The sequence below is a fragment of the Coptis chinensis genome, chromosome 2, assembly GCF_015680905.1.
Source record: "Coptis chinensis isolate HL-2020 chromosome 2, ASM1568090v1, whole genome shotgun sequence".
NCBI classification, from domain to species: Eukaryota; Viridiplantae; Streptophyta; class Magnoliopsida; order Ranunculales; family Ranunculaceae; genus Coptis; species Coptis chinensis.
Window position 1 is genome coordinate 34,697,744 of NC_141457.1, and position 72,089 is coordinate 34,769,832.

The following is a 72,089-nucleotide window of genomic DNA, read 5'->3' on the forward strand; positions in this document are numbered from 1 at the left end:
CAAAAAAATAGGTTTTTCTGTCTTGTTAGTTTTTTAGATCAGTAGAATTCAATTCTTCTATGGATTGAATGCTTTTGGATGGTAGAGAAGGAGCTGCAACATGTATACGAATGGAAATGTCAGACAAACTCATGCGTTGTATACTCTGTAAGGTATTGGCTAGGCAAGCTTGGAGCGTGATATTTATTTGATAAAATGTCAGACAAAGTATAGTTTTTTGTACTCATTTATTTTTCATGCTTATTTGGGTAACTGGAGGTCCAAACAGATATACAGATTGATTACTAGTATGCCTGGTGGTCTATAGTTCCATTCAACATGATCTGTGAAGTGCTCTAGCTAACTTGGTTTGAGAAAAGTGTCCCACCTTTTTATACTTGAAGCTGGTGTCACGCACTCTTGTAACTTGTATATATACTTTATTATTTTCATTACTGTTGTAATTACCTTGTTTTAGATGGAAGTGTGAGGTGTTTATGGTCTGCATCAATTATCATGTGATTTTCATTTGTACTTGTCCAACTTCTCACATAATGAAGAACTAACTAGTTTTGCTTCTTGAACGCACTTAATTAATATATCCTACCATAAACTTCCAATGCACTGAAAACTGCAAACAAACCCCTAGGCCCCCTCTAACCCGACTCCATCTCCCGCATTTCTCAAACCATTTTGTCATTCCAACACACAGCAGAAAACCCTCAGCATGTATTCTTGAAACCATGAACTCTTCCATCGTCAACTCTCAAACCTTATCTGTTAGAGGAGTCCGATTTTTGCTAAGAAGGATTCTGATTTTCGCTCAACGATTTGCGCAAGTAATATTCTTTTCCATATCTCGTTCTTCCCAATCGTGTTTGATGTTTTTAAGAAATAAAAGTTGATAATTCTCCTTTAGCCTTATGTATGATATGGTCATTTTTTTCTAGGGGGTCATACAAACAATATTTGAAAACTTCAGTGGTATAAGTGGAGCTAATTTTCTAATCGGTTTCATTCTGAGGCACTTCTAATTCACATATCAAGTTAAAAATTGAAATTTAGAACTCTGACATCTGTTGTATACGGATTGGATTTCTACATAAGCTTCTATTTTGTGCACAATATGTCTAATAAAATGCTCAGATGGGGTTTTTATAAGCATTCTGTTTCATTCAGTCATAGCTGATCTAGCTAGCTAATTATTCTATAGTCCACACTACTACGAAAGGAAATTGATTATTGATCAGTTCAATCAAATTGATAAAATATTTGTGTATTTACTTCTTTTGGTTCGTATGCACTTTTTACCGAGCAAAAACAAAAAAAAATAAAAAAATAAAAAAATGTATATATATATATATATATATACTTCTACAAATCTTTGCTCAACATGATAACAAGGTATATTCTCAACTCTTGCAGGGATGAAAGAAACGCCAGAATTTGCCGATGTGCTTCTAGGAGCATTGAAAATAAAAAGAGAACAACATTGTGAAATCACAAAAACAGAACTTCACGACTACTGGTGCCGTATCACGGATAACAACTTCCATTCAATAACACAAATATTCTTTGACTTGTAAGTTTGTACCTTTTCACTGTTACAAGAAGTCCTTGTAAGTGCCAACACTTGAATTGGAGGATATTCTTTATCTAGTAAAACTTTTTTCTCCTATAACATAGCCAGTCAAATTAGTGCAGGAAAGATATCACTGAAATAGTTTGGCAGTTTCATTTATGTATTCAACTAATTGTTGTTTTTTATTTCAGGTGTGATAGAAATATGGATGGGAAAATTACTTAGAAGGAAATCAAAGCAGGTTTTTTCTTCTATTTATTTTATTTATTTTGTTTTCTTTTGCTTCTACTGAAGACCTAAAGTTAACGTACGCCAAGTTGGAAAATTAGTTTTGATATATCACCATCACAAGTTGTGGTAATTAGATACTTGTTTCATGCTATATTTTGATTCTTTGCAGGTTATACTATTGACCACATTAATGAATAAGTTGCTCATAACACTGGAGGAAGCACAAGAACATGCAGCCTTAATCATGGAAAAGTTGGACGATGAAAACCGTGGCTATATTGAAGTAATTAATTCAAGGCTCAAAAAGTAACTTGAACAAGTAAATGTGACTTAGTATTTGACCTGCCCATAGTCACACAAACCGTGGTAATGGTATGGAGCTCCCGATCTCAAACCGCGGTTTGGCATTTTTAGAGCAAAACCTTGTTGAAACCGAGCTCTGAATTTTTTGAAACCGCGCTCTCAATTTTCTAAACCGCGCTCTCAATTTTCTAAGCCGCTCTTGACGCTGAGAGATGCAGTTTTATAAGTTTTTGATAATTTATTTGGTGAGTTTATAACTGAATTAAAACCCAATCAATCTTCTTAAAGAAACAATAATTATAAATCTGGAGTATTATTAGATATTCTAAACCCCAAATGAGCAAATTGAAGATCAACAAAATTATGTACGATTTTAGAACCCAATTGAAGAATTGAAGAGATAAATATTTAATTAGCAAGAGTTTTTTCACAAGTTTCCGTGTCATTTTGAAGGAGAATAATGAATCAAATTGTTATTTTGTATGCATTCAGCTGATAGATTCTGTGGGTCTCTCTAAACTAAAATTGCAAAGGTCAGGAGAAAATGACTAAGGCCATTATTCTATACTCCCCATCCCAACATATCCCCACATAGAACTAGTTAGTATTTGTACAACTCTTTTTAGTAGTCTGTAGGACCACTGGTCCCTTATATAGTTATTACTACTTAAGAGTGAAAATGTAGTATACTACACGATTTACTGCATACAGTTTTGTTCTTTTGTTCCTTGATCATTTTTTTTTAGTATGTTTTATTCTTTTATTAATTAAAAAATTATTGGTAATTAATATTCATGATTTAGTAACTCATTAATTAATAAATTATACTAGTGTATATAAGCGCTCTATGGACGCTCTCAAAGTGGGAGCTTCTCAACTTAGGCGCTTTCGTGCTCCCGCTTGACGTTCTGGTGACTAAGGACCTGCCTCTAGACACACTTGCTAGTAGACGTTAATTCTTGGCTGAAACCAAATTTTCAAGGATGACCTGACCCTTCAAAATATAATTGTCCCTGTCTCGGTAGAACCAAATTAGGACATGGATCAAGGGAAGTGAATTAAGTACACCATTGATACCATAGCAAAATGGTATTGCATCAAGTGTTGGACACTTTATATCTATTAAGGGGCAATTAGCCTTTTTCCATTTTTTGTTTTTTTGTTTGTTTTTTTCAAGTAGCCCTTTTTAAGGATCTTGGAATCTGTCCTTTAATATGTTAGTATTCAAAAATATGGCTTAACATCAACTACACTTTTGTCTTATATTTAAGCTATTAATGACTACACTAACGTACTTCTCTCCAACTGGTAAGTGCTCAGAGTGCATTTTAACCCTCGATTATACCTCTTGTTCAGCCATCTTAGTGGACTAATAGTGCTTGTAAGTCATGTTATATGATTCTATAGGTGAAAAAGAGAGTTTTGTAGAATATTAGAGAAAAAGGAGTAAAACGGAGCAATTCGGAGCATTAAGGATCACATGGGAAGCCCGTGGACAATCATGGAGAGGCCAAGGAATTAAAGCTATGAAAGATGTGACTTCGACCTATTTTAAAGCCTATTTGGAAGCCCAAGACAAAAGGATTCGTTGCTTGGACCAAAACCCGCAAAAGAGGAAAGAAGGATGGAGCAAAAGAGGAAAAATAGGCTCCTGCATCTGAGACGCAAGGATCGTGCATCCAGACGCATGAACCGACACTGTAGCCACTTCCTTCACAGCTTTGGAAACGAAGTTAGACTCTAAAATAAGTTGATTTGTATTAGGAAACAAACCACAGTTTGGAATGCTTCTAGAACTCATTGTAACCCCTATAAATAGAGGACTTAAGTGCCTCATGAAACTTGCCAATTCAATTACATTCTTGTCTTCAGAACTTGAGGCAGAGAGAGATTAATAATAAAAGATTCAGTTTTAACTAGTCGAGTCTTGATAAGTAGTCTTTCTAGTCTTATGTTCTTCGATTCTTCTTCTTCTCGTTCTTCGTGTTCTTCCTTCTTTATGGAACGTTAATCTTCTCCTTCAAGGGAGGAGATGAAGCCGGTGCTTAGGGTTTGATTGATTATTCTGGTTCATGGTGTTCTCCAATCAGGTTAGTTCTTTATGTTTTTAGTTATTAGTTTCATTGCCCACATCAGGGGATGGAAGTATAGAATAGGGTTTATATTTTGCAATATTAATATCATGCTAGTGTTATGTACTTTTCTTCTAGTAGTGTAGTTCTTTAGAGTTAGGGAAGTATTCTTTGTGTTGCCCTAGAAGGGGTAGCTCAGGGAGTGGCTGCCTAGGGGAAGTATTCTTTGTATTTTCCTTAAGTGGTGATTCATTAAATGACCGCCTTATTAGGAAGTACTTCTTCATGTTGCTCTCGGTAATACATTGAATGGCTATCTGAGCTTACATAAAAGGAAAGAAGATATTAATAGTATAAACATAGGAACAACTTTAAGTAGAGTTATTCTTCAATGATGTTTCATCCAAGAGAGTATCGGCACTCGCTCGATTGCCTAATTGAAGTCTACTTGTGAGAGCAACCATGAAACAAAAGATCACAGATCAAAGGTAATGGTGGATTCTAATCTCTTGAATTCCCTCTCCTATAAATTCTCAATAGTTTAATTAGTTTAGTTTTGTTTAGCATTAGAATCTAAAATCTCTACAATCATAGTTTTTAATCCCTTAAACCCCTTTTCTAGTCCTGTCATTCACATAACATACAGTTAAAAGTGGAACGATATCCTACACATCCTTTACTTATTGAGGGATAATTAGGTTTTGATACGCTTCTATTTTGTTCAACAATCATCATCTATCTACATCATCCATATACCATCTCATACACACAAAAGGAGCACGTGTCACCAACTTGCAGCTATCTCAACTGGAGACCCTTTTCAAGGAAAGCTCAACAAGCTCTTTTTCAATAGAAAGAATTCCATTAACATCCAAGGAAAACTCAGATGACTCCCTTAGTTGGGAAACAATGCCATTAACAGAGTTCTTATTTCGAACTTGTTGGAGACATGCATGAATAATCATATGTTGGTTATTTGTGTGTTTTTCACTTTTTGCATGGAAATTCACACCGTATCGCAATAGAAAAGCATTTGAGGTCATGGGATACTGCTTGTGTACTGCAAAAGGTGTTGTAGAGACCCTGAAGTTCAACATGGCACTGATTATGCTCCTTGTTTGCCAGAACACTATTACGTGGCTTAGTAAGAACCGTTCATTAAACTCGATCATCCCATTTAACGACAACATCAACTTCCACAAGGTATGTTCAATTGTGTTTCTACTAGACCTGCCATATAATGTAATAGTTCGGTGACTTGTGTGGGTTTTCTAGAATAAATTTGATGTATCTTTCCAAGATTAGAGCCTCGGGGATCATGGAGATGGACAAAACACATTTATTTTGAGTAAATAGAAAAAGAGAAAATCATGTTGCCAATTACAATATGTCCTAGATCAATGACTATGTTCTGAATATTTTGAAATTTGTTCTAACTTCTGAGAGTGCTTCACATTATTTTTAGTATAGTTGATTGTAGCGTGCATAGTGATTGGTGTAATTCTCCATGGTGGCACGCATCTTGCCTGTGATTTTCCAAGAATTGCTGGTTGTAGTCATTCAATCTTTCGCACTACAACAGGTGCTGGGGAGTACACCATTCCTGTAGTTGAGATCCAAGCTTTGACCGAGCGTAGTAAGAAACCTACTATGTCTTATTTTTCCTCATCTAAGCCTCATAAAAGACATCAGGATCCATACTTCATTCCTTTCTCACCTAAAATATCACTAATTCATCCTTTGGGTCATTCTAACTCTTTAAAACAGCTACAACATGATGGTTTGCATATGTTCTTTAATGGGTTGCATAAGTTATCATTCATTTTTCTTCATGATTGCTTCCAATTATACAACTTCATTCTGTTTGGGGGTGCATTTAGTATCATGTTTTTATGGCTAGACCCCCAAGTCTTTCGACTATTAGCTTATAGTTGACCATGCATCATCTATTTTGTGCCACCCAAGTTTCTTGCTTGTTTGGGGGTGTGCACAGTCTAGGGGAATCTAACTTAAAATGACCCCACATTAAGTCTAGGGGAATCTAACTTTAAAAGACCTATATAATTTTTTTGTAAAATACCACCTTAATGGAGTATAGGCCACAAAAATTTTGAAACTTATAAAGAATTTTCAAATTTTGTTTGGGGGTGGCGTATTTTGGTATTTTATTTCAATTTTTTTGCCACCCTTTGTCTGTCATGTTTACTCCAGTAAAATTTGTGTTAGTTAGTTTGTAACAGTTTAATTGTGCTTCATGTTATCATATTACCATTATAATATTTCTGTTACAGGTACTACCAATGTTTACCATGTTTCTATGGTAAATTCTTTCCTTATCTCTTTACACTTTGAGGACAAAGTGTTTGATTGTTTGGGGGTGGGATACAAACACTTGCAAAAATTAGGCTCCGAGTAGAATATATATGTATAATATGCACTTTACTTTTTAGTTAAAAAAATCTAAATAAAAAGTATTAATATTTTGCACTTAGGAATATTGGTATTGTTTCTTTTTTTGTGATGATAGTAGTCTAGAAGTTTCACTTTAGCTCTTAAATTAGAATAGTTTTTAGAAACTAGGTTAATATGTAGGTAATAATCATTGCATCATTCTATAAATATATTGCATGAGCATATATGTTTGTATTGGCAGTAAGTTTCTGATATCTACGCTAGAGTACATATTCTATAAAACCTGTGAGAATATAGTCTAAAAGCCTTATGAGTGAAATATCTGAGTAATGACACAAGGGAGAAATAAATTCCGAATAGAGAAATCACACGTCCACTTGCTTTATCACTACACAATATACCAAACGAGAATTTAAGCCCTTTTTGGATCGATATAGCCAGAAATTCAAACCTATATGAAATTATTTTTCGCTAGTTGTCCCTCTGAGCCTTTCTTTAGCCTTTTCATAAATCACAAACCCTTTACCCTTTTATAAAATAAAAATAAAAATAAAATCAGCCTACCCATTTTTGAATGAGTCTGAGAATAAAGATGAAATGAAAAAACGAAAAGAAAAATACTAGTGGAAAACCAAGAATTTGTTAGTTGCTTCAAATAAGAAAAGAAATAAAAGTTTCCATCCAAAGAAAAAAAAATAAAAAGTTAGAACTCCAAAAACAGAATCAAATGAGTCAAAAGCCAAAAGAAAAAAATGGCGAAGGATGGAAAAAAAGTGTAAACGCAAAGTAAAACAAGGTTTTTTCTATTTACATATTTTAAGGACTCTATTATCTCAGACTTGTCCATTTGAATATCCATTTCTTTCTTTCTTAAACCATCACCTAATTCCCGCAACACCTAATAAAGACATCTAACTCAATTAGGAATAGGTTAGTGTGATAGTAAGTGGCAGATGTGTTTGATCGACTTTGGCTTCCTTGTACATCATTGAAATTGTAAGGTAAAGTGTGCCCATTGCACACTGGAGTGAGCAAAATTTGAGTGGAAAAATCAGAGTGTTTTTGTCTTAACATATATGTGAGGACCTACTTAAGGACGTTATTCCAAAGTTTCAGAAACAGGCATGTTATTGCATTTCATAGCATAGTTCATTATATATATGTTTATCCGTAGATGATTGATTATTATGCACGTATTAGCTTAGGTTTCCAATTAATTATTTTGTATTCATTGCTAGTGAGATGTATAGGTATCTGAGAATAAATAAGGAAACAATAATTTTTATTTCTTAGTCGTTGTAGTATAGATGAAGTTTGTGAGTACCTTCTCTGGAAAAATCTCATGAGGCTATAACTCGTCCATTAGGGAATTCCTAGTGGTTTAAGGCCTTATTGCATATGGTCAATGCAATCGCACTCAGTGAAACGAGATTAGTTAAACTCCATTTTTGGTCACTTATTTTAATTTTTCATATTTGCTTGAGGACAAGCAAAATGCTGTTTGGGGGTGGTTTGATAAGAGCCCAAAAATGTAGTTTTAACCCCTTAATAATATTACATTTAAACCAATTATGTGTATAATAAATAAGAGTTAGTATTGTTTACATACTTTTGTGTATTTCAGGTATTGGAGTCAAATATGTGAATAAATATGTCACTTTTGCAAGAGAAATGAGCAAAGGTTGGTTGCTAAGACGTTCTATGTTTAAAGCCCAAGTTTTAAAGAGAAAAGAGCCTTTTTAAAGCCCAGTCAAAGCTGAAAAGTCAAAGTCAACACGGGCAGAAATAGAGCATAAAAGTCAAGAGAACTTCCGCAAGCCGTATCTTTGGACTCATACCTCAGAATTGGGCCTACTTTATGTCAAAATGACCGGCTCGAAAAGAGATTTCTAATGGTCTAGACCTTGATCCAATCAGAGGAGTAAAAATAGACAAAAAGGCTTTTAGAGTAATTTCCAAAAGAGAAACCCTTTTTGGACTTAAGTAATTAGGTTTTGGGCTTGATTTAATGGCCCAAAACATAGCTCCAAAGCCCATGCACGAAATTGTAAATCTAACCCTCTCCTATATAAAGAGGGTTAAGGCTAAACAAAACTTGGCTACTCCTCTATTTAGTTTAGTGGTAAATTAGGGTTCTCTCTCTCTCTCTCGCCCCCATTTGATAATAATTTAGTTTCCTACTTTAGTTTTAAACCCTAGTTATTGTCAATTAGCCTAGACACCATTAATTCAATTCAAGTTATTCTTAATAAAGTAGTTCTTCATTATGTCTTATTCTTATTCCTTTAATTATGATAGTCTAATGAATGTTAGCTAATCCTCCATTAGAGGGGTTTGATTAAAGTTTTGATGAAGACTTGATGTGTTAGTATAGAATAGTTGTAGTAATCTATTCCACCCTAGAAGGTAGTTAATTCACCATGAGAATGGGTTTCAATTGTATTACATATTAATTATTAGTTGGTAGAGATTGCCATGAATAATTAGAGATTAAAAAGACCTAACCTTTATCTTAAAACATAAAGATTAGAATTACAACAAATCTATACTAGCATATTAAGAATCAATCAAGGTGGATTTCAAATCTCCCTAATTCCTTCTCTATTCTTCTCCATATTTATTCAAGTCTTATTCAATTGCTTTAATTAAATTAGTATAAGTTAAATTTATATATTTAGTTTCATAGTATAAATTTTCATCTATAAATATTGCTCTCACCATTGTTTCCTTGTGTTTGATTAGTTGAATTCGTTTAAGTCTAGAGAGTTAAGACTGGAACGATTACGTACTCTATACATTGCTTTAATATACATGTGAGAGTAGAAAATAAATAATTGATACCGTAAGATCAAGTTGGAGAAATCTAGTAGAGTTTTTACGGGTTATCAGAAGTATCTTCAAAAGATTAAAAGTGATGTTCACCATAGATTGTTTGGAGTTGAATGATTGGGAGTTTTAATAGAAGGAAGGTACTTTCTCTTTAGGATTTGTTTAGTTTCTAGTTGAATGAAGAACATGAAGAACATAAAAAAACTTGTTGAATGGAAGATGTAAACACAAACATGGAAGTAATGGAATGATTGATTGAAAGAAATAACACAAAAAGGAAGATTGGTTGATTGATTAAGAAAGCAAATAACAAGATTGAAATGAAATGAAGAACAATAAAGTAAAAGGACTTGAAAAATAAAAGACAATAAATTAAATCCTACATGACACTAGATTAACTCTAGGTGCATTACTTCTCTAAGTTATGTAAGTCTCATGAGGATTTTGTTTTCTATTTTCTTCCTCCGTCAGACTGTGCTCTAACTAATATTGTAATGGAGGATGCGAAAGGAAAAGTGTACTTAAGATCTTGATTAATACAGGTTGGGGTTTGCCTAACCCCTAGCTTCTTAAAAAATAAATAAATATAAGTGCATTCTCTCATCCTAACTTTTAGTTTATATCTACTTTATGTCTTTTACTGATTTGCCCATCTCTATTACATTTGAGACACCTCACACTTTACTTTATGCTTTTGCTTTTCCTTTTGCTTTTTGATTTCTTCTTGATCAAGATAGGTTTTGGAGAATGCCATATTTGGTGATAAGGACCTCCATCTCTAGTCTTCAGAGTTGAAGGTTTTGACCTTTGACTTTGACTTTTTTAGCACTTTTTCATAGCAGCTTATGGTCTTCATAGTAAGCGTGATTAAGACTCCTTTTATTGCTAAGACGCAGTTTTCATGATAAGTGGTCTGAAAATCTCTATATCCTGAAAAAGGCAAAAAAAGCTATGAGTCTTTTTTTTTTTTAAATGACTAGGGGTTTTGGGGACCCCAACCTTTCTTAATGGCAACTTCTCAAGTACATCTTTCCTTCTTTATCCCCTTTGATCAGTTCACTTAATTTTTTATCCATGAGGGAGATAAAGAACATACATTTGTTACAAGTCTGGGTTCTATGAGTAATACAATTACTACTCATTTTAGATAAGTAATCTACTACTTGATTTCTTTCCTTGAACACATTGAGAAATTGGACTTCTACAAATTTTCCTAGTTCAACCCCGATATGAGCCACTAAGTTCCTGTAGTGCCATGGTGCTTCTTCCTTCTTGCTCATAATCTGGATCACTCTCAGCGAATCCGACTGCACTTGCACTCTTCCTATATGCATAGCTGCCACACCTTCCAACCCTTTCAGCTACCGAGCAACTCTTGCTGAAGCACTGAACATTTCGTAGAATTTCCACAAAACGCCAGCATGACATCTCCATTTCGATCCCTTAGAGCACCCCCATACCCTGCTATCCCATTCTGAACTGACCGATCGGTATTTAGAGTGGGAATATCGTTGACAGGCTTCCTCCATTTAATCCATTGGTCCGTACTTTGCTTCAAATTCATCCCGATCCCCAGCTTTGATAGGACAGTGCGAATAGCTTCACCCTCCCTGACAGATTTCAATGATTTCCCTAGGTAGACTTTCATATTGTTCAGCGCCTTCATGTTGACCACATCTGTAGATAGGATTCTCTTTCGCTTCACTCGCCAGTTTCTTTCATTCCATATTGCTTGAATAGTAGCACACGTTAAAGCCTTTATCACTTCTGACGCCATAGAGTTTGGTCGACAGATGCGCATCATATAATACCATTCCTCATGCGAGTTTCTAACCCTTCTTGGTAACCCCATCGCCTCTTTGAAGCTTTTCCAGACAAGTTTAGAGTATGAACAGTCGAAGAATAGGTGGGCTGAACTTTTATCATGCATATCGCACAGAGAGCACCTAGATTGCCCAATCACTTTCTTTGCCATTAACCGATTTTGGGTCGGAAGAGATCCTGAGAATAATTGCCACACGGTGGAGGAGTGTTTAGGCACCGATAGCTTCCCCCACAAAATCTTGTACCATTTTACCTTGCTTCTCACATTCTTGAGGGCTGTATACGCTGAGGATGCAGTAAAAACCCTTGAGCTAGTTGGGGTCCAAATAACCTGGTCTTCAGAGATGTAAGAGTTTATCTCTGTATTCATGATCCACTCCCTCACTTCACATTTTGGTAGATCAAGGATACTTCGTGCCCAAGACCCATTTTCAACCACTGAGCTAACTAATGCATCAACTGGCACTACATCCGCAACGAGAGACTTTGCAATCGGATTCAAGAGCAGGGGGCATGAGCACTATGGGTCATGCCAAAATCTAGTACCATTACCATTAGTTATAATGTGTCTCACATAGTTCAATGCAGTTGCCCTATTCTTAAGGATACCTCTCCACACCCATGAGCAGTCTTTCGGTGCTTTCATTGTCCAAAACTACTTCTTCCTGATGTGATTTTCCCATGCCCACTTAACCCATAAGCCTTCAGCTTTTTGAGCCAATTTCACCACTAATCTACAATATGCAGCACAATTCCACACTCTTGTATCAATCAAACCCAACCCTCCATATTCTTTACCAAGTCTGAGCTTAAAATGACTTGCATGGTGCATTTTCTTCTCCATACTTGGCCCTGCCCATATGAATCTATTGCATAGCTTTGCTACCTTATCAAGTATTGTCTTCGGGAGCACAAAGGTTATTGCCTAATAAGTTTGAAAAGATGACAGCACTGAATTCACTAGTTGCACTCTTCCTGCTCTATTCAGATCCTTATTTTTCGAGTTGGAAATCCTTCCTGTGATCTTCTCAATAAGTGGGAGACACTCTCGTATGCCTAGCCTTGTTACAGTCAGTGGCAGTCCCAAGTAAGTGACCGGTGGAGTAACAAGAGAGATATTCATAGCCACTGCAAGTTCTAGCCCTTCCTCTTTGGGCATACTTCCAGTTAGGAGTGTTGTCTTGGCATTGTTGAGTTGAAGTCCTAGAGCCTTAGAGAAAGAGTGCAATATGTCCTTTATAGCCATCATGGATTCCATGTTACCTTTACAAAGCATAGATGTGATATGACCATCTTTCTACACTTTGAGTGGGCTGAAATCCTTTTCGATTGTAGTCCTTGAAGAAGAAGTGCACTCAGGATTCCCATAACAAGCACAAACAGATAAGGGGACACTGGGTCACCCTGTCTCATCCCTCTCTTCCCTTGAAAGTAGCCTTCCGGTGAACCATTTATCAGCAGAGAGAAAAACGGAGAAGCATAACACATCTGAAGCCATTCAATAAAAAAAGTTGGGAACTTAAACTTCTGGAGAATAGCTTCAAGTGCTTGCCAGGAAACAGAATCATAGGCTTTCTGGATGTCGAGCTTTATCACACATCTTTTCTGCCCATACTTTTTCGAGTAGCCTCAAAGAAGTTCATGCGCCATCAGAAGGTTATCCTGGATTGATCTTCCCGGCACAAATGCATATTAGGAGCAAGATACCAAGGAGGAAATACAACTCTTCATCCTGTTTGTTAGTACTTTGGAGATGCATTTATAAACAATATTACAACATGCTATAGGTCGGAAAGAACTCACATGGGAGGCATTTTTCATCTTTGGAATTAGACACAGAAAAGTTGCATTTATACCATCTGTTAGCTGCTTGTGGCTAAAAATATACTTGATGGCTTTAGTGAAGTCTTCTCCAATAATGTCCCAGCTATTCTTGAAAAAGCATGCATTAAAGCCATCAGGTCCTAGAGCCTTATTATCCTCCATATCAAACAGAGCCTCTTTTATCTCCGTGTCACAAATAGGGGTGACTAGCTGCTGGCTAATATCAGGATCTACCTTTATAGTAGAAATGCTACTAAGGAATTTAACATCACATTCAGGATCCAACGGCACTCCTAGGAACTCTTTGTAATATACCAGGAAGGCTTCAGCTACCTGTTCTCTGCCTTCCCTTCTGGTTCCATGCACATCAATTATACTCTATACAAGAAAGCAATGAGTTGTCTTTTCATTAACCGTAAGAAGGGATGTAATGCAGTAATATTAAGGTAATAAAACGCACATTTAGGAGCTGATCACCACCCCCAAATAACATCTTGCTTGTCCTGAAGCAAAGATGAGAGATAAAAACTAAGATCACAAATGAGTGATTTATTATAAGTTATACTAATCTCATTTCACAAAGTGTGATTACATTGACCATATGCAACAAGGCCTTCAACCACTAGAAATTCCCTAGTGGATGATGTTTAAGCCTCGTGAGAGTTTTCCAGTGAAGGTACTCACAAACTTCTTCTTTTTAGTACAAAAGGTCTTGTTTCCTTATTTATTCTCAGAAGTTCATACATCTCATTAGCGGAGAATACGGACAAGCTCCTTTGAACTTAGAATAACATATGTATAGTAATTTAATCATCTAAAGATAAATATGCAAAACATGAGTAATGAAATGCAAACGTAAAGTTGTTTCCAAGACTTTTGGAGAGTGTCCTTAAGGTGGATTCTTACAAGGGTGTGTTGCAATCACAACTCTCTGATAGATTCACTCAAGGTTCATTCTCTCAAGTGTAGCCGGCACTTATATTCCTCGAATACTCAAATGACGTCCAAATAAATCGAGGTCGATTGATCACGCTTGCCACTTACTATCACACTATCTTATTCCTAATCGAGCTAGAGGTCTTTTATTAGGAGTAATGAGGCTAGGGTGATGGTTTAGAAAGAAAAAGGAAGGGAAAAACAAAATTTGATAAGTTGAGAAACTGGGTCTTCAAGATATGTGTAACTAGAGAAGAACCTCGTTTTGTTCTTTTGCTTCTAAATTGTGATACATTCTTTAGCCCTTTGGCTTTGTGACTCCATATGATTTTGAAACTTTTCTTTTGTTTCTTTTTGTTTATGATATTGTCTCCCTTTGATTTTGAACTTTTTGGACATTCGATTTTTGACTTTTTTTTATTTATTTTTTGAGTTTTGGTTTTCGATGGGTTTTTCTTTTCTTCTCTTTCTTTTCTTTTCTTTTTGAAACAACTAACTTCTCTATTTTTGTACAAGGTCTTCTCTTCTCTTTTTTTTTAATATCCATCCAATTCTCAACTCATCAGCTGGGTAAGCTTCTTATTGTGTGTTGTAACGGGTTAGAAATTCTTGGTGAAAAATAAAAAGGCTTTTTGAAAAGGGTGAAGGCTTAAGAGGGGTAACTAGAGGAAAAACTATTTTTTTGGGTTTTTAACGTTTATTTGGCTATATCAATCCAAAAATGGCCTAAATTCTCTCTTAGGATATGACATGGTGATCAAGCAAGTGGACGTGTAGTCTTTCTATCCGGAAATCCTTTGTGTCATCACTCAATAATCATTCATATGAGGCTTTTGGCTAGATTCTCATAGGATATGGAACTTAATTGTTCTAGCCTTGGCTTCGGAAACTCACTGTTATATACAAACAAATGCTGATGCATGCCATTCATGAAAAGATGTAGAAACTATTGTATGTATATTAGTTTAAGTATGAAGAACGAATCTTTACTCTATTGCTATAATGAGACTTCTAAACTTTTTATTCATCATAGAAAAAGGAAACAAGACTTTATAATACTAAACAAAAAAATATTTTTGGTCTTTTTCGATTTTTTTTTTTTTTTTAGAAAGGAAGAAATATACTATTATATCTACTGTATATAAAATGTCTAGTTTTTGTAAAATGTTACTATACCACCTCCAAATAGAACTATGCTTTGTCCTCAAAGTATGAAGAGATAAGGAAAGAGATTACCATAGAAACATGAGCAAAAATGGTGATACACCTGTACTCTGTTCTTCATGATGAAAATACACCACCGCCAAATAAGTTTGGGGCTTGGATTATTTGATATAGAACGAGAAATACATGGTTTATTATACTAGGGATAATTATTCTACTATGAAATCTTTTTGGGTTTTTGTATTTTTGAAAACATATATGAAATGCATGAAAAAAATGGAAAATTTTGGCATGATGTATCTGGTTTACCTTCTACTAATATACCAAATTCCACAAGAAAACAAAAAAAAATAGCATATAATATTAATCATATAATTAAACTTACACTATATATATCCAAGTATACGGACACTAGGGAAATGCCTAGTCAGAATCTGTGGGTGACTCGTCTCGACGTCGAGAAGATCTTTCTCCTTGATGATGACGGGTCCTAGCATGTCTATCATTACGCGGGAGCGTGTCTATGATGCTCTGCAGTGTTCTAGTGACACTGTGCTGAAAACGTAATTGCTCCTGTTAGAAAGACCGCTGCTCCTCTCTGATGGTCCGTTGTTCTACTATAATGTTCTCCTGAGTTTCCCTGAGTTGGTGGAGATACATATGCAGAATCCTCTGGCCGCCATGGAGGAAGTGAATTATATCCATTGGCTGAGTGAACTGTCGAGTGGCATATTCAGTGAAGTAATCCACTTTCTCAGTCAGGCGTGCTTGCTCAACGGCTCTGTGATAGGTGAAAGCCATAACTTCTGGACGCAATGGGCATAGATAAGACCTGTGGTAGCGTCCTTGACCTCCACTAAGGCGTTTGTGGCCTCAAACCCCCAGTGCTACATGATCCAGATGACCAGCACTGGTAAAGGAGCGGTGGACTTCTTCAGTTTATAGAGTTGCTCCCAAACAAAGGTGACGATGCTGAAGGTGTTCTTCTGCTCTTGAAGAATCAATAGAACAGAGCATCGCCTTACCAATATCAGAAGGCTTGGCTGAGCCTAGCAGGTTGTAGGCTATCCACTGAGATACTACCAACTGATTCCTTCGCAGCGAACTCTGAAAAGCGCAGTGAGACTTGGGGTTTTTCACCCCTTCGAGAAGTGTCTCTACCATCATCACATCGATAGTCTTGTTGTCTGGAGACTATTCCGTCTGAACATAAGCCTTCAGAGGAATCCTCAGAACTCCACTCATCACCTCCTTAGTGAGCTCCAGCTCGCGACCATCCTTGACAACCGTGATGCGGTCATCCTCCCCTCTAAGCATACAGTTGTAAAATGAAAGAGTAAGAGAGGGAGAATAAGCCACACCTTCCAACAAAACCAAGGGTTCCCATCCTCTTCTTTCTGATCTTAGCTTTGAAGTGCAGTTCAAATAGATCATAAGTGAAGAGGTTTTTAAAAAATTTCTCTGGCACGATTTTAAGAACTCAAGCCATTTAGAGTAGGGATTGATAAAATTGGGGTTTTGAGTTGGAATAAGGTTTGAAAATGGAGCAGGCTGTGAAAAAATTGCGTGGTGGTGTGTATGGGCGGTCGCGAGCTAAGAAGGCGGCTAGGGTTGGAGATTTTGTGAGGAAGAAGATGGAAAGTTGGGTAGTCAAGTAAGCTAAGTAGTTTGATGGCACGTGCTTCTCACGTGTCTTTTTAATGAAATTGAAATTTTTGCCCAAGCCCAAATGAAATCAGGAAATTTTGATCTTGTCCTCAGTGCCTTGCAAACTTCAAGAGCAAATCTGCACTTTGTTACTTGTCTGATCTTGACCCGTGAGGTACCAAAATGATCAGCATCGAAAATGCAACATAATGGTATATAATACACTTACATCCAATGGTGGATGAAAAGCAGATGATAGAAAAAACCAAAAAGGAAATGTGGGAAATATGTACAGTTAACAGAAGGAAAATTTAATTAATTTTTTTGGTTTTGAATAAGTTTGACTTGAAATTTTAAAAAGGTGGATCGTTTTAAGTCAGATCCCCAAGACTTGGAAGTTTTTGAAAACTTGAGTCAATCCCAACCAGATGGTTATATTACTCTATTTAGCTCTGCTCGATGATTAGGTGGCTGGCACATGAAAGCTTTAAAAACTGAATTATCACTATGAGGTTGAAGAACGGGGCAAGTTGATATTTGACAATTCGAGCACCAGCCTTCTCTCATAGCTCGTCTCTTACGTGCGTATAAACTCTTACCTAAACCAAGAATGATTTTTAGTATATGTTTTCATATCTTAAGCTGCAGTTCTCTAGGAAGTGCTTGCACACGATCATTAAAACTGATCCATCTAGTCTTACTGGTTTTTGTTTGCTACAGAAGACATTTTTGAAAAGTTTTTCAGAAAAGAGAGATTAAGAAGGGCAAAAAAATTTGAAGAATGGAAAATTTTAAAAATTTGTACAAGTTTGAGTTTTTTAACATCAGATTCTCACAACAAAATAGAGAGATAGATGCAAAAGATAGAATTAAACAAAGAATAGTATCACTTTGGGTTACTTTATTTGTTTAATTCTCGTTTGGAAATGCCTCGTCTTTTTTTTTTAGTTGGTTTTCTGAATCAAAATATATCTCTAGCTATATAAAGGCTTTGATAAGAAGATAAAATTATATGTGAATCCGGTATCATTTTGGTTACTTTTGGGCGTATAATTTTCATTTTTATATCATCTAGTTTTGAAAACTATGGAGAGATGTTTAAAGAAACTCATACTTAAAAGCTGTGATTCTAGATGCTATTACTTGAAAACAAACCATAACAGATAATCTTAGGCAACTTTCATGTCGGTTCTATGGTGAACCCAATCTAGACAGACAGAGCTTCAGCTATGCGAGTTGGGGGATTTATTGCATAAGACATGGAATGTCTAGACTTGAGCGAATATCTCGGTAATATAGGTGACCAAGCAAAGCTGATCTCAAACCGCCCCTAGATTGCGTTGTTCTAGGGGTTAGTCTGTGTAAAATCCATTGCTCATTTTGTTTTTTGAAAAAAATCACTTAACTATTGATGTATCGAGAATCTATCATTAACAAAACAAAGAAAACAAACATTTTTGAAAAAGAAATGTAAAATAAAGAAAAGAAAAATGGTATACTCGCTCCACAGGTTCACACTTACTCCAACAACGAGTAAAAAGTGTTCTGCAAAGAATATGCGAGATAAACTGTGCACTAAGGCTCCAGCACTTACAAGCACACCCTCCAAGTAGAGAGGTCCGGTTACCTTTAGGATGCACTCCCATGGAAAGCATCGAGAAAACATAACATGAATCTTTTATAGTTAGATATTCAAGACTATATGTGAGGTCGTTTTAAGTCATATTCCCCAAGACTATGCATAAGATGGGTGATATGCTGTTAACTATATACTAATAGCCTAAATAGTTAAGGATCTTTGTAGAAAAACATATGAAAGCATACACCCCCAAACAGAATGAAATGATGTATTTGGAGTGTAAGATGTAGAATGATAAGAGAATGTTTGTGTAACCCATCTTGGAATTTATGCAATAACCCGCCATGTTTGAATTGTCCAAAAGAGTGAGAGGTTGGTAGTAGATGTCCTTCATAAGGCTCAAATTATGGGAAATAGGACATACCAGGTTTCTCAAATACAGAAATGATGGACTCTTGTGTTTGTATATTAGGCAAAGTCTCTTTACTGGGAAGGTTTAGAAAATTATGAATGATCTCGAAGGCAATTGGCTTAAGTGCGAATTTCTGGTTTCGTGGTTCAGTGCTCAGAAATTGGTGAATGGAGGTTGGATTTCAAGAGGTGTTAAATTGAGATGGTGATGGTTGGGTGGTGGTTCTTCACATGATCTTGAGGACTCAGAGAATTCTTCATCTAGTTTTGGCATTTCCACAAGATTGTGGTTCATATCTGAAATAGTAAGGATGTCACAAATTTGTTCTATCGATAAGTTTTTAATGGCCAAACTAAATTGAAATCCACTTCTGCCATAGATTTTATTCCCTCTTCTCCAAGCACTCCATTTTCTTTATCCTCTCTGCCTAGATCTTCATAAAATTTGTCAATGCCATTTTCCAAATGTGTCGAATCTAATACATGCTCTTGAGTTTCTTCAATCTGTCGGAGTTTTCCCATTTATGGGTAATGATGTATTAAGGCATGTGAGAGAAATTGTGACTTCAGACATATAGTTATCATCATAAGATTTGGAAATCACACGATAGTCAGGTGGATGGTGATGGGTATTTAACTGGTTATTAATATCAGGATGGGCTTTAGCAATGGGCTTTGTTATAGCAACACCTTGTTCCTCTTTTCGGCTGGGTTATAGATTGGTGGAAAGAATATTTGTCTCAGGTGTGGCATTATTTGAATCAGATTGGAGAAAAACATAAGGTAGTTGCTATTTTCTGAGTTAGTATTGTTTCCTTAGCCATTTCCTGGTAGAGTTGGTCTGTGATAGATGGTGTAGTGGAATATGAATTTGATATGGATGGTGATGTGAATGGTAATGGGTTTTGGGTGAAACCGCACTCTGACTGACCATATGAATACATGAAAGGTGGTTGACTATTTGTGATGGAACTCCACGAATTGTCGACATGATTAGAAAACTCTTGAGTGTATTGGGTACTAGGGAAGTTTGAAATTTGAGGTTCATAATAATAAGGATTTCCCGTAGTAGACTCGAATTCAGTATATGATAGACAATGGGATAACCAGTGATAAGGACTACCGCAAAAAGAACAAGGTTCTGGGTTTGCATTGTAATTCCATGACGGTTGTGATGCATATTGATAAGACATGAATGCTCAATCAATGATACTGCACAAACAGTAGAAATTCATTTTTTTTTGGATTTTTGAAAATATTTGCTTGGTCTATAGATTACTATGCCCTGTTCAAATGAACAATTAGGCATGAGACTAGGATAACTCTACTACATGTCTCAGAAGAGTAGGCAGTCACTTCACCAAGTGGTGTGCTACCAAGAATCTCACTCAAGATGAATATGGTGGAGGGGAGTGAGGAAGGTAGTTGGTCCACCGAAGTCTGGTAACTGATTATTATTCTAAATCCTTGTGGCTATATTTTTGTCCTTTTCTGGAGGAGCGTGACTACTTTGCGTTCTAGTTTATTAATTTTAATTCATTTTTTTTGGTCTAGGGCTTTAGGAATCAAACAACGTCCAATTTACCTACATTAAGGAATGACTTCCCAATGGTTGTTATGTGCCTCAAGTTCAACCTTATGCGTGAATGTAAATTGCAGTGCGGAAATTAAATTTCAAACAATCATGTAAGCATGCCTGAACACACAAGGTATCCACTTACATGGGCTTTGAGGAGGTTTAGAAGTTACCTCTTAAGCCATGCTTACACGCTTCTTGAGGAGAAGGCGACGTTGGTTGGCGCGTGATCTGAGAATTAGGCCCAATCTTTCGAGCTTTACCCTATTAAGTTGCAGTAAATGTCCACTTAAAAAGCCCACAAGTCGGGTTTTTGATAATTAAACAACTTTGGCTTCAAGGGCCCAAAACTTAAAACTAAACTAATATTATACTAATCTAATAGATTAACTAGTTTAGATTGATTATCTAGATTAACTAGAGTTAAATGGACTTAGAGTGTTGATTACCAAGTTGATTAAAATTGTGCGAGCGATGATTCACGACTTGTCTCGCACACTTGAACTTCCCAAGGCAATGAAAACTCTAATCTCTTGGTAAGTTTAAATTTTCAACCAACTTTCAACTCATGTTCATCCACAAAAATCAATCAAAAACCATTTTTCCTATTTTTGTTTTTGTATTTTTTTTAATCTCTAACTATTACAAACAAGTTCCACTTATATATCCTACTTTATTACAAAATCCGGGTCTGGAGCTCAACTAAACATCTCAAAACAACTGGAACTGGAAAAAATTGGACGCTGGTGTGCTGACGTGGCCTCGCGGTCGCCCGTCCTATTTTGGTGAACTTCCGTCGATTTTCGGCTACAGCTTCAGCTCTTCTCAAGCATGTTGATCCCGTACCCTGGTTTGCAAAAAAGTAAGTCAGTAATGAAAAAAAACGAAATAAAACAACGAAAATTTTATAAAAAAAAACAAAAAATGGAAATGTGAAAATGGTGCTTCCTCCTTAGATGCTCAACGAAGCACTCTTGCTCCTTCAATCCATCACGGCGACGCTATTTGAAGTAGTGGTATTGGGAAGTATCTTCAAAAGATTAGAAGTGAGGTTCACCATAGATTGTTTGGACTTGAATGATTGGGAGTTTTAGAAGAAGGAAAGTAGTTTCTCTTTAGGATTTGTTTAGTTTCTAGTTGAATGAAGAACATGAAGAACATAAAAACTCTTGTTGAATGGAAAATGTAAACACAAACATTGAAGTAATGGAAAGATTGATTGAAAGAAATAACACAGAAAGGAAGATTGGTTAATTTATTAACAAAGCAAATAACAAGATTGAAATGAAATGAAGAACAATAAAGTAGGACTTGAAAAATAAAAGACTAGAAATAAAATCCTACATGACACTAGATTAAGTCTAGGTGCATTCTCTCTCCCTAACTTTTAGTTTATATACCCCTACTTTATGGTTTTTACTGATTTGCCCTTCTCCATTACATTTGAGACACCTCACACTTTACTTTATGCTTTTCCTTTTTCTTTTCCTTTCTGATTTCTTCTTGATCAAGATAGGTTTTGCAGAATGCCATATTTGGTGATAAGGACCTCCATCTCTGTTCTTCTGAGTTGAGGGCTTTGACCTTTGACTTTGACCCTTGACTTTGACCTTAGACTAACTTTTTCAACACTTTTTCATAGCAGCTTCTGGTCTTCATAATAAGCGTGATTAAGGCTCCTTTTGGTGCTAAGACACAGTTTTCATGATAAGTGATTTGAAATTCTTTGTAACCTGAAAAGGACAATAAAAGCTATGAGTTGTCTTTTCATTAAATGTAAGAAGTGTTGTAATACAGTAATATAAGAGTAATTAAATGCACATTTGGGAGCTGATTAGGTTGTTTGATGCAGAACGAGAAATACATAGTTTGTTGTACTAGGGATAATTATTTTATTATAACCTTTTTCGGTTTTTGTGATTTTGAAAACATATGTAATGCAGAAAGGAAAATGGAAAATTTGGCATGATGTATTTGTATTACCTTCTACTCATATACCAAATTCCATATAAGAAACAAATAAAACAAGCAGATAAAATTAAAATTACACTACTAGTTATAATTGTACATACGAGCGAAAATAAACAAACTGAAAATAAAATCTAACTATCTATACGGACACTAGGGACCTGCCTAGTCAGAATCAGTTCGTGACTCGTCACGACGTCAAGAAGATCCTTCTCCTTGCTGACGTCGGGTCCTAGGGTGTCTATTGTTACGTGGGAGTTGATAAAGGTAAAATGAATAGTTTTACCTACAAATAAACGAATAAACTTAAACGCAAGTAAAACTAAAACTATTTTCGTGTCTACTTATCAAAGTTTTTCTACTCTCGATTCTATCAAAATAGAGTTGGAGTAAAATATTCGTTCCACTCCTAGTTCTTTAGAATTAGTGTTTCCTAAGATTATCAATCTATCCAAAGTTAATGAGAGTAATGATGGAATTATACTACGATGCAAATTAAACTAACAAGATACGATAATGCAACTACGGAATGCTAAATTGAATCTATGATAAGGAATTAGGGGGGATTGATTCCACCTTAACTCAACTTAATCAACTAACAAAGAAATGTCGCAATCCAAATCGAAATGTTTTCGCATAACAAATTGGTAATTCTAATCCCTAATTATTCATGGCAATCTCTACCAAATAATAACTAGCATGTGAAGAAATCAAACCCATTCTCATGGTGAACTAATTACTCTCTATAATTGAATAGATTATCACAATGATTTCTAAGTTAACAAAGATCAAGCTTCATCAAGGCTTCTTCAACCCCCTCTAATGGAGGTTTAGCCTACAATCATTATATTATCATTTCTAATTGAATTTAAACAAGACATGATATCAAGATTATAACTTTACTATATTGATTTAATCAAGAATTCAAATCTAAATTAACAACTAAGAAATGATTAACAACTAAAACTGAATTTAGATCTAAGTAATTTAATAAACCAAAACTGAAATCATGAATAACTAACTACTTTTATTAATCTAATAAAGGAATAACAATGATTCAATAATCTAAATTAAAACAAGATAATAGAAAACTAATTAATTGAATGTAAAAACTAGATCTAGAATTATTCTCTAATGGTTACTTGCTACCTAAAACTAAAGATTGCTTAAGAGTTAAGTCTTGTGTGTTGAAATGGAGGAGACCAAATCCACATTTTCGTGCATGGGCTGAGGAGCCATGTTTAGGGCAAAAAAATCGAGCCCAAAACCCAATCTCTTCAGTCCACAGAGCCCTTTTCGTCCACTTTTGCTCCTCTGATTGGGTCAAGGATACGGTCTGAGCCCAAAGATACGGTCTTCGTAAGTTCTGCTAACTTTTGTGTGTTGTTTCTGTCCGCATTGACTTTGACTTTTTAGCTTTGACCGGGCTTTATAAAGGCTTTTTTCTCTTTGAATCTTGGCCTTTTATCACAGAACTTCTTAGCAACCAACCCTTGCTCCTTTATCTCGCCAAAGTGACACATTTCTGCACAAAATTGACTTCAATACCTGAAATACATAAAAGCACGTAATCAACATTAACTCTTATTTATTACTCGCATAATTGGTCTAAAAGTATTATGGTTAAGGGGTAAAAACTATAGTTTTGGGCTCTTATTAAACCACCCCCAAACAGTATTTTGCTTGTACTCAATCAAATATGAGAAATTATAATAAGTGACCAAAAATGGAGTTCTAACTACTCTTGTTTCGCCGAGTCCGATTGCATTGACCATATGTAACAAGGCCTTAAACCACTAGGAATTCCCTAGTGGACGAGTTATAGCATCGTGAGAGTTTTCCAGTGAAGGTACTCACAAACTTCATCTATACTACAACGACTAAGAAATAAAACTATTATTTCCTTATTTATGCTCCCAATTGTCTATATATCTCACTAGCAATGAATAAAGAATAATCAAGTCGAAACCTAAGCTAATATATGCATAATAATCAATCATCTACGAATAAACATATATACAATGAGTAATACTTTGAAATGCACTAGCAGGTCCGTTTATGAAAACTCGCAATAGTGTCCTTAAATTGGTCCTCACATAAATGTCAAGACAAAAACCACTCTGATTTTTCCGCTCAAGTTTCGCTACTCCAGTGTGCAGTGGGTACACTTTAACTTACAATCTCAATGACACACAAGGAAGCCAGAGTCGATCAAACACATCTGCCACTTATTATCACACTAACCTATTCCTAATTAAGCTAGATGTCTTTATTAGGTGTTGCGGGGTTTAGGAGATGGTTTAAGAAAGAAGGAAATGGATATTTAAAAAGGACAAGTCTGAGATAATTGAGTCTTCATATTATGTAACTAGAGAAAACCTTGTTCTTTACTTTTGCTTCTACATTTTGTTTCCATCATTAGCCATATTTTTCTTTTTCTTTGGCTTTTGACTCCTTGAATTCTATTTTTTGAGTTCTAACTCTTTTTTTTTCTATTATTTGTTTTTTTTTTATTTATTTGGATGGAAACTTTCTTTTCTTATTTGAAGCGACTAACAATTTCTTGATTTCAAAGGTCTTTCTCTTTCCTATTTTTCATCTCTATTCTCATACTCATTCAAAGAATGGGTAGGCTGATTTTTTTTTTATTTTGTTTTGTAAATGGTTAAAAGATTTGCGGTTTATGAAAGGCTAAAGAAAGGCTCAGAGGGGCGACTAGCAGAAAATAATTTTATAAGGGTTGAATTTCTGGTTATATCGATACAAAGAGGGCCTAAATTCTCGCTTAGGATATGGTATAGTGATCAAACAAGTGGACGTGTGATTTCTCTATCCGGATTTTACTTCTCCCTTGTGTCATTTCTCAAATGTTTTACTCATATAAGGCTTTAGGCTATATTCTCACAGGATTTGTAAAATAAGTACTCTAGCCTAGATTTCAGAAACTTACTGCCAAACAATCATAGATACTCATGTAATATATTTATGGATAGATACAAGGATTATTACCTACATATTAACCTAAGTTTCTAAAAACAATTATAATGCAAAAGCTACGTGAGATTTCTAGATTATCAAGGACTTAGAGAAGGAAAACAATACCAATATTCCTAAGTGTATAGTATAACTTTTTATTTATATTTTTAAAAAATTTGAATTTTTAACTAGAAAATAAAAGCATATTATACATATCTATATCCTAACAGATGCCTTAATTACACGTGTTTCTATGCCCCCCCCCCCCCCCAAACAAGAAGCATGTTTTGTCCTCAAAGTATTTAAATAAAAATGGTAGAGAAATACCATGGAGATGCGTAAAATTCTGGAACATCTGCAAAACAAGGTTAAAACATACTAATATAGAAAAAGAAAAACAGACACAACTATATATGAGTTCCACCCGTTATGGGGTTAACTAGAATTAAATTGGTTGGGACATAAGCAGACACTAACTGAAACTAAAACTTACCTCCTCTCCCACATTTACTCGTTATCCTCCTCATCTTCCTCTTTAAAGAGATGAGGTTCCTTCGCGTCCTGCCATGCCATGATAACTTGCCAAGCCCGTCGTCGTGTGTCATCAACACGTGCTAACATGTCAAGTGTTACTATGTCTGATGGTGTAAGGAGCAACCAAATGAGGTTGCACCTGCCATCCCGGCCAAGTCATTACTCGAAATGAGCGAACCACCCAATTGGTGGGTCTCATGACTTCAACCTTTTTCCAATCCGTGAACTGGGTACAGAATTCAGGTAGACAACTGCGCATGATGTGGCAAACTAAAACAGACATAAGAAGATACTTATGCCTCATGCTTTGGGCTCTATTAAGACTAGCCACTAATACTCGGGGAATGTCATATCGGTGACGTCCTTCAGCTAAAGCAAGGAAAACGTCACCTTCTGTACTATTTGCTGAAGTAAACTGCCACTCCCCTAAAATATTCATCAGGATGAATAATATGGTGGTGCCTACATTGAGGGACAGGCTACCAAGGGCCATGTTATAATGCCCTTGGTCCATTATACGGAACACCCCTCCCTCATAATACTCATGGAAATATGTATAGTCATAGAGGTATGCATTATCGGTCATATATCCCCACGTGTGAATAAGATTAAGTACTGGTATTCCCGAAACTAACGCTACCAAATACTTATTGAATTCTAGTAGCATGTCATCAACCACGACAGAGAATTGTTGTTCTCCGTGCTAGTTACAATAGAAACTAACATTATTGTAAAAATATTCAGTAAGCTGAGGTGAATACGAGTCGTCTTCACTTACCAGTAGATGCCTCCATCCTAACTGCAAGATCCTGTCGTGAAACCAATGTCCATAAGTCTCGCTTCCCAACAAGTCTTCAAAAGACTGCTCCGGTATGACTATAGGTGATGTCATCACAAAATTACTCTCTAGAACAGCTGGAGCGATCCTGGAACAACCTACAAAAAATAGGAATTTTTCCTGCCTAAGGAGGTCAAGGCGCGGGGTGCGCTCTGACTAAGCCTTGTATGGGTGCTGGTCGTGCTCCGGAGAATTTGGACTCATGTGTTTTGAAGCGAATGGTATTTCAGTTTGGTCTTGGGAGGGCGCGGTCGTGCTCAAGTGAAAACTGGACTTACAGTGTTTTGGGCGTGGGTCACGCTCAGAATTGGTCCAGGTAGGGCGGTCGCTTCGAGGAGCAAATGGATCGTGTTTTGTTTTGGGCTGGTGGCATCGAATCGAGGCGCAGGCGCTCGAAATCGAGTGCTAAAGTGAAGCAGAAAAAGAAAGAAAACTTGGGAGTGAAAGGTGAGAGATGAAAGTGAGAGATGTGAGTTTTGTGTGGCAAATGAATGAAGTTTATATAGGTTTTGAGTTTCCAAAACGAATCGGGAAGTTGCCAAAAAGTTTTAAGGCAATTGCCAAAAACTAAAAAAATTCCAAAACCGAAAACGGAAACAACCCGTATTCTTGATTCTAAAACAAACCTAATATCTTTTAGATTGAATTTAGAATATTAACTTCTAAACTCTTTTAGATTTCATCCTACTACAACATCTAATCATAGGCATGCCAATATCGGCAATATTCTCAACAATCACTCCAAAACAACTTCTAAAATTGAGGTACATATAAAAATTATGCCAGAATAAATAATATCACCCCCCAAATAATTCAGGAAGGTGGGATTAACAATAAAAACAATGCACATTTTGAAAAGAACCACATTATATTAAAATTGAAATTCAAACAACATTTAACTACTCAATTCAAATTTAACTACGGAATTCAAAAATTAACATCCGACTAAATAAAAACAAATACAAAACAACATCAACTCATAATATCCATAAATAACGCGCAGCTAGTAGTCGATGGCACATGAGAAGGAGATGACTCTTGAGCTCCCAATGGGCCAGAGCCATCCGTCCTGTGGCGACGACGCTCGTGCCTTACAGACGCCTCTTCAGAAGAAGAACCCCCCTGGGATGGGAAGCGTTCATGTATATATTCACGGAACTTTCGCTGAGCTTCCATCTCGGCCTTCATCTCCTCCCAATGCTCATCATCGCGTTGGGCGCGAGTCTCAAAGTTACGATGGATAGCAGCTTGCCGAGTCCGAAGGTCTTCACAAATTATATTAAGAGAACGCATGCTACGATGAAGCACCGACATGCATTCTGCATCAGATGTACACCTCTCCAAGGCATCGGCATCAAAACATGTCGTGTCATCCTCGTCCTCCTCCTCATCCTCTTTAACTACCCTCTCTTCAGGCAGCCTCCACGTCTTTTGGATATACTCTGTATAAATAGTAGGATTTTGGTGCCTTTTCAGGTAAATCCAATCAGACTTCGGAGTCGCTCTCAAGGTCATCATGATCTTCGTTATCAAAACAGAGAGAGGTGCAATACTCTTCCCGACTCCTCTAATCATAGTAATCAAAAACTCGAGGATACAGAAATCATACTCTCTCGTCTGGAATATCCAAAGCACGTGGAGACAATTCAGGCTGATGTCACTGACTTTCTCCTTTCCAATGACATACCTCCCAATCCACTGAGCGGCAGCCAGCTGGTTGGTTCGCAGAGACAACTGGTGAACACAATGTGAGCTCGCATTGTAGTTACCCTCCAAAACCATCTCGTTCATTAATGGCTCGATCCCAGTAAATTGGGATTCCTGATCACTGTGGCTACTAGAGTGCGTCTTTCCTCCATGCCGAAGATACGAGCCAACAAATTTCTATCCACTTCTCTCCTTACTTTATTCACCTTCACAAAAATTTTATTCCCAACCAACTCCCTCGTCCTATAAAATTGTTGGACCAAATCTTCGTGATAAAAATCGTTCGTCGTATACCACAAATGGTTCCAATCCCTACGAATCATCTCGTCACTGTAAAACGGCCCAAAGTTGAAGGGCGTAAATGTTTGTTTCGGTAAAATTCGTCGTTTTAGAGCCATTTGATGTTTGAATGGATTTGTGGGTTTGAATAAGGTAGGGAAAGAGTTTGCAACAACCTCACTAAAAAAATCAATGGTGGTGGCGTGGTGGGGGCGGTGGTAGTTCGAATTCTTGGATTTTTGGATGTTTTCGGTGGTTGAAATTGTTGGGGATGGTGGTGGCAGAGGTTTGGAGAAGATTTGAATTTGTTTTAAACTGTTGGCGTGGGTGTAGTTAGGTTTTCTTATTATTTTTTTTATTTTTGGTTTCTAGGGTTTGGAAGCTTTGTTAATGGCGGAATGAAAGAAATCGCGATTCTATTTTTTTGATTTGGAGGAAGGGGCGCGCGTGTCGCGCATGTGTGTGCGAGCTTAGGCCTAAGCCCAATTCGATTTTTGAAATCCGTCGATTTTTCGCGCAACTTCAAACTAAATTTGGCACTTCGTTACCGGTCTGATTTATGCGAATGAGATATAGAAGCGATCAGGAGAGAATTTCCAATCCAATGATCCATAAAACACTCTATTCCAACTGTGGGTGACATATAAGAAGATGGAAAATGCCTCAAAGTGCGTGTGTGACACAAGTTATGCCAAGGAATGAAATCTAATTTCATAGATAATGTCCACCCGAATCAAAAATATAATTAAACGGCCTAAGCAATACAAATGGAAGGTTTAACAATCAAGGATGGAAAAACAAACACCCCACCCCCAAACAAATTTTTGACAACAAAGTTTAGAAAATTTGTTTGAAACGTGGGTCTTTTAGAGTCATATTCCCAAGACTTCCTTAATTACTATTTTTATGATTTAGAATTTTTTTTTTAATTTTTATTTTTTTTATGAAAAAGATATAATAGAGAAAAACAATAAAGCAATAAATGCATAATTCACACCATAGACGAACATGACTAAAAAACCGAGAAAACATGCAAGAGTGGAATACGTGAATTATGTTAACCGTAGACTTAGAATCCGGTACTTACAGCCACACACTCCCTAGGGAGGGCCCAGTTCCCTGAATGGTGCACTTACCAATATATGGAAATGAAAAGAAGTACACCAACCAACAAAATGAGCCGTTTATAGTCAAATATTCTAGACTTTAACAAATAACTGGATATATATATATATACCCTGCAATTTTCAATAAATCAACAACCTAAAGAGTTGTGGGTCTTTCCATAAATAAATAACATGGAATGCACCCCCAAACAAAATCAAACTCCAAGATTTCCTACGACGTAACTTAGTGAAATGGAAGCAAAGTCTGATAGATCTAGAACGTAACCGCACATGCACCTTCTTTTTCATCTTTGAACGAGAGGGTGTCCAAGTGAATGATTGTGAGAAAATGGATGTTTGTGGAAGATATGGTGGATATGGATGAATTTTAGACGTAAGGAATGGAAGAATTGAGAATGTGGGTTTAACACAAAACTCATTCATGGTGTAGGTGGGTACTGTCTCAATTCTGAGAATGAAGGTGTCGAGTGCTTTTCCCTTAGGAATTATTTCCGTATTAGGAGGATTTAGAAGATCATTAAGCACAGAAGAAGCAAGAGGGTCAAGCGCAAACTCCATGTTCCGTTGAAAAGGTGGAGGGTGGGGAACATTGATGGAAGGTGAATGAGTGACTGGATGATATGAAGTATGGCGCTAACCTAATGCTCTCAATTCTAGATCATCAGAATCTTTAAGATATATGAGACATTCCTCAATAGGTGGGCTAGAAGAATCACTGGGATAGAGGGTGAAAAATTCTTTTTCTGTCATGGTGTTAAGGGATGAATGGATGTTGATAAGTGGGTACTCACAAGGTGGCAAAGAAGAGTTGCACAAGAGCTGAAGGAAATCTTCCTCAATTTCATCTACGTCCAGGGAGTCCTTGTCGAAATTAGAACTTCCGAAGGAAATGAATTGGTGCATATGATTATGAGGAAACGTGTTGTTAAAATACTCTTGAGCTAAGCTCTTTATCATGCTAACTTGTCCATCGATATTCATATCAGGAAAATGTTTCCTCGTTTTAAAAACATTGACCTCAACAGAAAGATGGCCAAAGGACAAGGACATCAAACCATCGCAGCAGTTTATAAGCGCATTGGCAATTGCCAAGAAAGGGCGCCCTAAAATTATCTGAACAGAGTCGTTAGCGACTTCTGTATCGAGGATAACAAAATCCGTAGGATAGTAGAAATCTTGAACCTTAACCAGCACATTTTCCACTACACCCTTAGGATACTTGATAGACCTATCAGCTAATTGCAACGTTATTGTTGTAGGTTGCATCTCCTGTAGACCTATTTGTTTATATAAATAATAAGGGAGTAAGTTAGCACTCGCCCCCAGGTCTAATAAAGCAGTGGTCGTGTGAGTATCCCCTAAAGTGCATTGTACAGTAGGACGACCAGGGTCCTTGTACTTAACGATTCTATTGTATTCCATTAAGGTTGAAAATTGTTCAATTAAAAATGCGTCTTTAGGAATCTTTGTCTTACGCCTAGTAGTGCACAACTCTTTGAGAAACTTAGCATGGTGAGGTAACTTTTTAATTGCTTCAAGAAAAGGTAAGTTTATCGTTAGATTTTTAAAAACTTCCCTAATCTCGTCAAAATTTGTATCCTTGTTTAGCATAGCTAATCTCTGAGGAAACGGTGGTTTCTCTCTATATTTAGCATATAGATCAACAGAATGTTTAACCTTGGCGTTATGTTTCTTAGGTTGTAGTTTAACTGGTACCTATACAGGGGTAGGATCTTCAGTTTCTATTTCGGTATCTAGTTCAATATCTGGTATAGGGACTACTGGTGGGGTAACTATACGCATAGTTACTTTGTTATCAACCACTCTGCCTGAACGGAGAGTGGTGATGGAATTTAGCTCACCTACATTTTCATTGTTCTTACTAGTACTACCGTTGACCTCAAAGGCTGTGTTTGTTGTTTTAGGATTAGATATCGCTTGTCCTGGAAACACACCTTTTGTTTGTACCTTCTCTTGTGCTATCTGCTGTAAGGAAAGTTGGATAGCTTGTAAAATTGGTTGTTGGGTTTGTATAAAGGCATCAAAACGATCCGGTTGTGGAGGAGTGTTAGATATAGGTTATGTGACAGGAATCATGTCACATTGATTATTAATGGGTGGATTTTGATAGTTATTATTTACCGGAACGATACCTCTATTAGCATTATAATTATTATTGTTATAATTATTATAATTACCCCGACCTTGTGTTTGACTTTGTCCTTGCCTCAGTGGAGCTTGGTTGTAATTGTTTGTTGGCCTAACATTTGGGTTAAACAACCTTGGAGGTTTTTGATTATTTTGCCAACCGAAGTTGGGGTTTTGTCGCCAAGCTGTGGTAGATTCGCTATTAATTGAGCAAACATTATCTTGTTGTAATTGTTGTTGTTCATAGGCGAGAGAACAATAGGAGTCGGGATGCTCAGGACTCAAACATAAATTACATGGATTGGAGTTGACATTCATGACGAGGATAGGCTTTTGTTGAACAGAAATAGCCTCTACCTTTTTAGTGAGAGATTCAATTAAAGTTTTTAGCTCAGGATCGGGTTTCATCTCAAACATACCGGCGACCTTAACTGTTGTAGAAGAACTAGCAGAACGGGAGATATCGTCACTACCCCCAGTTATTATTACGCTTAGTTTGATCTTCTAAAAATTTATAAGCCTCTGAGGCTCCTTTCACTACACCATAACAGGCAATTAGTAACGTCAAAAAAGCGTTGCTATTATTTTTCGCAACGCTTAAAATGCGTTGCAAATTTGGGGTGGATAAAGTGTTGCAAATATTTGTAACAGTCCATAACCGTTACAGTGTCTACATTACCAACGATTATTAAGCATTGCTTAGTTAAATTTGTAACACTTTACCAAAGCTGTTTTAATACGTTTCTTTAATTTTTTGCAACGATTTCCTTGTTTCCTAATGTCTTTAAACCGTTACAAATTTGGTGATATTGTAAAAGAATTATTTTTCTTCTTTCCCGCGCCATTTTTTGGGGGCTACCTGAATTTGCAAAAGATATCATTCCTGGTTATATATGCAAGCAAATATCAAAGTTAGACTTTAGCTACTGATCCATGAAAACACACATTTTACAACTAAATGATAGTATAGACAAACAAAATGCTGAAAAAGTATGATACTCCTCATTGAACCATATAACTTAACAACTTAAAAAGATTTTCTAATGGAAAATCAATATTCTTTTTTTTGTACAGTGGTCTTAAACAAGAGAAAATCACTCGTAGACTTGCAGGTACAAAAATCCACCCACTGTTATCATTTCAAAGTACCTTCGAAGTGCAACACCAAGTGCAAATATTTCTTTTAATTTCCAGCTGCCAGGCATTGGTCACGGCTTCACTCCGCACAAACGACAAAAAACAGGTTGACCATACAGTCCTTAGTGCAACTCCATAATTCCATTTATTTCCTGAAAATTTAACGTCAAAATACTTGTTATCAACATGTGCAAGCATAGAATAAACACTGGCTACCTTATAGTTACACCACTATCTTTATTTGATTGTCTGTGTGCAGGAGTGTGTGTATGATACGTGTGAGACAAAAGTTCTTCAAATTTTCAAAATGCCTCAATACCATATACTTGTAACTAACAGAAAAACAAAAAAATCTGAAAACAATGAAAGAGGGAATTAAACACACCTATTAAGTCACAGTTGTGATATTGCAGCCATCGCGTTTGACCTTAATTGTTTCTTCAATATAGCCATTACTTTTGAGAATTTCCTCACATCCACTCTAAACCCTACTTAGCAATTAAATTCATCAGCAAAGTGCTCAACCAATCCCATTTCTATATCTTGACCCTCGTGCTTCAGGTTCCATCTAGCATCTTTCACCTACAACAAATTCTAGAATAAGCAATAGGAACAAACTTCTAACCAAAATTTTAACAGCAAGAGGGAGACATAATACATCATATATGTACAAATATACCAATTCCTTTTAACCATCAATATGCAATAGAATAAGAATCAGATTGGCAAAACATGAATAATTAAATGGGGAGTACAATGCAAACCAACTCCACCCATTCCAAAATAAATCCATACACTCTGTATCCAAGTCAAATTTTTACACGTAAATTGATATCACACAAATAAAAGGCTGAAAAAGTAAGATACTAACTACTGTCCGAGTGCATCAGTTTGTGTGTGATGTGTGACAACAGAGTACTAAATACTTCACTAATACCATATACTAGTAACTGGGTAATTAAAGTAGTCTCCACAAGTAACTATCTTATTCCCTTGCAAGGAAGAACTGATGATTATCTAATATAAGAATTTTTTAGACTAAGCAACTACCTTTACATGGGTCGTCCTTGGAATGGCAGACATACGATGCTCCTGTTTCATCCATTTATTTACATTTTAGCACACTCAATATGAATGCAACCTCATCAGGTGTAGTAGTTGTAGCCGTTACCTATTATTAACCTATTCTATCTCCTATTGCTGGTGTACGCCTTCAACTGGATGTACATACAATGAATCTCCACAACCCAGCTAGTACTGAGAGCCCAAGCCAAAGAGATAATTATTAGCAAATGTAGAAAAGTTGTCACAATCTTAACTTCGCACATACTAGACTGCTCTGCGCAGCTACTCATACCTGATGATAAGAATAACCAGAGATCCTTAAGATTACCACCTTCAGCGACTGCCAATTAGCAACCTTCAACCTCCAATTCAGTCCTTATGTAACACGCAACCTTCTTCATACTCTTACTAGTCCATTTTGGAAATCCCTTTAAGACCCTCTATCAATTGAGCCTTTATGTTCATATTCTTTAACCTGCAACAATTAGCAACAACTCAACACATTGAAAGCTCATAGAAGTTAGTTCACACTTCATAGCTAACTGCTAACCATGAGTTCCAAAATGCAATCTAAAAGTCCTTTTGAGTCCCAACCAGTTCTATACAATATTGTGGAAGCAATTAATTCTTTCAATGAAGTTAGAAAATTCGTCAATGTTAACAAAACTAAAAACCAGTGTTTAGTTATAAACAAACTATTATTGTCCAATTCAGTTTCATTGTCCAGGTGCAGGCAAACTTCAATCCGGAAAACAAGAGCACAAAATATTTAAGCAAACAGAAGCTTTAGACACTAGAATAAAACAAGATGTTTGTTCTTAAATAAATTGCAACAGATTCAAACTATCTAACACAACACACAACAGTTCATGATATACTCGTATGATCTAACATGATATACCAAGACAAAAATCCCTATTTAGATTGGTACAATGGCTGCCTCAAGTGTAATAATTTATGTAGCATACTGCTCAAATCAATCCACTCACAGGCCATGCTAGAAGGAAAGTATTAGAGGGGGGGAATGGAAATTCATATTTGTAATGGAACAAAGCATGTAAGCCTTACAAGTAAGGTATCTCGTTGTAGATAGGTTACAGAAGAAGACTTACTTGTTCAGTACCAAGGGCCCTCACAAATGACACCTAAACGCAAAGACCACAAAACTCCATGTCGTCGATCCTTTAACCATCTAGACGTAACTTAACAAGATGAATAAAAACCCAATCAACTTTGTTTTTATCAGTGAAATAACATGCCTATGATTGAACAAAATATGGCGAAATGATTAAGGCTAAGCATCCAAAATTCAGGTTAATGTTAAGCCATAACCTGTGCCAGATACAAAGGGCATACAACACCCAACCATATACAAGAGTACTTTGGAGTTGATTCCCTAAAAGATACTTTGTGTTGAGTCGACCCAGCTAGAGAGACATGGTCTGCTTTGAGCTTGTGGCCACCATATGGCTTAAGCCACACAGGATTTAGCCTCTACTTCTTCTGTTTTGAAATGAAGCAATACCAAGTAAATTGAAGCACGTAATCAAATAAAAATTGTACCTTTGAACCAAACAAGATCGAATTGGTATAAACCCTAGTTTAACAATGGACTCCCTACAAACGATTCAATGGTGAGAAATGAGTGATAGTTGAAGAACAAAAACCCTAGAAAAGGAAGAGAAGATTGAACAGCCGCAGACGAGATGGTGAATGGATACTTACTAAATCAGCAGTGAGAGAGAAAATTCAACAGCGGTAGCAAGACAGAAGATTGAGCAACGGCAGCCGAGAAGTGCTTTCCGGTTTGAAATGATTGAGCAGGCGGCAAAAGAGAAGGAGACCCTAGTTTCGTTTAATAACGAGAGAGAGGGCTGTGTTTTCTGGTTTGAGACTTTGAGCAAATAATAGACGACTGCGATTTTTTGTTGGTTTCCCTCTCCCGAAATTTCGAAGTTGTTTTAGTTTTTTATATTTGTAACCCTTTTCACACGGTGTGGTACAATTAAAAAGTGTTACAAATTAATTTTAGAAATCCATCCGAGTTAAAGGAACACTATACAACATTCCCAACGTTAATAAAGCAAGAAATGGGCCTCAGCCCCCTCATTTTGGTTCAGTTATATGTAAACTCCCTACTTACGGACATACTCATAAAACCTCCCTATTATTCAAATCCAACCAATTAACCTCCCTGCTTTCTATAATGGACGCAAATCTCGGTCTAATTTTTATCTCCACATTTATCTGTTTCCTTTTTTGCCCTTCTTAATAAATAACCACCGTATGTTCTTTTTTTGTTGAGTTCGCTCTAACGAAGAAGCCAATGAAAACACTGATTTTAACTTCGTTTCTTTTGTCATTGAAGAGAGTCATTGGTATTTGATTCTTATGTGAAAATACTTTTTACCACATACATGTTCATAATGATATTTATAAGCCAATGAGACATTTTAGGGAGTTTGAACCAGGGCGTTATTAGTACTCGATGATTGATGAGAGATCAGTAGATTGAGTGGAATTTGTTTGATGAAATGTTTGTAGGAAATAAGTTAGTGTTTATTTGATCTGAAAAGGTTAGTGAAATAGGAGATCTTGCATGGGAGAGAACGATTGTTTTAATCTACTCAAAAGTGATGGGTAAGGAGAAACCAAAGCAAATGCAGAGACAAAATTGGAGAGTTGAAATTGTCTGATGTCTTGACAAAATATATGTAAATATATATTTACATAGGAGGGTGGATGCTATTAAAACAGCTTTGATAGACATGTATAGTAAATGTAGGAGGGTGGATGCTACGAGAAGAGTTTTCGACAGTATGTTGGTGAGAAATATTATTTCTTAGAATGCAATGATATTGGGGTATTACATTCATGGCTGTCCAGACGATGGCATAAGTCTGTTTCATGAAATGACTAGAATAATGCATTGCGATGATGATTATGGTGGTGGTAGGAAGGAAAGGAAAAGATCGAAGGCAGCAGAGCAACTTGTTATCCCAGATGAGATTACTTTCATCTGTGTTTTATGTGCTTGTGCTCGTGGAGGATTGTTGTCGGATGGAAGAAGTTACTTCAACCAAATGTCATCTGTGTATAATTTGAAGCCCAAGTTTGCCCACTATTGGTGCATGGCAAATCTCTATTTTGGTGCTGGGCTTGTTCAAGAAGCAATGCATAGTATATTTGATTGCTCATTTTGATGTTATATAGACACATTTTATAAAACTATATTTACAGTGACTGAATTTTTATAGACGTTTTTTTGACATTTGAGTTCTAACCAGGTGACGCGGGTTATGGAAATATGAAGTTACATATGTGCATACAAATTTACATATGCAAATATGAAATTTCATAGACATTTTTTCTGACATCTGACAGGTGACACAGGTTATGTAAATATGAAGTTTCATATGTAAATATAAATTTACATATGATGCCGTCATATGTAAATTTTATATTGTCATATGTAAATACAAATTTACATAGGATGACGTCATCCCGGTTTGTCCTTAAGTCGAAATTATAAGTAAAGATTGATGACGTCAGCCCGGTTTTTACAGGGGTATTTTGGTCTGTTTTGGCTTTAATGTTATGTTTTAAATAATAGGGAGGTTTTATGCATGTGTTCGGTTAGAGGGGGTTTTTATGCTAGTTATGTATCAACCAGGGAGATTAAACCCAAAATCTGGTTAATAAAGTGTAGGTAACTTACCAATGCCAAAAAAATATTATAAAGCTAAAAAGGTGTGTGTTATAAATATCCTGTTATGGTGTAGTGTTTACTGAGAAAACTACCCCCATTCATTATATCAAGCACCTCTTTGTGGTGGTGTAACAGTCCCTCGAAAAAGGCACGAACTAGCATGTCTTTCGCAATGTTATGGTGTGGACACTCTATAAAAAGATCGGTGAAACGATTTCAAGCCTCTGAAAATGATTCATAAGGGTTCTGTCGAAAGAAATGAATCTTGGAAAGCATTTCATCGATCTTCAGTAGTGGGTAAAAATGTTTCATTAATAGTTGAACAAGTTTGGCCCACAAGTCCACATAATTAGGCGCTTGGGCAGTTAACCAAGATGCCGCCTTATCGGTTAGGGTGAAAGGAAACACCCTTAGTTTAATTTGTTCAGCACCAATCGTAGGATGGTAGAATGTAGTAAGGACTTGGTCAATCCTACGCATGTGCTGATAAGGTTTTTCATGGTCTAACCCATCCCATGAAAAACGGGTAACAAATTAAATATATTTGGGGGGATTCGAAAATTCCACATTAGGTCTGATAGAACGATGCAAGATTTTTGGCTATCGTTCAAAGCTTTGTAAAAGTCAGAGAGAGAAGATTCTCTTTCTTAAGCCATTATTTCAGGTGTGGTGTGTGGAATACTAGTTAGAGGTGTAGTGATTGGTAGACTAGATAGGCGTGTGTGTTGACGTTGCCAGTTGATTACGTTAGGCGTTTTTCTTCTGCCTGACCTTAATCTCATGCAAGGCTAAGACCAATATTAACTAAACACGACAACACTCAAAACAATCATGATTTGCTAGTATGAACCTCTAACAGGAGATGCGAGGTGTGAAAGAAAGAAGTACCTGAAAGCCTCCTTGTTTCGCTTATGAATAGCGTATTATTTACGCGAGCTCAGTGTATATAATAAGTTAGAAACACTGAATAACTTGAAGAAATGGAAGTTTTAACTAACCTGCGGAAATCGGGCGGTTCAGAGTAGGGCGCGGGTCGCTCTCGGCCCGGATCGAAGTCCGATTGATTTGGCTGGTCGCTCCAAGTTTGCCTACTGAAGGAGCGATCGACTCCTTACTTCACTGATGTCCAGTGATTTGGGTGCAGGTCGCACTCCAAGTTTAGCCTACCAAGGGCGCGGTCATGCTCCGTGTAATCCTGCGAGGAAAATTTCAGTTCTGAAACGGACAATCACAGTTAGAATCAAACAAGGGTGGGTAGGTTCAATGGGACTTTGGAAAAACTAATTATACTAACGAAAACAATTCTAAAGGGAACTAAGACGGCAGCGGCACCATTTGATAAAGGTAAAATGAATAGTTTTACTTACGAATAAACGATTAAACTTAAACGCAAATACAACTAAAACTATTTTCATGTCTACTTATCAAAGTTTTTCTACTCTCGATTCTATCAAAATAGAGTTAGAGTAAAAGATTTGTTTCACTCCTAGTTATTTAGAATTAGTGTTTCCTACGATTATCAATCTATCCAAAGTTAATGAGAGTAATGATAGAATTATACTACGATGCAAATTAAACTAACAAGATACGATAATGCAACTACGGAATGCTAAATTGAATCTATGATAAGGAGTTAGGGGGGATTGATTCCACCATAACTCAACTTAATCAACTAACAAAGAAATGTCGCAATCCAAATCGAAATGCTTTCGCATAATGATAAAGATAAAATTGAATTGTTTACCTACGAAATGAACAATGAACTCAAAACGTAAGTAAACTAAAACTAATCTTATGATGCTTTATACTTATCAAAGATTTCTCTACTCTCAATCCCTTGAGATATAGTGGAGTAAGAGGTTCGTTCCACTCCTAGTGCTCTAGCATAGAATGTTTTCTAGTCTAATTGATCAATCTTAAAGTCAATGAGAGCTTTACGAAGGTGTTAAACTACGATGCAATGTGAAAAACAATATGTTGAATTTAACTACGAATGCTATGACAATATGATTGTTTTGAATCTAGATAAAAGATTAGAGGGGAATTGAATCCACCTCGAATCCAACTTAATAGCCTAGCATAGATTCTTGTATCTCGATTCTTACGTTCTTACGGCAAGAAATTCGAGTTCTAATCCCTATTGTTCATGGCATTTCTACCGAAAGTACTAACTAGCATATGAGGTCGCCCACCCATTCTCATGGCTTAATCACGACCTTCTAGATTGGAATAGACTCTACAATGCTTCTACACTATACCACTAAGTTTTCATCAAGCCTTCATCAACCCCTCTAATGGAGGTTTTAGCCTTGAATCATTCAATCATCATTCCCATATGAATCTAAACTAAACATATTATCAAGATTTGAAATTTACTAATCTAATTAAACAATGATTAAATTCTAATTAACAACTAATAAATGGTAACCAACAATAATTAAAACTAGATCTAATAGATTGAAATAACACAATTCAAATTGATAAAATAACTATTTTATTTATCTAATCAATCAAGAACAATGATTCAAAGACTTAATCTAAAACAAGAATTGAAAATGGAACTAAACTTAATTTTATTAATTAAACTAGATCTAGAATTATCTATATTGTTTTAGGTCTAACTAGCTACCATTAACAAAGAGCTAAGCTTTGGTTTTTATATGTCCAGATCCAAAAATCGTGCATGGGCTTGGAGCCATGTTTTGGGCCAGAGAATCAGGCCCAAAACCCAATATTTTCAGTCCAAAAACGCCCCTTCAGCTGCAGTTGGCTTCAACAGACTTTTCGTCCACTTTTGCTCCTCTGATTGGGTCAAGGCTTAGACCATTGGAAAGCTCTTTCCGAGTCGGTCGTTTTGACATAAGGTAGGCCCAATTCCGAGGTCTGAGTCCAAAGATACGGCTTTTGGAAGTTCTGCTGACTTATGTATTGTTTCAGCCTGCGTCGACTTTTCAGCTTTTGACCGGGCTTTAGAAAGGCTTTGTCTTCTTGAATCTTGGCCTTAAATCGCGGAACTCCTTAGTAACCGACCTTAGCTCCTTTATATCGCTAAAGTGGCACATTTCTGCACATAATGGACTTTGAAACCTGAAATGCATAAAAACACGTAATCAGTGTTAACTCTTAATTATTACTCACATAATTGGTCTAGAGGTATGACCGTTATAGGGTTAAAACTACAGTTTTAGGCCCTTATCAAACCACCCCCAAACAGCATTTTGCTTGTCCTCAAGCAAAGATGAGAAATTAGAATAAGTGACCAAAAATGGAGTTCTATCTACTCTCGTTTCGCTGAGTGTGATTGCATTGACCATATACAACAAGGCCTTAAACCACTAGGAATTCCCTAGTGGACGAGTTATAGCCTCGTGAGAGTTTTCCAGTGAAGGTACTCACAAACTTCAACTATACTCCAACGACTAAGAAATAAAACTATTGTTTCCTCATTCATGTCTCAATTATCTATACATCTCACTAGCAATGAATACAGAATAATCATGTCGAAACCTAAGCTAATATATGCATAATAATCAATCATCTACGAATAAATATATATACAATGAGTAATACTTTGAAATGTCTAGTAGGTGCGTTTCTGAAACTCGGAATAGCGTCCTTAAGTAGGTCCTCACATAAATGTCAAGACAAAAACCACTCTGATTTTTCCGCTCAAGTTTTGCTACTCCAGTGTGCAGTGGGCACACTTTATCTTACAATCTCAATGACAACAAGGAAGCCGGAGTCGATCAAACATATCTGCCACTTACTATCACACTAACCTATTCCTAATTAAGCTAGAGGTCTTTATTAGGTGTTGCGGGGATTAGGAGATGGTTTAAGAAGGAAGGAAATGGATATTCAAAAGGACAAATCTGAGATAGTAGAGTCTTCATATTATGTAACTTAAAGAAAACCTTATTATTTACTTTTGCTTCTATACTTTGTTTCCATTCTTAGCCATATTTTTTTTTCTTTTTCTTTGGCTTTTGACTCATTTTATTCTATTTTTTTGGAGTTGTTATTTTATTTCTATTTTTATTTTTTTTTCTTTGGATGGGAACTTCTTTTCTTTATTTTCTGAAGCAATTAACTAACTTTTGTTTATACCGGTTTTTCTCTTCTTCTTTCTTCCTCATTCTATTCTCAGACTTATTCTAGATTGGGTAGGTTGATTTTTTTATTTTGTTTTGTTTTTGTAACAGGGTAAAGAATTTGTGGTTTATGAAAGGCTAAAGAAAGGCTCAGAGGGGCGACTAGCGGAAAGTAATTCATAGGTTTGAATTTCTGACTATATCGATCCAAAGAGGGCCTAAATTCTCGCTTAGGATATGGTTTAGTGATCAAGCAAGTGGACGTGTGATTTCTCTATCTAGATTTTACTTCTCCCTTGTGTCATTTCTCAAATGTTTCGCTCATATAAGGCTTTAGGCTATATTCTCACAGGATTTGTAGAATAAGTACTCTAGCCTAGATTTCATAAACTTACTGCTAACAATCATAGATACTCATGTAATATATTTATAGATAGATGCAAAGATTATTACCTACATATTAACCTAAGTTTCTAACAATTATTCTGATGCAAAAACTACGTGAGACTTCTAGATTGTTAAGAGCATAGAGAAAGAAAACAATACCAATATTCCTAAGTGTATAACATAACTTATTTATTTATATTTTTGAAAATTTTTGAAATTTTTTGAAACTTTAACTAGAAAACAAATGCATATTATACATATCTATATCCTAACAGATGCCTTAATTAGATGTGTTTCTATGCACCCCCCCCCCCCCCACAAGAATCATGCTTTGTCCTCAAAGTATTGTAAATAAAGAGGGTAGGAAAAATACCATTGAAACGTATGAAATTCAGGAACATCTACAAAACAAAGTTATAACGTACTAATATAGGAAATAAAAACTGACGCAACTCTATAAGAGTTCCACCCATTATGGGGTTAACCGAATTAAATTGCTTGGGACATAAGCAGACATTAACAAATTAAACTAAAAACTTACCTTATCTCCAGCTTAAACATCCTCTTCCTCGTCAGTGAGACGAGGTTCCTTCGCATCCTGCCACTCCATTGTAATTTGCCAAGCTTGCCGCCAGTTATCATCTACTAATGCTAACCTGTTAAGTGTTATCATGTCTGATGGGATGTACGGGGCAACCAAATGAGGCTGCACCTGCCATCCCGGCCAAGTCATTATTCGTAACGAGCGAATCACCCGATTGGTGGGTCTCATGACTTCAACCCTTTTCCAATCTGTGAATTGTGCACAGAATACGGGTAAACAACTACGCATGATGCGGCTTACTAAAACAGGCATAAGAAGATACTTACGCCTCATGGTTTGGGCTCTCTTAAGACTAGCGACTAATTTCGGGGAATGTCATATCTGCGGCCCGTCCCCGGCTAGAAGCGATGAAAATGTCACCAAGATGCGGTTTGCGAAATGAATTGCCATTCCCCAAAATATTCATCGGGATGAATAACATGGTGGTGCCTACGTTTAGGGAAAGGCTACCAAGGGCAATGCTATATAAGCCCGGTCCATTACTCGAAATACCCTCCCCATAATACTCATGGAAATATGTATAATCATAAAGATATACATTATCGGTCATATGCCCATGTGAACAGGATCAGGTATTGGTAATCCACGAAACTAGAGAGCGACCACATTTTTATCGAATTGATGTGTCGTGTCTTTGACTACGACAGAGAACTCTTGTTCTCCATCCTGATTACTATAGAATTTAACATGGTCGTAGAAATAAGCAGTAAGCTGTGGTGAATATGAATCGTCATCACTTACCAGTAGATGACGCCATCCTAACTGCAGGATTCTTTGTCGGAACCAATGTCCATAGGTCTCGGTGCCCAACACATCTTTGAAAGACTGTTCAGGTATGACTATAGGAGATGTCATCACAATAACTCTTTGAATAGCTCCACAAAAATCCTAGAATGACCGTCTGAAAATTGGAATTTTCCGCGTTATCGAAGGCGGTGGATTAATTAATCATACATAGAAGCTGGTGATTTGCTCGTGTGTTAATGCTTTTACAGTGTTTTGGGCGCGGGTCGCGCTCAAGGAGGGCGCAGCGCGCTCTGACAAAAATTTTCAAAATGTAAAGGGCGCAGGCGCGCTCTGACGAGGCGCAGGCGCACTCGTAAGTGCTGAACCCGGAGTTTAGAGCAAAAAGAATGAAAAACTTGGAGTGGAAGGTCCGGGATGATGGTGGGGTGTAGTGTGGTTTGTTAGTGTAGAAAGAAAGGAGTTTAAATAGTTTCTGAGCTTTCAAAACGAATCGGCAAGTTACCAATTTGTTTGAAGGCAATTTCCGGAAATAGGAAAATTCCAAAACCGAAAACGGAAACAAACCATTTCCATGATTTCTAAAAATCCCGTATCTTTCACACTTGATTTAGAATAGTAACTTCTAAACTCTTCTAGATTTCATGCTAGCACCAAACAAATCATAGATATGCCGATATCGGCCAAATTATCAAACTTTCCTCCAAGACAACTTAACAATACAGATGATCATATAGCGACTTATGCTCGGTATAAATATTACCACCCCAAACAAATTCGGGAAGGTGGGATTAATGATAAAACAAGCAAGATACTAGAAAATAACCGGTTATATTAAAAAAAAATAAATTTTAAATGCAAACAACGTAAAATAAACACATTACTATTTAAATTTAACTACTTGAATTAAAATCCAACTAATAAAATGAAATTAGGAAATAACAAATAACTCCAAGTAGGGGGTGAACACCTAGTTTTGTGATGATGATGGGCCCAGGATGGAGATTGGCTTGAACCATTCTGTTTTGGCGACGACGCCATCATGCCTGTCGGACTCGGCTGAAACAGAGTCCTCCATGGGTGGCATGCGTCAGAGCATCTCTATTCGAACAAGCTACTGGGCTTCCATCTCAAGCATCGAAAGTAATCGTGATAACCGGGTTTGTTGATTCTGGTGGATAGTCTCCATGTTAGACAAGATATCGTCTAGAACCCCTTCGAGCATTTCAAATCTCCTCTGAAGGTTCCCTTGCTTCTTTTGAACTACACTCTGTCTATCTCGGATATTTTCACAAATACCATAAACGCACCGCAAGGCAGTTTGCAACACTTGCATGCGTTCTAAATTATAATTACAATTATCTAGAGCATCTTCATCCAGACATGTCATATCCTCCCTTTCATCCTCCGACTCAACCATTTTTTCTTCAGACAATGGCCAAGTCTCTTGGATGCAATCCGTATAGATACTTGCATTAGAATGCAATTTGATCTTAATAGGAGTAAATCTTGCGACAGCTCTAAAGGAGAGCATGATCTTAGTGATCAATACGGGAAGAGGCGCCAAGCTCTTCCCCACTCCTCGAATCAGATTAAACATTAAATCAATGATGCAGAAATTATACTTCTTTGTTTGCAAAATCCAGAGTCGCGCAGACATTGCAGGCCGATATCACGACTTTGTCTTTCCCGGGGCGTTCCTACCAATCCACCGAGCTTCTGACCCGTTGATTGGTTCTCAGGGTGTTTGGCGGACGCAATGGGATGTCGGATTGTATTCACCCTCCACGACAGTATCCTTCATCAAAGCAGGAACTCCAGTATACTGGGATTCCTGAATTGTCATTACTAGGTTGCTTTCAAGTGTAATTCCCTAGAGTTCGACTAACAACCGCCTCACCGTTACTTCTCTCCTCGTTCCTCCTAACTTTATGAAAATCCTATCCCCTTCCAATTCTCGCTTCTTATAAAATTGTTCTACCAAATCATGGTGATAGAACTCCTCAATTGAGTACCACAGTCCGTTCCAATGCCTCTTTATCATCTCCGCGTCGTAAAATGGTGCGAAACTGTCGTAAACAAACGCGTGTTCCGGCAAAATTCTACGTCGTAGCGCCATTGAAATTTTGTTAGACAACTAATGGTTTTGTAGACTGTGGGGGATCGGCGAGTTTGAAGAAAACAACTAAAAACAACGTAGGTGGCGGTGGTGGCGATGGTGGAGACTTTAATTGGTGGCTGTTTTTCGGAGTTGGGTTGGTTGTGGTGATGTTTTAGAGAAGATTTTAGGTGGATTTGATTTTCTTGGTGTAGGTTTAGTTAGGTTTCCTTCTCTCTCTCTATTTTTTTTATTTTGGTTTTCCAGGTTTGATTTAAAATAGGTAACCGGCGGGATTCAAGATGGAAACACTGTGCGTGTGGTTTGGGAAGGAAGGAGACGCACGGTCGTGCGTCCGGTTAGGGCAAAAGCCCAATGTGAATTCCGAAATTTTCTGATTTTGCGCGTAACTTCAAATTCAATTTGCCGCTTCGTTACTGGCCCGATTTTGGCGAATGAGTTATGGAAATGATCAGTAGAGAATTTCCAATCCAATGATCCATAAAATATTCAATTCAAACCATGGGTGACGTATAAGAGGGTGGAAGAATGCCTCAAAGTGCGTGTGTGACGTAAGTTATGCGAACGAAGGAAATCTAAGTTTAGATTACGTCAACCCAATTTAACTACAAGTAATGGGCCTAAGCAACACAAATGGATAGTTCGAGCAATCCAGATGGAAAGATAGACTGCCCACCCCCAAACAAATTTTTAACAAAAAATTTGTTTAAAACGTGGGTCATTTAAAGTCAGATTCCCAAGACTTGTTGGATTGCTATTTCTATGATTTTAGAATTTTTATTTTATTTTTATTTTTATTTTTTTATTTTTTATTAGTTTATTATAAGAAACACGAAAAATAATAAATACATAATTCACCCCATAGAGGAACATGACTCAAAAACCGAGAAAACATGCAAAAGTGGAAAACGTGAATTATGTTAACTGTGGACTTAGGATCCGGTACTTACAACCACACACTCCATAGGGAGGGCCCGGTTACTTGAATGGTGCACTTACCACTATATGGGAGTGAAAGGAAGTACACCAAATGACAAGGTCAGTCCTCATAGACAGGGTCCTGTAAAAGGACTTCTTCTACATCAGGGGATAGAAGTTCGTGAAAATGTTTTAACCGTTGACCATTAACTTGAAAGGTACTGTTGTCATTTGGATTTACCAAGGTGATTGCCCCATAAGGGGTGACTTCAGTAACCAGAAAGGGGCCAGACCAACGAGTTTTGAGTTTGCCTGGGAAAACATGTAGACGGGAGTTGTAAAGCAAAACCTTTTGATCGACCACAAACTCTTTGTGCAAGATATGCTTATCATGAACATGTTTCATGTTAGCTTTATAATCCTTCGCGAGATCGTACGAATCGCTACGGATTTCTTCAAGCTCATTCAATTGCAACTTGCGTTTGACACCTGCCTCATCAATATTGAAGTTAAAGGCTTTTATAGCCCCAGAGCATGGTGCTCTAATTCAACGGGCAAATGACATGGTTTCCCAAATACAAGTCTAAAGGGAGACATACCTATAGGAGTTTTGAAAGCAGTTCTATACGCCCATAAGGCATCCGATAGACGCTTTGACCAGTCTTTCCTATCAGGGTTTACAGTTGTTTCTAAAATCTTTTTGATTTCCCTATTAGAAACTTCTACTTGTCCGCTAGTTTGTGGATGATAAGGAGTTGCTACTTTGTGTGTAACTCCATACTTTTTCACTAGGGATGCAACAACTCTGTTGCAAAAATGTGTTCCACCATCACTAATGATGGCTTTCGGAATGCCAAACCGACAGAAAATATGTTCTTTAATAAAAAATACAACGGTCTTATGGTCATTGCTACGGCAAGCTAGGGCCTCTATCCATTTAGACACGTAGTCCACGGCAACTAGAATATAAATGAAATCGTGGGAAACTGGGAAAGGACCCATGAAATCAATGCCCCAAACGTCAAAATTTTTTACTATCAAGGTTGGATTTAATGGCATCATATTACGCTTCGTGATTCGCCCAAGTTGTTGGCAACGAATACACGTCTTGCAATGCACTTGGGCATCCTTAAAAAGGGTAGGCCAATAAAATCCACATTGAAGAACTTTAGCGGTTGTTTTCATCCCACTAAAATGGCCACCACACTCTCTGTCATGGCAGAACGATAGAACTTCATTGTATTCCCACTGGGGAATACAACGACGAATAATCTGATCCACACAATACTTAAAAAGATATGGCTCATCCCAGTAGTATAATTTAACTCTGGCCAAGAACTTCTTACGTTCATTTCTTGACCAATTATAAGGCATAACATCAGCCGCTAAATAATTTACAATGTTAGCATACCATAGTCTTTGAAAAATGGCATCTGGATGCTCATCGGGGAAAAGAGTCCCGGTATGGACTCGGGAATCAACCGATCGTCGTTTGTGAGTCTAGATAGGTGGTCGGCAACTACGTTTTTGACCCCTCTTTTGTCCTTTATTTCTAATGTGAACTCTTGCAGGAGAAGGATACATCGGATTAATCTCTGCTTAGCATCCTTCTTCACAAGAAGGTACTTAAGGGCTGCATGGTCTGTGTAAACTAAGGTTTTAGAACCAACCAAATAAGGACGAAACTTATCTAAAGCATAAATGATGGCTAAGAATTCTTTTTCGGTAGTTGAATAATTCCGTTGAGCATCGTTTAATGTTTTACTAGCATAATAAATAACAGTGGACTTATTATCTAGTTTTTGTCCCAAAACTGCACCAACTGCATAGTCACTAGCATCACACATGAGTTCGAAAGGTTTAGACCAATCGGGAGGCTGTATAATTGGTGCAGAGGTTAGGGCGGCTTTTAAAGTTTCAAAAGCCTGCTTACAGTTAAAATTAAAATCAAAGATTGCATCTTTCAAAAGCAGATTAGTTAAAGGCCTAGCTATTTTCGAGAAGTCTTTAATAAATCGCCTATAAAAACCTGCATGGCCTAGAAAGGCTCTAATATCACGGATAGTCCATGGTTTAGGTAGAGTCGCTATCTTATCTAGTTTGGCCTTATCCACTTCGATGTCATCACTAGATACAATGTGACCTAGTACTATGCCCTTTTTCACCATGAAATGACACTTTTCCCAGTTTAAAACGAGGCTCTTTTCTTCACACCGTGTCAAAACCATAGATTGGGTTAGACAAACGGTCGTGAAGGAGTCTCCATAGATAGAAAAATCATCCATGAAAACTTCCATAAAGCTCTACCATGTCACTAAATATATGAAGCATACAATCATTTGGAAGGTTCGGGAGCATTACAAAGGCCAAAAGGCATTCGTTTATAGGCATACGTTCCAAAGGGACATCTGAAGGTAGTCTTTTCTTGGTCATCAATATCAATAATAATCTGAAAATAGCCTGAGTAGCCATCCAGAAAACAATAAAAAACATGACCAGCTAGGCGTTCGAGCATTTGATCTATAAAAGGTAAGGGAAAGTGATCCTTTCGTGTCATAGCATTTAACCGTCTGTAATCAATACAGATCCTCCATTTCATAGGACCTTGTGTGACAACATAGTCACCCTTCCCATTTCGTACCACGGTAACTCCCGATTTCTTAGGAACTAAATGAATGGGGCTTACCCATTCGCTATCAGAGATGGGGTATATGATACCCACATCGAGTAATCGTAAGACTTCTTCCCTAACCACCTCTTTCATGGCTGGGTTCAAGCGACGCTGAGGTTCGCGAGAAGTCTTCGCGTTATCCTCCAAATGGATACGATGAGTGCAAATATTAGGGTCAATTCCCTTAATGTCGGCTAGGGACCAACCAATCGCAGATCGATGTTCCTTAATCACCCGGATTAAACTTGTCTCTTCATTCTTAGATAACAGAGAAGATATAATTACCGGATGACTACCATCCGGATCGAGTTGAATATATTTTAACTCGGGGAAGGGGTTTAAATCGGGGTGGGAGGAAAATCAATAGATGTTTCGTCGAGAGTGGTCCTCATTTTGCATAATGAATACTTGCTTAGGTAGCAAGTCTTCATACTCAATATGTGGAGCAACCGAAGTGTCTACAATTGGGGTGGACTCAAGGATGGTGTTGACTTCCTCTAAGTAGGAGTCATTTACAAAATCTGACTTTCCAAAAGAAAGGAATTTGTACATATTGTTTTCAGGAAACGTGTTGTTAAAATAATCTTGAGCTAAGCTCTCGATCATGCTAACCTCCCCATCTATAGACGGATCTGGTAATTGTTTCATCATTTTAAAAACATTTACCTCAACTGTAAGATGGCCAAAACATAAGGACATCTTACCATCGCGACAATTTATAAGGGCGTTGGTAGTTGCTAAGAAGGGGCGCCCTAAGATGATCGGTACAGAGTCATTGGCTTAATTTGTGATCGAGGATAACAAAATCAGCGGGGATAGTAAAAATCCTCGAACCTTAACAAGCACGCTTTCCACTACACCCTTAGGATACTTAATTGACGACCGCTAATTGCAACGTTATTTTTGTAGGTTGCATTTCCTGTAGACCTATTTGTTTATACAAATAATATGGGAGTAAGTTAACACTCGTCCCCAGGTCTAATAACGCGGTCGTCGTTTGGGAATCTCCTAGGGTGCATTTTACAGTAGGACGACCAGGGTCCTTGTACTCAACAATTCCATTATTTTTGGATAAAGTTGGGAATTGTTCAGTTAGAAAGGTGTCTTTAGGTATGTTGGTCTTACGCCTAGTAGTGCACAACTCTTTAAGAAACTTAGCGTGATTAGGTAGCTTTTTAATAGCTTCGAGAAAAGGAAGGTTTATTGTTAGATTCTTGAAAACGTTCCTAATCTCCTCAAAGTTTGTATCCCTGGTTAGCATGGCTAACTTCTGAGGGAATGGTGGTTTTGCTATATATTTAGCGTATGGCTCGACTTGATTTGTTACCTTGGCTTTTTGTTTCTTAGGTTGTGGTTTAACTGGTACCTCTACTGTGGTAGGCTCTTCAGTTTCTATTTCGTATCTAGTTCGATATCCGTGTAGGAGAATCTTGATGGGGTAACTATAGGCATTGTTACTTTGTTATCAACCACTCTTCCAGAATGGAGAGTGGTGATGGCATTCAGGTCACCTACTATTGTCGTTTCCGTACTAGTATTACCATTTACCTCAAAGGTCGTGTTTGTTGTTTTAGGGTTTGGTATAGCTTGTCCCGAAACACGCCTTTTGGTTGGGCTTTTCTTGGGCTAATTGTTATATGCCCCGATTTATGGATTGTAAGATGTTGATTTGATTGAGTCATTGATTGGAAAAGTTGTTGGGTAACCCTGTATAAAGCGCCGATCTGATCCGGTTGTGTAGGTATAGTAGTCCGCGGTGGTGCAACTCGAACTATCTCACGTTGATTATTTATGGGTGGGTTTTGATAGTTACTATTGTTAACCGGAACGATACCTCTATTGGTATTATAACTATTATAATTACTCTGACCTTGTGCTACACCTTGTCGTGGTTGCGCTTGGTTGTTATAATTATTATAATTTCCTTGACCTTGTCCCTGTCCTTGCCTAGTTGGAGCTTGATTATAGTTGTTTGCTTGCCTAACATTTTGGTTATTAAACCCTGGAGGTGTAACTTGTTGATTGTTTCGCCAACTAAAGTTGGGATGTTGTCTCCATGGGGCATTAGGAATAGGATAGTTATTAATGGAGCAAACATTATCTTACTCTAATTGTTGTTGTTCATAGGCGAGAGGACAATAGGAGTCAGGGTGCTCAGGACTCAAACAGAAATTACATGGGTTGGAGTTGACATTCATGACGGGAATAGGATTGTGTTGAATAGAAATAGCCTCTACCTTTTTAGTTAGAGATTCGATTAAAATTTTAAGTTGGATCGGGTTTCATCTCAAACATACCGGCCTTAAGCTGTTGAAGAAGAACTAGCAGAGCGGGGATATCATCACCCCCAATTGTTATTGCGTTTAGTTTGTTCTTCTAAAATTTGTAAGCCTCCGAGGCTCCTTTACTTAGGAAACTACCCCATTCATTATGTCAAGGACTTCTTTATGGTGATGTTGAAGTCCTTTGAAAAGGCACTAACTAACGGTCTTTTGCTAGATTATGGTGTGGACACTCTATAAGCAGATCGGTGAAACGATTCCAAGCCTCAGAAAACGATTCATGTGGATTTTGTCGGAAAAAATGAATCTTGGAAAGCATCTCATCCGTCTTTAGGGGTGGGTAAAAATGTTCCATAAATAGCTGAACAAGTTTAGCCCACGAGTCCACAGAGTTCGGTGCTTGGGCAGTTAACCAAGACGCTGCCTTATCGGCTAAGGTGAAGGGAAATACCCTCAGTTTAATTTGTTCCGCACCAACCGTAGGATGATGGAATGTTGTAAGAACTTGTTCAATCCTACGCATGTGTTGGTAAGGTTTTTCATGGCCTAAACCATGGAAAACGGGTAACAAATTAAATATGTTTGGGGATTCAAAATCCCCTTTAATCGGTCCGCTAGAACGATGCAAGATTTAGGGCTATCGCTCAAAGCTTTGTAGAAGTCGAGAGAGGAGTCTCTCTTTCTTCACCATTATGTCGTATGGTTGGTGGGATAGTAGTTAGAGGTGTAGTGATTGGTATACTCGATATGTTTGTTTGTTGACGGTTAATTACGTTCGGTGTTTTTCTCCGACCATACCTTAATCTCATGCAAGTCTAAGTCTAAACACGAAAACAATCCAAACAATCTTGATATATTAGTATGAGCCTCTAACTGGAGATGTGAGGTATGGAAGAAAGGAATACCTGATAGCGTCCTTGCTTCGCTTATGAATAGCGTCTTGTTTACGCGTGTTCAGTGTAAATAATAAGTTAGAACACTGAAAAACTTAAAAATCGAAGTTTGAAACAAACCTGTTGAAATCCGGGATTTTTGGCTTAGGGCGCAGGTGCGCTCGGATAGGGCGCGGTCGCGCTCCTTGTTTAGTGACTTAGTGCGGGTCGCGCTCGGTGTGAGGGCGGGTCACGCTCGTGTTCCAGACTATAGGGCGCAGGTGCGCTCCTTACAGGCGCGGTCGCGCTCAGTGTAAATTTGTCGCGGTATTTTTCAAAGCTCAAACGGATAACCACAGTATGAATCAAACAAGGGTGGGTGGGTTTAATGGGACTTAAAAATGACTAATTCTATTATGAAAACAATGCTAAAGTGCAACTAAGATGGCAGCGGCGCCATTTGATAAAGATAAAATTGAATTGTTTACCTACGAAATGAACAATGAACTCAAAATATAAGTAAACTAAAACTAATCTTATGATGCTTTATACTTATCAAAGATTTCTCTACTCTCAATCCCTTGAGATATAGTGGAGTAAGAGGTTCGTTCCACTCCTAGTGCTCTAGCATGGAATGTTTTCTAGTCTAATTGATCAATCTTAAAGTCAATGAGAGCTTTACGAAGGTGTTAAACTACGATGCAATGTGAAAAACAATATGTTGAATTTAACTACGAATGCTATGGCAATATGATTGTTTTGAATCTAGATAAAAGATTAGAGGGGAATTGAATCCACCTCGAATCCAACTTAATAGCCTAGCATAGATTCTTGTATCTCGATTCTTACGTTCTTACGGCAAGAAATTCGAGTTCTAATCCCTAGTGTTCATGGCATTTCTACCGAGTACTAACTAGCATATGAGGTCGTCCACCCATTCTCATGGCTTAATCCGACCTTCTAGATTGGAATAGACTCTACAATGCTTCTACACTATACCACTAAGTTTTCATCAAGGCTTCATCAACCCCTCTAATGGAGGTTTTAGCCTTGAATCCTTCCATAATCATTCCCATATGAATCTAAACTAAACATATTATCAAGATTCAAATTTACTAATCTAATTAAACAATGATTAAATTCTAATTAACAACTAATAAATGGTAACCAACAATAATTAAAACTAGATCTAATAGATTGAAATAACACAATTCGAAATTGATAAAATAACTATTTTATTTATCTAATCAATCAAGAACAATGATTCAAAGACTTAATCTAAAACAAGAATTGAAAATGGAACTAAACTTAATTTTATTAATTAAACTAGATCTAGAATTATCTATATTGTTTTAGGTATAACTAGCTACCATTAACAAAGAGCTAAGCTTTGGTTTTTATATGTCCAGATCCAAAAATCGTGCATGGGCTTGGAGCCATGTTTTGGGACAGAGAATCAGGCCCAAAACCCAATATTTTCAGTCCAAAAAGGCCTCTTCAGCTACAGTTGGCTTCAATAGACTTTTCGTCCACTTTTGCTCCTCCGATTGGGTCAAGGCTTAGACCGTTGGAAAGCTCTTTCCGAGTCGGTCGTTTTGACATAAGGTAGGCCTAATTCCGAGGTCTGAGTCCAAAGATACGGGTTTTGGAAGTTCTGCTGACTTGTGTGCTATTTCAGCCCGCGTCAACTTTTCAGCTTTTGACCGGGCTTTAGAAAGGCTTTGTCTTCTTGAACCTTGGCCTTAAATCACAGAACTCCTTAGTAACCGACCTTAGCTCCTTTATCTCGCTAAAGTGGCACATTTCTGCACATAATGGACTTTGAAACCTGAAATGCATAAAACACGTAATCAGTGTTAACTCTTAATTATTACTCACATAATTGGTCTAAAGGTATGACTGTTATAGGGTTAAAACTACAGTTTTGGGCTCTTATCACATAACAAATTGGTAATTCGAATCCCTAATTATTCATGGAAATCTCTACCAAATAATAACTAGCATGTGAAGCAATCAAGTCCATTCTCATGGTGAACTAATTACTCTCTAGAATTGAATAGATTATCACGACGATTTCTAAGTTAACAAAGATTAAGCTTCATCAAGGCTTCTTCAACCCCCTATAATGGAGGTTTAGCCTAGAATTATTATGCTATCATTTCCAATTGAATTTAAACAAGACATGATATCAAGATTATAACTTTAATATATTGATCTAATCAATAATTCAAATCTAAATTAACAACTAAGAAATAATTAACAACTAAAATTGAATTTAGATCTAAGTAATTTAATAAACTAAAACTAAAATCATGAATAACTAACTACTTTTATTAATCTAATGAAAGAATAACAACGATTCAATAATCTAAATTAAAACAAGGTAATAGAAAACTAATTAATTGAATGTAAAAACTAGATCTAGAATTATTCTCTAATGGCTACTTGCTACCTAAAACTAAAGATTGCTTAAGAGTTAAGTCTTGTGTGCTGAAATGGAGGAGACCAGATCCACATTTTCGTGCATGGGCTGAGGAGCCATGTTTCGGGCCGAAAAATCGAGCACAAAACCCAATATCTTCAGTCCACAGAGCCTTTTTCACCTGGATTTGACTTCCACAGACTTTTCGTCCACTTTTGCTCCTCTTATTGGGTCAAGTCTTGGACCATTGGAACGCTGATTCCAAGCCGGTCGTTTTGACATAAGGTAGGCCCAATTCCGAGGTCTAAACCCAAAGATACGGTCTTCGGAAGTTCTGCTAATTTTTATGTGTTGTTTCTGCCCGGGTTGACTTTTACTTTTCAGCTTTGACCGGGCTTTATAAAGGCTTTTTCTCCTTAAATCTTGGGCTTTAATCATAGAACTTCTTAGCAACCAACCCTTGCTCCTTTATCTCGCCAAAGTGACACATTTCTATACATAATTGACTTCAATGCCTGAAATATATAAAAACACGTAATCAGCATTAACTCTTATTTATTACTCGTATAATTGGTCTAAAAGTATTATTGTTAAGGGGTTAAAACTACAGTTTTGGGCTCTTATCAGGAGTGCATCTCTAATACTCTGCAGTGTCCTTGTGACACTGTGCTGAAAATGTCGCTGCTCTTGCTAAAAAGATTGTTGCTCCTCTTTGAGGTTTTGCTAAGACGCTATAATAACTCGCTGACCTTGCCTGAGGTGGTGGACGTGCTGGTGTAGAATCCTATGGCCCTCATGGAGGAAATAAATTTCGTCCATGGGTTGAGTGAACTGTCGAGTGGTACCTTTAGCGAAGTAGTCCACTGGCTCGGTTGGGCATGCTTGCTCGGCGTCTCTGGCGATAGGTGTATGCTAGAGTTTTTGGACGCAGTGGGCATAGATAGGCCAATGGTGGCATCTCTTACTTCCACTAGAGCATCTATAACATCGAACCCCTAGTGCTGCATGATCCTAGTGACCAGTATTGGTAGAGGGGCAGTGGACCTCCTACGCTTGCAGAGTTGTTCCCAGACGAAAGTGGCGATGCATAAGCTGTTCTTCTGCTCCTGAAGAATCTATAGGATGTTGAGCATCGCCTTACCGATATCAAAAGGCTTGACTGAACCTATCAAGTTGAAGGTTGTCCATTGAGATACTGCCAACTGATTCCTTCACAGCAAACTCTGAAACGCGTAGTGTGACGTGGGTTTTACCTACCCTCGAGAAGCGTTTCTACCATCATCACATCAATGGTCACTACAAAAATATAGTCAATAAATGACGGCCATTATCTGTCATTTTAAGGCAAAAATGTGTGCTTTCATCCGTTGTTAGGGCCGTCATAAAAAGGGTTGTAATATTTGAAAAACGACGGCCTGGGACACTTGTTTATCTAAAAAAAGAACAATGGCTTTTAACACTGGTTTTATTAACGACAGGTATTGATACTTGTTTTTTGTATGTCCCATCCCATCTTTTAATGTTCCTAAACAACATCTTTTGGCCGTTGTTTATGAATAACCACATATATATATGTGTGGTTATTCATAAACCTGAGAAGCAATTCTCTAAAAAGCCACACATATATGTATATATATATATATGTGTTGTTTATTAACCTGAGAAGCAATTCTCTTTTAATGTATGTGTTGTTTATTAACCACACACACACAGATATATATATATATATATATTGTCATTCTCTAAAAAGTAGCTAAGTAAACTTAAAATAAGTACGTAAGTAAAACTTCACCTATAAAATGAATTTAGCATAATATTTTGTGGATGTGATATACTCAACATTAAGATCATCTCCACAAAATTTCAGCTGATTTGGAAACCTCTAACATTGGCAAAAAATGATTGCAAAAACTCGACATTTCTGGACCATTAGATTTCTTTTTAAATAATAGAACAATTTTTATCTATGTTATAGGTTTCCAAATGAGTTGAAATTTTGTGAAGATCATCTTTATGATGAGTGCTTCATAACCACTGAAAATTTGGTTTGATTTCATTTTCTAGGTGAAGTTTTACTTACATACTTATTTTAATTTAACTTAAGTATCTACTTTTTAGAGAAGGGGGTACTGCAGATTATGCAGATTATATATTCAGATTTTCTGGTTGCTCATTATAGTAACCTGTACCTGATAGTCATTTTTACTGGCAATAATATAAATTGTGCATTATAATTGTATAAAACTAAATTGAACACATATTCTAAACAAATGCGAAATATTTTCATTTATTACTTGAACTTCGACCAATGTCAACCTGAGAAGCAATTTTGTACATACAAATCTTTCATAGAACAGAAAAATAAAATTAAGCTACATGAGTAAAAGATTTTAGCCATCGAACGATACCACCCTCTTCAATGTCACCAATTCAAAGTCTTGAATCTCGTCCACCAAGTTCTAATATGCATTTTGCAGTACCCCCTCACGATCACCAAGCAATCTTCCAAAATGCAAAAGCTCTACGACTTGTTCTTTGCAACTCGCATGATATAGAGATGGACACAAGTGACCACATAATCTTAAACACCTTAAACAAGATTGCATGCATGTTCAAGTCAAAACTAGTAGTTTAAGCCACATGTCCAAACTCATCAACTATAAAACTCCCATTAGTCAGAAATTATATCGTGTTTTTACAACTTGATCAAATGTAATATAATAGAAAGTAGTAGAGTACTGAAACTGAATATGATAAACTAAAAGGTTAGGTACTGATCTACAATATTCATAATCTACATGGAGTAGAAGAACCAATTTATAACTAAAAACTTAGGTATAACAAGCGAGAAATATGTGTATATATAGTGAGCTTTCAGTTACGAAAGAAAAAAACAATAACTGAAAGGACAATAACTGAAAGGTTAGTAAGCATGCATATGTCATATAATACACGAGTAGGAATTCATAAACAAGTTGTTAAAAGCATACTCCAAACGTAAAGTCCCTAAAGGTGAGTCCGCATGGATATCAAACCCATATCCATAGCCACTTCCCAGTTTTAGGGTAATTCTCACCCCCTATTTCATTTAAGTTCACCAGTTCTTTTCCTCACCATTTAATTGTTGGTCCACTATTAAGTTCACCACAAGTGATATGTTCACCGCCCATCACAAACTCGCGAACTGAATAAAGCAAACAAACCATTTTTCTTCCCTCCCGCGCCAAAATAGTAGAAGAAAAATCATAAAACTCCTGTGCTCACTCTCTCTCTCCCTCCTCTCTCCTCTCCCCCCGGCCTCTCTATCACTTGTGGAGTGCATTTGATACTATGTTGGCATTTTTCCAGTCTTCATTGTATTCATTGGGTACAACTTACCTTGCGAAAAAACAGAAGAGAAACCTCTCCATTACAAGTTTGCAAATTGCAATGGTAAGGCAAATTGCCTCACACTTCGTTTAGATGATTCATTTTCACTCTCATTAGTTTTTCTTCTCAGTGATGAATGTTATAAACTCGATTTTATAGGTTCAGAACTCTTCTTCCACTCGGTGCATTAATTTTTTTTTTTACAATTTCTAAATTCAAAAGTGCTGAGAACATTGTTCTTTTTACCAACTTTACCTTAAGAACATAATTCAATTAATAGTACATCAAAAACTACAATGCTTGTGAAATAAAGCCTCACAAAGTGTTGTGTAGTCAAACATTTCAGTTGACTATTTCGTAATGGTTGCCATACTCACAGACAAGGTAAACAACACCAAATACCCACTTCCCATGCACGGAGTTGGTCTGGATTCATCATCAAAACAAATTTCTCTCTCTCCCTCCTCTCTCCCTCCTCTCTCCCAAGTCGATCAGTAACAATGACAACAAGATAAAAATTGCTAACTTTATTTCAGTGACAAGATTGTTACTAAACATTGATTGAACATCTAAAAAGTGCAAAAAAGAAACTAGTGAAAGTGATCATCACTTGTCTATTACTATATGTATTTTGGTTACTGGCATGACTCCGTCAAATGCCGCAAATCGAGCTTTGAAACGTGTCCTCCATGCTATTGCACAATCTTGTGCATAGTTCTTCCAAGTAGCAAAGATTGGAGGAAGCTGACAATTTGGCTTCAAAAGATCATGCATAAAATGACCCTTGTTAATGTAAGCAACAACAATGACAGTAGGTGCAATTTTTGGGGGCGGTGGAGATTTCAACGGAAGACAAGTATACCAACCATCTTGAGAGAGGAGAACAATCGCGACATTATAACAAAAAGCAACTAGAGGACCAGCATAGGCCATATTCATCCAGTTCTCAGAGTCACATGGACTCTTATCACAGTCTATCATATCGTAAGCTCTTTTGTACTCTTCTTCATTCTCAAAAATAATTGTATAAAATTGTTTGTTGGCTGCCAATTCGAGACACAAATCATCACGGACTTGTTTCCAATTCCTATGTCCCAACCCAGGTCCTAGCGCCACAGCTCTATAACCATAATTACCATCCGGGCAAACATCTTGAACATCTGCAATCAAGGCTTTGATTTCATCTGGAAATGATGAAATGAAGTTCATGGCAGAAGTAGATTGCATTGAAAGGGAAATTTTAGCACGAGTCACTTTCAATTTTAGCTTGTTAGGTGCACTTGGCGATGGAACAAGCATTGAACCAGTGGACACAACCTCGGGTGTTCCAAGTACATGTTCAAAATATGAAGGATCTTGTTTTGTTGAAGACTCGGCCTGTGATACCTTCTTTTCTGTGCTACCTTTCGGTCGACCTCTTCTTTTTATCTTTTCCTTAGGGTCAACCAACCAAGAAGCTTCTGAATGTGTAATTTCTTTAAGTTTCTTCAGTAGGTATTCCTTGTAACTATCGTCACCATTTTCGAAGTGTTTGGCAATGCTCACAATTTTAAGGTGCAAGTCAAGATCCCCTTGGACTCTAGGTGTGGGAACTTGATAAGCACCCAAAAGTGTATTATGAAACCCCATTGAGACATATAAATTTGGTTAATTATGTGTTTAATAATCATGAAATAAATATGTTTTCATACTTTTGCAGGTATTTGCAGTAAACATGGAAATATTGGTTAAACCTGAAATAAAGCACGAGGAACGGTAGATATATCTGAATTCTCCCAAATCCACCATGTAAGCATCAAACTTCCAAAGCTCCTACCTCTCGAACCGGGGACTCGAATGCGACACGAGAGATGCTCGGACAATCGTATGCGATGAACTCTACGATAAAGTGGAAATTGTAACACTGCCCAAAATACCGGACCGCCACTGGACTGCACATGGACCCACTATGCGGGGCCACAAGATTGGATGAGTCATCAATCATGGAGCATGTCAAGACAAAGATAACAAATTATTGGTGCAAAGTTGACACCTTGCATGTAATAAATTAGATTAGGTGTTAATAGTGAAAAAAAAGGCAAGGTGTCACTTTGTTTTAATGTGGTGGATAAAAATTCATTAATGTGGTTTGATAATTCACGTGGGAGGAAATGAGATTTCTCTCAAATGGAGAAGAAATTAGACAAGGGTGGGGGACACCCCATTTACTCCCTTGACTTATTTTCCTCACATGGCATTATTTTAGTTCCTTAGTGAAAGAAATGTAAAGTTAGTTTTGAGATTTGATTAAAAAAGCTTGTAATAGTTTTAATGGAGGAACACTTGTTCTTCTAGAAAATAATAGAAGTGAGTTTGGTTGTTCATCTTTCTTCTCTCTCTCTCTTTTGTGTTTTTCTTAGTTCATAAATCCTTGTCCCAAGGATCATGAGCTAACTTCCCTTTTGGGGAGTTAATCCAACTCATGTGAGGGTAAACAAATTGTTGTTGGTTTGGTACGTTTAGGAAGAACAACTAACTCTACATCTTATCCCAAAATGGTAGTTGGTGTAGAGTTTAGTTAGGAATCAAGCAATGAGCTTAGAGATAAGTCATTGTTTGGTTTCACTTGCTAGCATGTATGAGCTATTTAGTGAGCCATGCATGCTAGGGATCAAATCTATTTTTCCATTAGGGACTTGTCTATGAGTCTAGGAAGAATCAAAACCTTTTTCAAATCAACGCTAATGATAGTTTCACATGAGGGGAGGATTAACTCTCCACCTTCTTTTCAAATCTCTATTCGGATTATTAAGTGAATGTTTTCAACGCGTTAATGTTTTCTTAATGTTTAAGTAGGAAGGAAAAATCTAGCATTTATATTATGACCTTACTCTTTAATTTCCCTTTATTGTAACATCTAATTTTTAGTTGTTCTAAGCTTTAGGTTAGTTCGAATCCTTATTCAAACTCTACGAAACGAAGATCGTGAGTAAGGAACATTGATTGCTTTTGCATCAATTTAGAGAGTTCAAAACTCTAAGTAGTAGTAACAAGCAAATATCAAATGGCGCCGCTGCTGTTATAAAGCCATAGAACTTGTGCTAAAGATCGGAAGTTGCATCACCCATTCTCTTCATTCCTTTCCTTGTCGTTCGTTGCGTTTTTTTAGTTCAATTTCGTTTTTTTTCACTTACAATTGACCTGTTCGATAAAAAAAATTCGTTCCACTTGCAGGTACCCAAAGTTAGGACTGGGAAACAACTCCTCAGGAGATTATAAGACTACCATAAAAAATTGAAGCACTATAATTTGAACAACACGCCGCGGTGTGAAAGTCAGCATGTACAAGACAGTGGGACCAGCGTTTGAAAGTGTTTTTGTTAATTTCTGCTCCTGTTCAACCTCCAGCATCTGCAGATCTACCTTGATCCATTTTCAGGCCTAAATATCTAGCCCTGTACCTGAAAAATTCGATAATCCTTTGGGATTTATCCCGTCGACGAATTGAAACGTTTGTTTCAGTTCAAGGGCGAAAACGCGGGAAGCTACAGGTTCCAATTTTCAGTATTATTGTAATTTATTTTTATTATTATTATTATGTTTTTTTTGCATGTATGCCATGTATATAGTATTAGGATAAATTTATGGATTATTATTTAAGTTTTAGCCTCGAATTATGCATGAATCAAGTTTGTATACCGGTAAATATTTATATACGATTACTCGAACATGATTTGCATATGAATGTATATTTACATATTAATGGTACTGTTTTGCATGGGTATATGTCTTTCTACGTATAAATGTTGCTTGTTAAATGTTTGATATTTTCACGATATCGCATTTAACGGTATTGTCTAATATGTCGATTTTGTCAAGAAAGAGGAGAACATTCCAACGAGGGTTAAAATATGAGTTGGGTAAGTTGTTTCTAAACCCTACGGGGTAAAGCTGCTCTCTATAGGACATTCGCAATCTCAATGAGTATTGTCGAAATCGATTTATTATGCAATACAAGAGTCGATTTTAGTTTAGGTATAATACTTTGCATGTTTAGTTTTGTCATCTATTCTGGCATTATGTATATCGTATTCAGTATGCTAATGTATTTAAATACGTATGAGTGATTCAAATTTGCCTATTACTGTTGATATACATTTACGTAATATCGATTTACAAATTAGCGTACATATACGTATTACTGATGTATATTTGCCATGCATTATGGAAATATTTATCGATGACACAAGCTTGCCTATTCGTATAGCTATACGTATGAGTAGAGTACCTTCACATGCTACTGCACCTAGTATTGTATGAGTAGATCGTATTTGTATGTTTGTATTTTAAACCTTGCATAAATTAAAAAAAAAATTGAATTAAATTAAATTAAAATTAATTTAATACCACCTTTGCATAAATTTTAATTCCATAAATCTTAATCATATTCCAATGGTGTCTAGGAAACTTGAAAGATTGAGGTTACTTAATTAGAACCGTGCTTGCACGGAAATCCTCCTTCATATCTCTCTTGTGACCTGGCTGTTGGTTTATGCACACGTATTCCTAGCTTCCCTGCTACGTTAGCAGCAGCTTAGGCATATGTTGTTCAACCCTAATGTTTAAGATAATAATAAAATTCGAGTCCTCATAATTCCTTCTGTAAGTTAGATTTAATTTTATGCTTGCATGAGATTAAGGTCTGGTTCCACTAAAGAAATTGAACATACCTATCGTCGAAAAAAATACGATAAGCAATTGCGTAAGTTCTCACATAAAAATTGTTCTTCTTCTGCTAATTACCTTCATCACAATCCTTCGTCGCCATCAACTTCTGTCATTATGGCCGACAATCCTACACCAGCAGAGGAGCCCTCTCGGACTTCTATATCTTGCATTACGGGGAAGGACCTTCTTCCCCGCATCAAACTTGAGGACATTGTCGGTGATTTTCGTATCCCACCAAACGTTTTCAGTTTGTTACCAATATATCATGGTTTGGAGCACGAAAAACCATACAATCATCTTCGTAGACTTCAACAAGTGGCAACAACATTTCATCATCCAGCAGTCTCTAAGGAACAACTCTTACTTCGACTGTTTCCATTCACTTTAGCGGAAAAAGTGTCAATCTGGCTAGCAGGACAACAATCACAATCCATAGACACATGGAATAAACTAGTTCAAGCTTTCATGCTTCAGTTTTACACTCAGAAGAAAACAACTGAAATGCTTCAGAAAATTAAATTCTTTCGTCAAAATCCTCATGAATCCTTTACGGAAGCATGGAGTCGTTTTACTGATCTTCTGTTAGAATGTCCTCACCACCAACTAGAAAAAGCTGTCCTTGTTCGTTCATTCTTTAATGGTGCATTCGATCATCAAAAAGAAACTCTTGATATAATGAGCGGAGGTTGCTTCATGGACAAAGGAAGGAGCGGAAGCTTATACTTTTCTTGAAAACAAGCGAAAAAGGTACACACTGGGGTAACACTGAGTCGTCTAGATCATCAAAGGATACTGTTACAAAATCCACATCTATTTTTGAGGTAAAACCCGATCCTGAAAAAAAAAATTTGATAGAATCCCTAACTAAAAAAGTAGATGCCCTTGCAGTTCAAGTAAACGATCAACTACCAAAACCAGTCATGAACGTTGACACCACTCCTTGTGTCCTTTGTCTTAGTCCTGATCATCCTGATGCATATTGTCCCTTGTTATATGCTTCCCCTACTCAACAAGCGGAGGAGGCATGTGCATTCAACATTCCCAATGCCCCGTGGAGACAACATCCGAATTTCGCTTGGCGTCAAAATAACCAACAAATGGGGGCTCCTCCTGGTTTCGCTAATCCACCTGTTCGACCTACCAATAATTTTATTCCATACCGCCAAGGAAATAATCAACAATACCAACAAGGTCAATTTCAAAATAATCCCAATGCTAATTATCAGACCAACCGAAGCCTTGTTCCAGCTAATCCAAATCCCAACTATAATCAACAACTTCTAAGCAATAATCGAGAACTACTACCTGTTGCACAACCTGCGCCAACCATTACGGATAGGACAAATGAGACTTTCTTGGCTTACATGAACCAACAGTCTCAAATTTTAACGTCTATCCAACAATCACTTCAGCAATTGGCACAAGAAAAGAGTCAGAAAGGCGTGTTTCCTGCACAAGCAGTTCCAAACCCTAAACCAAAAAAACACCCTTTGAACCGACCAATGCCCCTGGTACAAGCACCCACAACCAAGGTGAGGTGCATGCAATCACTACTCTACGATCCGGAAAACCGGCGACAATCGGATCATTATGCGGATGATCAACCAAAAGAAAAAGAGGGTTCCAAGGAATCTATTTCTAATAATGAATCTACGGAAGATTCCCAGATTCAACAGAGTCAACACCTCCGAATGTAGGAAACAAGCAAGTAGACCCTTTTGCCAAATTCCGCCCTAAGGCACCGTTTCTGCGACGCTTGGCAAAGAATAAAAACGATGACAATTTTCTTTGAAATTCGAGAGACTTTTCAAAATTTAACAATCAACTTACCTTTTTCGATGCCTTAAAATTATTACCAAAACATGCAAAATTTTTGAAAGATATGTGCACCACAAAAGGAGAACTAATGTTCCTCAACAAAGCGTTCCTCACTGAGCGGTTTCCCTCCATCACCGAACACAATGGTATAGTAAAATACAAGGACCCTGGTAGACCAACGGTTCCATGCACCTTAGGTGACAAATACACGGCTACTGCACTATTAGACCTAGGAGCTAGTGTGAACTTACTTCCATATTATTTATTTAAACAACTAGGTCTTCATGAGCTCAAACCTGCCACCATGACTCTACAGTTAGCAGATCGTTCCATAAAGTATCCAAAAGGAATTGTGGAAAACTTCCTGGTAAAAGTCCAAGATTTCTTCTATCCTGTAGACTTTGTTATTTTAGATACAGAAGTGGCATGTGATTCCATTCCTATCATTTTAGGACGTCCGTTTCTCGCCACTGCTAATGCTCTTATTAACTGTAGAGATGGTTCCATGACCATGTCCTTCGGAAATCTTTCGGTCGAGGTGAATGTGTTCAAGTTGATGAAACAACTTCCAGAGCGACATTGATGGTGAAGTCAACCGGGGTTGACAAAGATTCCGCAAAGAGTATTTCACAAACTCTTTTCCCGAAGATGAAGTGTACCAATTTCTTTCCTTTAGCGAATCTGAATTTGAGGACGATGATTACACACAAGGCGTAAATGAGTTATTAGAGTCGATTACCATTATTTGACCCTACAACGGTGATGTCAAGTAACTGGATGATCATCAATCTGTTTTACTACATGGATGATGACCTTCCTCAAGAATCTTTAATACCCCTCCGCCCCACCCCTGAATTAAAACCACTTCCTTCGAATTAAAAAAATACCTTGACTTGATGATGATGGTCGTCACCCGGTTATTATTTCTTCACAATTAAGCGACGATCGGGGAAGCTCGTTTAATTAATGTCATTCAATAACATGGATTACGCTATTGGATGGTCCCTCGATGACATTAAAGGCATTAAACCTAATGTGTGCACCCTTCGCATACACCTGGAAGAAAATGCTAAGACGTCGCGTGAACCACAGCGTCGCCTAAACCCTACCATGAAAGACGTGGTCCGAGAGGAAGTGTTAAAATTACTAGATGCGGGTATTATTTACCCTATCTCGATAGTGTTTGGGTGAGTCCTGTACACGTGGTTCCAAAGAAATCTGGCATTACAGTTGTGCGAAATGATAAAGATGAATGCATTTCCGCTCGTATCCCAGTAAAATGGCGAATATGCATTGACTATCACAAACTTAATGCCGTCACTCGTAAGGATCACTTTCCACTTCCATTCATCGATCAGATGCTCGAACGTTTAGCCGGTCATGCCTATTACTGCTTTCTTGATGGTTATTCAGGTTATTTTCAGATAGTCATCGACCCTGCTGATCAAGAAAAGACAACGTTCACCTGTCCATTTGGTACATTTGCATATAGACGAATGCCTTTTGGCCTTTGCAATGCACCTGGTACTTTCCAACGCTGAATGCTTCATATTTTTAGTGATATGGTTGAACGGTTTATGGAGGTATTCATGGACGACTTCTCAATTTATGGAGATTCTTTTGATAGCTGTCTATCAAATCTTGAAAAAGTCTTTACATGTTGTGAAGAGAAAAACCTTGTTCTTAATTGGGAAAAATGCCATTTCATGGTTACTAAAGGAATAGGTTTAGGACATATCGTTTCAAAGGACGGAATCGAAGTCGACAAAGCTAAGATAGAAAAAATTGCTTCACTTCCTATACCAAAAATAGTTCGAGACATTCGCGCATTCTTAGGACACGCAGGTTTCTATAGGAGATTTATTCAAGATTTCTCAAAGGTTGCTAGACCTTTAACCAATCTCCTGCTTAAAGATGCCGTTTTTTATTTCAGCCAGGTTGCAAACAAGCCTTTGAGGTATTAAAAACCGCATTAACTACCGCTCCCATAATTCAACCACCTGATTGGTCTAAACCTTTTGAATTAATGTGTGACGCGAGCGACTATGCTATTGGAGCTATACTAGGGCAACGCCGAGAAGATAAGCTGGTTGTCATTTACTATGCGAGTAAAACCCTTAATGAAGCTCAACGTAACTATACCACCACTGAGAAAGAGTTTCTCGCCGTTGTATATGCGTTAGATAAGTTTCGTCCTTACCTAGTGGGTTCTCCAACTATTGTCTACACGATCGATCATGCGGCACGCCGTTATCTATTAGCGAAAAAAAGATGCAAAACAAAGGTTGATCCGATGGATTCTCCTTTTGCAAGAGTTTACTCTCGAAATTAGAGATAAAAAGGTAGCAAAAATGTGGTTGCAGACCATTTGTCAAGACTTGTCGATTGATGTTGATACCGATCATCGAACCTATCGTGATTCCTTTCGGATGAACACTTGTACTCTATTTTTTCGTCCCCTTGGTACGCGGACATAGTAAATTACTTAGTTACCGAGGAAGTTCCTTTATCTTGGTCTCAGTAATGACCGGAAAAAGTTTTATCCTTCGTGAAATTCTATTTCTGGGATGATCCCTACCTCTTCAAGTATTGTTCGGACCAACTAATCCATACATTTGCATTCCTCGACCGGGAACACAACGATGTGTTATCCTTCCGCCATGAACAATCTTGTGGTGGTCATTTTAGTGGTAAGAAAACTGCGGCCAAGGTTCTACAATGTGGTTTTATTAGCCAACACTGTTTAGAGATGCACATGAGCATTGCAAAGCATGCAATCGCTGCCGCCAGATTAGGTCGCATTACTCAACGCAATATGATGCCCTTAAATCCCATTCTAATTGTGGAAATCTTTGATGTATGGGGCATCGACTTCATGGGTCCATTTCCAAATTCTCATGGCTTCCTATACATACTTGTAGCAGTTGACTATGTGTCAAAATGGATTGAGGCATTGGCATGTCGTGCTAACGATCATAAAACGGTCGTTTTGTTTGTAAAAGAAAATATTTTCTCTCGATTTGGTGTTCTAAAAGCTATAATTAGTGACGGGGGGAAAACATTTCTGCAATAAATTTTTTGAATCATTAGTAAAGAAATATGGAGTCACGCACAAAGTGGCAACTCCGTATCATCCTCAAACCAGTGGTCAAGTAGAAGTCTCTAATCGAGAAATAAAATCCATTTTGGAAAAAACTGTCAATCCATCTAGGAAAGACTGGTCTCTACGATTATCTGATGCCTTGTGGGCATACAGAACAGCTTTTAAGACACCTATAGGGATGTCTCCGTATCGCCTCGTTTTTGGAAAACCTTGTCATCTGCCGGTTGAACTTGAGCACCGTGCTCTATGGGCCATCAAAAGCCTCAATTATAACACTAACGTGGCAGGCGAAAAGAGAAAATTGCAGTTAAATGAGCTTGAGGAAATTCGGAGTGATGCCTATGATCTCTCGAAATCCTATAAAGCCAACATGAAAAGAGTGCATGACAAGCACATATTGCGAAAAGAGTTCAAAGTCGGTCAAAAAGTTTTGATGTACAACTCAAGATTACACATTTTTCCAGGAAAATTAAAAACTCGATGGTCTGGTCCTTTCACTGTCTCTGCTGTCACCCCTTATGGGGCTATCTCTGTGAAAAACGTAAATGATGGTAGCGAATTTCAAGTAAATGGCCAGCGCCTTAAACATTATCATGAATTGCGCTCTCCAGATGTCGAAGAGACTCTTCTAAATGATCCAGTCTACACGGACTAATAGATTATTTGGTGTACTTCTTTCCATGTATTTAAACGGGGAAAAGTATGCCATTAAGGTAGCCGGGCTCTCTTCTATTTTCTTTTCTAAAAAATCCCTAGAGTGTGTGGTTGCAAGCGCCGGAACCTTAGTCCACAAAAACTCTACTTTAACCGAGTATAAATGTCTTCGATAATCGAGCAAAGCGTGCCTCGTGGGAAAACAATGGGTACCAAAATTTCAACTCCTTCTTTCTCCTCCCTTTTCTATTCTCTTCCTCGCGAACTCCAACTCATCATTTGGTCCAAATCTCACCCATCTCGAATTGGTAATGGTCATAGTACTTTTTTTCTCAAAGTTTATTTGGCGAAAATGATGGGGTGGTGTATGAACTGTCAAACTCCTTTCTGTCCAGGTCTTGATCTTTTATCCGAAATGAGCCGGTATAAGGTATATTATTGTCTGACACCAGCTCAACAGGATAAACTTCGTCGTCGTCCCATTGCTCCCACAGGTTGGGATTCGTCTTGAGGATCTGCCGTTAAAAGACTCACATTCATCTTGAGGATCTGACGTTAAAAGACTCAACATGTATATACTCGTTTTGTTTTATTAGCACCCAGCATGGTGCCCAAAGAGAGTCGTGATATGCACCATCGGACATTCCCTAGTTCGTACGGGCAATGGATTCCACCAGGCCAACCCCGTTCAGTTTTCTATGTGACTGTTTCGGGGCGGTTTGAGGCTATACCATATGTACTAAGGGTAATATTATTATTAGACCATTGCACATTGGTCAAGGATGGTACCGTCCTGAACCCTAGGCCCCCAAAACATAAAGGATAAGCCACAGTCTGGCTGGATTGGGTTTGCCCAGAGTCGACATGAAAGTTGCCTGAGTTAAGCTGTTGTGATGTGTTGTTTTATTTGGATTTCCGGTGTTGTTGACACGTTCTTCTCGACTTGTACATTTGTATATAAAAGTATAAATAAATAGAACCAAAAAAAAAAAAAAATGATGTTTGAATGTGATTTTTCATATTCTAGTGGATGGCATTTTTAATACTGATCGTTTCGATATCTCATCCGTTCAATTTGGAGTTGAAACGAATCGAATTTCCACGTTTGAAATTTCGGAACATTTCGGGACATAAGAGGAATTTCTGTAATTCATTTGTACTTGGGACAAAATTTTGCCCGACCCAAAAACCAAAGATCCGGGTACAAAGCCCACACGCGGGGCACCCACGCGTCCACCCCCCTCACTTCTTCTTCCACAAAAATCGGATCTTGGTCCCCCCACAATCCACTCGGCTTGCATGCATACCAAGAAGTGAATTGAATTTGACCAGGCGCGCCAACCTCCACCAAACTCAACCCCCTTCCTCCAGCACCACCTCCTCCACCTCCTCTTGCTATTTGCACCATCAAAAGTTAATTTACACCGCGCTATGGCCGCACGAAGAAGAATTACAGTTGAGAGAAATTTCACAAATCTCTATAATTCCGGGATCTTTCACCCATTTTTCGATGAGAAAATTGCTAGTAGAGAGTGGGAATATCTATTGCATCGAATCCCAGCTCAATATTCCGAAGAATTGGTGTTGAAATTTTATAACAATGGAGGTTTCCGGGGTGAAGAATTTTGGATTACGGCGGATGGGATGGGACGTGAACTCACGCTGGAGTTGATTTCGAATGCCGCGCAGATTCCGATTAACTCTGATAGCCCGACCGTTATTGTCGAGTATCCGACCACGAGGGATTTGATGTTTGACACGCTTCTCGAGGGGAGTACAACATCGCTCGAATGCGCGTGTACCAGAATTCGCCGAGGCGTAACCAATTAGCCGCCTTTCAATGGTCGGGCGACAACGTCATTGGAACTTCAAAGACATCTGACGTGAACAAGACTTTCTTGCACCTGCTGTGGATCCTACAGGAGAGGAAGCACACTTTCTGTATGGTCCATTTCTGGGCCATATTCTTACGACCGCGTCAAATAGGTCAGCTCCTCTTGCTGTACTTGTTACTCAGCTTATGCTTAACTTAGGGTTCTAGTCTGCTACTCCTTTCATTGAAACAAGGTCTTCCGAGAATTTTGGAATTTATGAGACTTGTGTTTTAGACCATTGGGACCCAGTAGCTAGAGATGACATTGAGCATGATAACGCATTACCTCCTCCTCCTCCTTCACCACCGATTTGTTTTAATGAAGATACCATGTGCGAATCAATACTCCTATGGATGCCTTGAGGAACATGAGTTCTAGTATCTTGCAGGATGTTTCTTCGCCGGGGAAGAGATGATTACTTCCCTGAATGAATTCCAAAGAAGAAATGAGAAATCGCCAAGGCCAATTCGAGAGAATGATGATGGCAAATCAAGAGCAATTCAAGATCGGTTACTTACGGTTTATAGGCCACATTCCGGACTAGTCATTTCGGCTGAAGTTAATTGCGTGGCGAAGGCGTAGAAACCGGGTTCATCTTCGCTAACCGGGAGGATTCACGATAGTTGTTTATTTCCTTTGGTTTAGAAATGACTATGTCATTTATTTCCCTTATGCATTGCATTTTTATTTTTTTAGCGCTAAATTATTATATATCGGTTGATTTCTCATAATTTTGTATATCCAGACGGTTTGAATGAGAAATTATTTATGCGAATATAGTACTTCAAAAATATGAGTTTGCTCATTGATTCATTGGGCCTACTCTCAAAGCCCAACGGTCAGAACCCAACGGACTGATCCAAACGGTCAGATGCCCAACGGTCAGAAATCAAGTTATAAATACAACTCTCCTTTCCACTTTCACTCATTCCCTTCTCTCACTCTTCACACATTCTTCTTCACAAATTTTCAATTTCTTGAACATAATGAATAAAATAGAGCGATGGGAAAAGGAGCAACGCGAATGGGCTATCACATTAATTGTGATAACAGTGTTTATCATTATTCTCTTGTCACTCATGCACAACATGATCCAGAACATCTAGATCTATGTAACCGTTTTTTTTTTTTTTTTTTTTTTTTTTTTTTTTTTTTTTTTTTTTTTTTTTTTTTTTTTGTATATTAGTATGGTGTGTTAAATAATTCTCACACATTTGTACGGGTTACGTATTAAATGGAGAAGTTCCGTATTAAATATTTGTGTATATTAGTTGTCTTTTCCTCTCTATAATATATATATATATATATATATATATATATATAATAAAAATAATAATAATATTAATATTAATAAGTAAATAAATAAACAAACCATAACAAAGAAAGGCCATCCAAAACTCACCAAAATAATTAATTGATACACATAGTGTTCAGAGAAAATCGCGCACGCTACAAGGTACACATAACACTTGTCACACATGCAGCTCGATTATTCTATCCATATTCTATTACTGAGTTATGATCATAATTTCTGAAATTACGTGTAAGTTTAACTACCCTGTGAAAATTTCCTCCGTATTTTCTAAACATTAAACCA

The 72,089-nt window shown here is 37.3% G+C and overlaps 1 protein-coding gene and 1 long non-coding RNA gene across 2 annotated transcripts; both read right to left on the reverse strand.

The window, feature by feature from the left end:
- Positions 1-12,157: 12,157 nt before the first annotated feature.
- On the reverse strand, positions 12,158-27,978 carry LOC147515875 (uncharacterized). The gene is made up of 4 exons (XM_086593082.1): positions 27,706-27,978; positions 13,036-13,434; positions 12,496-12,720; positions 12,158-12,442 (listed from the first exon to the last, which is right to left on the reverse strand). Exons 1-4 carry the CDS (start codon positions 27,976-27,978, stop codon positions 12,158-12,160), a joined length of 1,182 nt encoding a protein of 393 aa, XP_086449208.1.
- Positions 27,979-32,936: 4,958 nt separating this feature from the next.
- On the reverse strand, positions 32,937-35,905 carry LOC147515876 (uncharacterized). Its single transcript, XR_015213537.1, has 6 exons — positions 35,874-35,905; positions 35,712-35,765; positions 34,441-34,623; positions 34,134-34,340; positions 33,469-33,665; positions 32,937-33,235 (listed from the first exon to the last, which is right to left on the reverse strand). It is a non-coding gene; the product is annotated as an uncharacterized LOC147515876 (long non-coding RNA).
- Between the last annotated feature and the right edge of the window lie 36,184 nt (positions 35,906-72,089).

Excerpts from the sequence above, each read along its gene's own strand:
- LOC147515875 (XM_086593082.1), bottom strand. The coding sequence starts at position 27,978 with ATGCGTTCTCTTAATATAATTTGTGAAGACCTTCGGACTCGGCAAGCT. Across the intron at positions 13,435-27,705 it reads AAGAGTCATCTCCTTCTCAT|AGTATAATTGATGTGCATGG; the intron begins GTGCCATCGACT and ends TTTCTTGTATAG. Across the intron at positions 12,721-13,035 it reads AGATGAAAAATGCCTCCCAT|ATGTGTTATGCTTCTCCGTT; the intron begins GTGAGTTCTTTC and ends GAATGGCTTCAG.